Raw genomic sequence first — 72089 nt, forward strand, 5'->3', positions numbered from 1 at the left:
TATGCACACTGGGGTGAGGGCCGCTGAAACCCCAGTGTCCATCCTCACGGGAAGGGGGGGGGGGGTGAGGGCCGCTGAAACCCCAGTGTCCATCCTCACGGGAAGGGGGGGGGGGGGGGGAAGAGAGAGGCAGCAAAAATTGGCGGGCCCACAGAGAGACCCACCAGGGTCGTAACATTGGGCTAATGCCCCTTGAAAAGGACTGTTTTATTGAGATTCTGTCTCATGTTGTTGCTCTGTAAGCTTAGTGCAGTCATTTTAGCGATGTGGTGTAGCCTTAGCTTAAAAAACAAGGACACAACTAGTGTTAGCAGTGTATGGTGGTGGCTGTCTATGCCATACTGCGTGTCGCCGATGTGCTCCCTGAGCACAAACACATCCTCTGACCCGATCCTCTTCCGTACAATGTACAAGACCTCTAGCAGTTTGATGGGCTGTGATCGTCTGAAACTAGCTGATGCCTGGCGAATGACCCACTCTGCTGCCCTGACGACCCTCACTGTGCCCTCTGATGGAATCACCAGGCCTCCATTGTTTCTTAGACACAGCAGGTGGTAGCTCTGGTCCTTGATGGCAGATGCAGCGTCTGTCACAAGGCTGGCACGGCAGACATCACAGGACAGCTTCTTCAGAGCCCGTCTCACAACAAATCCTGAAATTTGGGTTAGTATAATATCATAACTTATAATAATATGCGTGGGGAAATTAAGGAGACATTTCTTTTTTTGGACTGTCAAGATTGTTCTCTTACAGAGTTGACTACTGGCAGTATCGGTCATATATATATATATATATATATATCGACTTTCAGTCAGCCTTTACCTGAAATGTACACGAGAGCGTAGTCCACAAGACCATCGTAGCGGACGGGAAGGTAGCTGTGGTCATGTACTAGGGCAGGAATGTCAGCAAACGGGGATGGAAGAACTTCTCCTGCTAGAGAGGACATATCTACAGCCGACAGGCTTGTAGAGGTGTCGATTACCGCTGATGGGGACTCTGTCTCATCCTGTGCAGTCACATTGCCTCCCTATGGTTTAACAACTCCACACTGGGCCATCAGCTTTCTGAAGATGTATTTGAACTGGCCGGTATTAGGGTTGTTATTCCAGCCACCTTAAAAAAAACACAAGATATACGAGTATATTACACAGATATTCAATATATGCTTTAAAATGTTTTACCAAAAATGGAAAAAAAACAAAAACATATGGACCGAAAAACTGAATCCAATCCAAGCATTTGCTGAAACTTTGTCACTTAGTGTTGCGGCTGGTAAAAATAAATTTTGAAACCTACCGGATGCTCTGATGGAGTTAAAGAGAAGTTCCAAATGGTCCTGGCTGAATCTGTAGGTCAGGACATATCGCTGTCCTTCAAGTAGCACAGGAACCATAGACATCAACGTGTCAATGTTTATGACGAAGTCCAGGACAGAGAGGAACCTTCAAAAGCAAATATTGTATTACTATGATGATTCTGCCAAAACAGGACACAAGAAAGCAGGGAAGCAAACTAACAGTATAGGGTGAAAATAGTGAATGCTCCCAGAGCAGCACTTCTCAGGGCAGACACAAATCCACATTTCAAACAATTCACTTCATTGCCAAATTTGGGGGGGGGGGGGGGGTTAAAGCTGACTAGTTTGCATCCCTGACCTTAAAGTATAATCTGTGTAAGGTTTAGGATCCTTAAAATTACTTTTAGGACACTAAAATCTTCTTCAATCAATTCACAACGTAACATGCAGACCATGCAATACATGAACAGAAAAGAGCATCTCATGAAGTCGATGCAGACAGGACAGAACATCTTACAGGACAGAGCATCTTATGAACTTGATGCAGACAGGAGGACAGAGCATCTGAACTCGATGCAGAAGACTGTAGATAAACAAGAGAACAGAGCATCTGTTGAACTTATATCATGGACTTAAGGAATGCACTGAAACCAGTAGAGTTTTACCTTAGGTAATTTAATGATTTGTAAATTGACTACTTGTATACACCTAAACGAATAATAAAATAAACCCTTATTTTCTAATTGAGCACACAATAATTTAATTAGAATTAAGAATTTGTACTGGGTATTGGCGACTACAAATGGTGTAAGTGCAACACTAATTGTCACTATTTTAAAAGACCTCTTTGTTCGGTAAAGGGGTTTGCCATCCTCCATCTTCAAAGTGAGCAAGTACCCCCTGGCTTTTATTAAGAACTCCCTGGTGCTTGTCCAATTCCTGGAACCAAGGGGGGCTTTGAACCCTTTGGCTCTGGGATTGCGACTGTTCAAGATGTCAAACAGCTTGTCTGTTATCTATAAACAAATATCTAAATGAACTGAAAGAACTTAAATCATCACTATAACTTAGTGTCAACAGGTATCAGATAGTAAACACCCAAGTATGAGGCATAGTTTGATTTCTCTCCATTTTCTCTGTGGCTATGATTTTAAAATGTATATTGCTGCATTGCTTTAAATCTGTAAATCTGAGATGTAACAATAAGGGTGTTTTTGAGGAAAGTATGAGGTAGGTATAAACAGTTTTAACCAAGTTCTTGCATAGTGTTGAATTTGAGGAGGGTCATAATTATTGAATCGTTCCTGATGCCAAAATGTCCGCTTTGGGATAGCTGACCAACATATCAACTACAAAGGGAGGGTGGGTGTTAAAAGGGGATAAAAGGGGTTAAAGCAATTAATCACTCAAATGTTGGTAAGAAGTCAACAGTAGGCCTAGAATGTTGGGAAATGTTTTTGGTCAATGATGCAAATCCTAGCTGCATTACCTTAATTAATTCAGAAGTAGCCTCACAATCTTTGAACTCTGCATAGCCCACGTCCTGCAAGGTGCGGAGCACCACTGCCACAGAGTTACTCAAAGTCTGAGCAGCCAGGGAGACCTTGATTGAGTTTATAAGGAGAAATGAAGAGCACATAAAAAAACACAATAAAGCCCTAGAGCCTATTTCTATTGCGGCCCTCTATGCATAAATCATCATGCAAACATACCTTCATCTTCTGATTAGCAAAGTTCACATGCTTATCTGTGACTCGGTTGGCAGCATGTAGTCCACTTTTCTTTTGGACATTGTTCAGCTGAACTATGTACTTCCAATTGATACTGCCAGTTATGCTTCTAATTGGGCTGTATGCCTGCAGAACCAGATTCTTTTTTTCACGTCAACTGTAAAGCACAATATTCTGCAGAATTATGTAAATAAAATCAAAATGTATAAAAACCAGAACAGTCAGAAAAAATAGGCAATAATGAGCATGTACCTGCAACATATTGCGTGTCAGCTTCAGCATGTGGCAAGCATCCATCATAACAAAAACATTGTCATGGGTTACTGGATGTGGGAAATGGGTCTTCAAGGGCTTACAAGGGTCTGCTTTTAAATCGCACCCAAGTTGGGTGTACATACAGATATTTGTTGCATGACCATCCATTGTCATGCACACCACCCTTATTTGACGACGATGCAGCTCTTCTAATGCATGTTCTACTAACACTTTCTGTGATTTTGGTGTGAGGGACTTGGTCAAATAATATGCAATTGGAGCTTTCCAATAAACTTGAAGCCCAACCACCATAAACACAAGAACCTCGGAAGCTATGTCAATCTCATTCAGTCGATCCCCCATGTCCACATATCCAAACATTGTTTGTGTCTGAGGATCATGTTGGACGTGTTTCTTGATGTACATGGCATCCAGCATCAGAGTGACACATCCGTATTTGACCTCATCTTCCTGACGCCGTCTTTCCAGCATGACCAACATCATTTTATTGAGACCAGGTCTGGCATCAAGAGAGCTCAGCCACCTTGTATAATTAAAAAGAAGATATTTAACCACGTAGCCATTTAACCACTATCACAAGCATCCCTATGGTGGACATCATGAACAATACCTTTGCAATGAACTGGGATGTGGCAGGTGAATGTGCAGAGTATCTCTCAGGTAGTGATATGCCTTTGGACCATGCAGATGGAGCGTAAGGGCAAAATCTCTCTGGGCCTTGGTGTACTCTACGCCCTGCCTCGACAGGAGATGAACCGGAAGAGCTCAATTCAATTAGAAAAAGTCATTCAGTAGGTCTCGTTTTAATGGTAACTAGGAGGTCAACAAAGAACATAAAATACACAAAATATTTAATGTGATATTTTTATTTTACCTGAATAGAATTCAAGCTTCTCTTTCAGCTCTTCGTTGATGAGATCTTTCTCCTTCAGTTCCTCCAGAACAGCCTGCATGTTGTTCTTGGCCCCGTTTTCTCTCCTGAAGCCATTGATCTTCTCCCGCTGCAGTTTCCTCACTCTCGCTGAGGCTTCTTCAAGTTTGGTCTTCACAGCCATAGGCGTCCCCCCCACTATTTGAAATACGAATTTTGTCCCCACCAGTTTTAAAAATGTGCAAACCAATTGCGACTGAAAAAATCCCCACATACTCAACCGAAATCGTCGAGTCTAAAATCATGCGATAGGCGCGCTCGAAGACATCATTTATTACAGTGGTTTTCAAACTGTGGGGCGCGCCCCCCCTGGGGGGCGCCAGAGTTCTTCAGGGGGGGCGGGACGTGAGAAAAAAAATAAACCCGAAAAAAAACCTGAAAGTCGATGATTCAAATCATCAGTCGTACTTCAACTGTAGAAGTAACACATAACTAAATCAATTTTCAACCGTTTATCTTCGTGCAAACCATTTAACAAATCTACACACTTGTTTCTTCAATAATATCTAAACAGAATTTCGATATCATTTAAAATGTCTTCAGAATCACAGTTTTAGTTTCATACCGCTTCGTTTTCAGCTGTTTTCATTGAAGACGTCAGCCCATTCTGATACACCTACTTCTAGGCATCGTAACTCATTCCTTTTTCAACCGTTTACCATCGTTCAAACCATTAAACAAATCTACACACTTGTATCTTCAATACTATCTAAACGGAATTTTGATAGCATTTATACTTTTTTCAGAATCACAGATTTAGTTTCGAAATTGGCGTCGTTTTCAGTTGCTTATAATAATTTAGGTCACCATAGTGACGCCGGTAAACAAACCCCGCCGAATAGTCGAATCTCTGGACTGAAAAGGCAGATCTGATTCGACTCAGTAAATTCAGAGTCTGGGACCCTGAATGAATCTGTAAACTGGCAGTTTACACAGATTAAGATGTTCAAATGTATTTAAAAAAGGTTCAGCTAAAACATGCTCAGATAAAGTTGTTAAATTGTGTTGTTTAAAAACGCAAAAAGATGTTGTAATGTTTCAGAAATATGTTAAAAAATTTGTTTCAAATGTTTCAAAAATATGTTCCAAATGTTTTAAAATTATGATCAGAGATGTTTGAAATGTATAAAATAATTAAAATAGCTTTCAAAACACAGGTATTTAGAAATAAAAATGGGGGGGGGGGCTCAGCTGAATTTTTTTCTCTGAGGGGGGCTCACTCTCTCACACTTTGAAAACCCCTGATATATTAGATAGGCCTACCTAATAAACCGTTGGAACACACAAGACCGGAACCCATAGCAACGCCGGTAAACAAACCCCGACTCCCGAGAAGCCCAATCCCTATGAGCTCCCCGCGCTACGGCCATCCGGAGGCACACAGAGCTTTTGGCCGTGATATTATATATACAATTATATTATATTATATACTATTATATAGAGAGCTCCGAGAGTCGCAAACGGCAACAATCACTTTCTCCTCCATTCTGCAGTACACCCCGGACTGCACTGCGCTGAGTTTGACGGTTGAACACTGATTGACTGTTACGTTACACATGTCACTCAGTGGCCACGCTGTTGAACGCTGATTGGCTGTCATCACGCGAAATTCGTGTCAAAGTTTAAATTTGTCGCGCCACAAATCCTCGTGAACGCGCTCGCCTGTGCACGGCGAAAGTGTGGCGCGACAAATCAAAAAAAATCGCCCGATACGCGTCTATACGTTCACTTTGTATTGGATCTTGTCGTCCCGTTGGTTTGGTGTGAACGCACTGGAGAAGTTTCAAGACAGACAGCAAAAATTGACATTTTTATTCAGAAAATAGCCGGTCCTTTTGCTTCCTATAAAAAGCATGTTTGTGACACTGGATATCGATATGGATACGTCATCTAGCCTGCATGTGGAGGGCCACATAAGGTAAGAAATTGGTTTACGTAAACGTTGCTGCTGGTTCTGTTTGCTCGTGAATCGTGATGACCTGGCCAAAGGTTACCCACGGTCCTAAGCGATTGTGATCTGATTCTGGTTTGTGCTCCAGTTAGTATGCAATGCATTGTATATATAGATTGCAGCTAGTAGCAGCTACACACGGTGCGATTGCTATGCCAATGTGGTTATAGTTGGTTTTGTCTGATTGAGATATGTGACGACTTGGAGCCCGGTAGGCCTATCCTGACATAAATATGTTCTCGCATAACCTGTGTGATTATCCTAAACTGAAGGGGATTTTATTTGTGGACAATTTTCTTATGATGAAGGCTACATTGGTCCTTCGCAAGTGTTTACTGGTGGTCAGGATTTGGCAGATGCAATTCTCCTCTGGGTGCTTGTATTTTTCTTATTTTTTTAATGCAGCATAACATATGCTACCAGCAGCCCTTGCTCGTCTTCAAAAGGCTGATGCTCAGTACCTCGTTTCATTTCGTACCCCCTTTACAGTCTGGCATTGTTTGTCTGGTAAACTTTGTTGATGTCAAGATAAGTGTTAAATTGCCAACACTGTTCTTTGTCCTGTGTGTATTAGTATTAGGCCTACATATCCCGAGCCAATACCCTGGTGTTTCCAACGCCGTTTTGCAAAACAAGCCAAAACACAAACTGTGGTTTTCAACTTTTATTGTTCGAATAGGATCTTCATAGGGCTGGCCCGAATGCCATTTTTCAGGGATTTTTACGAGCGAATATTCGAATACTCGTTCCAGAAAAAAACACCATAAAAAACAACATTAATAATCCTTATATACTCCCTGGAACCGATTTTGACAGTATCTGCATATTTTGTTGAAGATTTAATAGCTTTTGAACGTTAATTAGTAGGCCTAAGTAGGTTGAAGTTCCTTTGTTTTTCCCCGTGAAAGCGAACAGCTGTTGCTCCGTTCCAAATCAGCTGTTCTGCCATCTCAGCCCTTACGGGAGCTTTTCAATTCATCCTGGAACGTGCATCTTTTCAGGGAATTTGTACAATAACTCCATAACAAATACCGAATATTGATTGTCTTATGTGTCCATATTATATCCATTATATTGACCGGGTATTCCCAAGACGCTCACGCTCTGCAGCAAGCCAGTCACAGTTGATTGGCGCGGCGCTGTACAGCGAACGTAAACAAACAACTAAGCTAAGGTTTTAAGTATTACTTTTCCTCCAGAGATCCCGCTAATGTTGTGTTATAAAGTAAAGGGAAACAAGATATCTATTCTTCCTCCACCTCTCTCGCTTCTCTGCTTGGCGTCGCTGATGCTTATAGTTTGCCTCCCTCCCTCGCTCTGGTAAAGTCACGTACGTGGAAAAAAACAAACAACGAAGCTCCGAATACTGATTTAAGCTTCAAATACTAATTTTCCGAACCAGTATTCGAATAATTTCAACACCTGCCAATACACTGTACAGCATATTGTAATGCAGCGTTGAATGGATGAATAGCTTACATAAGGGTACCCAGCACTTTTCAGACCACACTCAAGCTTATGGTTATTGTCCCCACCACTTCTAAAAACAAACTGACGCCCTTGTTCACAGCAGTAGGGCAAGCAGGCAATGCATAGAAGTCGTCAGTGGCCTGCCGCTTGCGGCTCAATCTCCTCTCTCCAGTAGCTCCCTTTTTGTTTCGGCAAAATATACAAATATATAAATAATAATAATATGGAAATGAATAACTTACTTTTTCAACAATTAAATCTTCACTTTAGAATTCTGTGAGCCTGAATGAATTTTTAGTTTCATTTCAATTCTCCAACAGAAAACACAACAGCATACTTTTAAGAAATTGTACAGGCTTCTCTACTTATAAGGTGTTTTGTGGCTCTGGACAAAAATATAAAAGGTTGCCTACCCCTGAGTGTAGTTTCAATGTTCACACATGTTTATTCATTCCAGTGTATGAGTGACAGAGAAAGTGAGATATCCAGTGGTTTTCAAACTTTTTACACAGAGTACCACCTCAAATAATATTGGGCTCTTAGACTACTAACACAATCATAGACCTGGGTACCATCAAGATAAAGCATTTGATATAACAAGGCATATTATGCTCTAATTAGTTTGTGACGTTCCACATGCAAATACTCACAACATCAGGCTTCAAGTCCATTGCCGGGTTTTCTTCCGCTCTATTAGCTGTAGTTGTGCTTCTTGTTGCTACCGACTAAATTAAACATAAGTAAAGAAGTTGAGTGTCTAAAATGTGCTGTAATAAACAACACAATATATAACTTGCAGAAACAAAAACTAAAGTGTGACATTTGATCACATTTATATTGATATATCAATCTTATACACCTTAAATTGTTGTGGGTCAATGATACACATACCCATTGAAGATGAGCTGGAAAGTTGAAAAGGGTTGGCACAACATCATCTTTAAGCCGGACAGTCTGCCCCATCCTGTCAAAGTCCTCACTCCTGAAGTGGTCACTGCAGAGCAGTGTCCTGTCAGAGGCAGCAAAACCGTCCCTTCTGAGGGCAATTTCCCACTTTATCCGCATCGCTCTGGCTTTGGGAAACCTTCAAAAAGTGAGAAATGCACCCAGATATATTAATTATTGTCAACATTTTCAATCAGTATTTAAGATTAACCACACTAAAAACAATAAAAAGGTGTCAAATTCCATTCAGTGATTGTGTTAACAAACATATTCTAAAAAGCCTAGTGTCTAGCAATACTATTATGTCATACTACCCCGCTGTTCCTGTGTAACAGGACCTGTATTGTATATACTTCCACTAAGTAACTAACGATTATCGTAGTCGTAATATTGTAATATCCTACAGGTGAAAGGTGATCCCACGGGTTCTCGTTTCGAGAGTTCGCAGAAACCAAACCGTTTGTAAATCCGTCAAGATTTCAGCGAGATAAGAGTATTAGCGTTTGTACAGATCACAGACTTACGTCCGCTACAATAGATTCCACCAGAAAGCTTTACTGTGGTAAGATGGCGGCCTAGAGTGACGTTTTAGACGCCGCCGTATGGCATCTAGTTAATATATATATCTATGGGCAAAACCCTGGCAAGTTTGTTTTGAAGAGTAGTGTGTGTGTTTTGAGTGAAAGAACGACGACTTGCCTATCAAAAGGTGAGAAATTCAGCACTACGTTGTTGTGTGCCAGAGTGTTCAAACTCATCTAAATTCAATAAGGGAATTAGCTTCCATTCATTCCCTGTTGACTCCGCGCTGAGGGCTGAGTGGATGAGAACGATCCGGAGAGATGACTTCAACCCTACCAAAAACACCCGGGTCTGTAGTAGGCATTTTAATGCAACAGATATTATTGTGACTACTAGTGGATTGAGAAGGTTACAAAAGGGAACGTTTCCTGTTCTCTTTGAATGGAATGGATATGAACGACCTGTACCCAGACCCATTGTTTGGGATCGGACATTGAGATCCCGGATTCAGGATCTGACTCCGAGATGGAGGTTGTGACAGTGCCACCTGATCACGAATACTGTGTGATTCCAGAAACAGGGGTGAGAGCAAATGTGTTGACTGAGGAGAACGAAGCCTTGCGTCTTCAAATAAGAGAGTTGCAACACCAGGTCGAGGAGCTACAGCTACGGCAGCGTTTTGGGATAGAGCGACTGGTAGGATCGGACGCGGACATTCGTTTCTACACCAGGTTTGCGTCCCACTCGCATTTCATGGCATTTTGGAGATTGGTGGAGCCTGCCGTGTACAGCAAGATGGTGAGGATTGCCAGCGCCAAAACGACGGCATCTGCCAGCAGCAGCAGCAACACAGTCTCTCACCAAACAACAGTATGTAGGCTAGAAGAGTTGTAGCCTATGTAACACTAAAATTGTAATTCTATAACAATCAACCTTTTACATTTTATTGAGTTAAATAATGCGTGCAAAGGGGTTCTTCTGAATGAAGGTTAATATCTGTGAGGAACGATAAGTTAATATTCATGCATCATTTGCAATCATTCATAATGAAAGTTTATGGCACCTAAACTAATGGCACCTTCTGTGTTTCATAGTGTGTTTCATATTACCGATGCTTGGGGTTTAACTAATTAAAGTATAATGTTACACAGGTCACTTTTGTATCATGTCTTCTGATTAAACTCTTTAATAATAACAATAAGTAATTAAAATGTTAGTCTGCAATGTTACAAAAACATTTTTATTTTTTTCAACAGAAACTTCCACCTATTGACGAGCTGCTGCTCTTCCTGATGAATCTGTCAGCGGGTTTACTTCTCAGGGACCTTGCAGAGAGGTTCTGTATCCACCGCAGCACTGCCAGTCAGATTGTGTCCACTTGGACCCACTTCCTGTACTTTCTGCTGGGAAGCCAGCGTCTGTGGATCCCACCTGAAGTTGTCAGAGCTCACCTACCACCTGAGTTTTCTGCATTTGCTGACACACAGGTGGTGCTTGATTGCACGGAGATCTCCTGCCAAACGCCCTCTTCTCTTCTCCTGCAGAGTGTTTTCAAGCTACAAGTCACATATAACATTCAAGGCAATGATTGGCATGGCTCCCCATGGTGCCATTACGTTTGTGTCAGGGCTGTATGCGGGATCCATGAGTGATCGGGAAATCTTCAAACACTCTGGAATTGCGAAGCTGCTGCAGCCAGACATGGCAATCATGGTGGACAAAGGCTTCCTGGTTGACAACCTTGCTGGGTGTAAGGTGTACCGACCTGCCTTTCTCACAAAAAGCAAATGAGTAGAGAGGATGTCAGGCAGACGCAGTCAATTGCACGTCTAAGAGTGCATGTGGAGAGGTGCATAAGGAGGATTAAAGAAAACAAACTCTTTGATAAGGAAATTAAAGATGTGTCTTGACCCTTAAAAAAAGTTGTCATTGTGGTCTTTACACTACATTTTTGGTTTTACTGACTTAAAACATAAATTAAAACACACTGGAAATGACAATTTATAATTTAATAAGGAAATAATAGAGGTGAGAAATAAACAAACACACACAATCATTGACATCTCGTATCGCCCACGAGCACATAAAGATTAGAACAATAATGGATGAGAAAGATTTGGTCGATTATATGGAGGATAAAAAATTCCAAGCTACAAAGATATACATGGAGAAGGCAAAATTTAATCAAGCAAATATAACATTGAAATATTGCCAACATTCTGGGGAAACAAGACGTTGCCCAGGATATACTAGACAAACGAACAAAAACCAAGAGTATGAACAACTAATATATGAGAGGACTAACATTTTATACTATGAATCGAAAAGCAAAGTGGATGGAAAAAGGGGAAAGAGTCAACCACTGTTTTTACCAAGATAATAGTGAAAAAATAAATAATACCCCTTCTCCCTTATAACCCCTGCCACCGCAGCATCCCTGTAGATACGCTGCACAAGAATGTCCTCCTCAGCCAGAACAATAAAATCACACCATTGCATCCCGGTGAGTTATAACTGCCCCTGGACTTGCCAGTAGTAGCTGTGGCTGGGCTTTAATTTTAATGTGCCACTCTGCATCTTCAGGTACTTGCAGTCCACATAGCTTTTGGAATTAGGGCATTTGATTTCTATCAGTCCAAATGGTGGGCTCTCAGTTGGATCAAATACAAGACCATCTGGAGAGGATCCTAGCCAAGGAGCATCTGGGTGTATTAAAAAGCCACATGGCCAGTAGTTGACATTTTTCGTCCTGCTGTATTCTTGGATGGCCACAGGCTCTAATGCCAGCCCCCTTTTCATTAGTGCTGTCTGAACCCCACCTTTCCATATTCTCTCTGCTAGGTTCGGAGAAGAACTGTCCCCTCTCACATGGCACACCTCCCTAAATCGAGAAGAAGTGAGCCTTGGTGCCGTGTTCTTTTGGAAAAAGTCTGCCAAGTCAGGATCGCTTTAACTCACTTTATTTAGCAAAGGTTTGGACTAGCATACCATGAAGCAAAAGGAGGAGAATTGTACAAACACTCGTGGAGATACACTTAGTAGGGCATTCAAAAGGATGCTTTACCTGGAGCGTTCTAACCCCCTGGGCTATGTGTTGGCACTTATCTACTAGGCAGGCGTGGACTCAGTTATGTGCTCTGATTGGCTAAGCATGGTGCTGAACTCCCGCCTCTCTGGATGTTGTAAGTGTCTCTATGCTGCTCCCTTGTGGCTATGTGTTGGCATTGCAACTTGCTTTGTGGTATGGTGCTGACCCCTTGTGGCTATGTGTTGGCATTGCAACTTTGGTTGTGGCTATGTGCGGGAATTACACTTGTTCTTGTGGCCTTGAGCGTCTGGGTCTCTCGAACATCTAGACCGCTCGTATCTCTAGAATTGACACATGATGAATGGCCTCCTTTATGAGCTGGACGCCTCCCTAGGCTCCGGATCTCTCCTTAGCATGATAAAGAAGACTCTTTAATTGGTAAGGGCATATGTGGCCTTGGTATGAATGTGTGAATTACGTTACATTGGCTCCCTGACTTGGTGCCACTCCACACTGTTGCTCTGGTCACTTGTAGCCATCTCCATCTTCCTTGCCATATCCAAGGTAATGGCAAGTGAAATTAACTGGAGATGCTGTTCATGAGTGCACACAAAATAACAGGTGGAGGGATCCAGCCTATAGCCTTCTAATGGCAGAGGTGGTGGAGGGGGGCTGTCTTGGTGGCAGACTATTACCCGACTAATTGGCACTGGATGCTGATAAGAGATGGGGCTACCTTCCTGGACAGGTCCAAATGCTGACTCAACAAGGGGAACATCCTTGTTTATTGCCATTATTGCAGCATTCTTCAAAGAAAATAGTCCAATCCCGGGTTGCTTTTAACTCACTTTATTTGTTAAAGTAGGCATGTTTCGGTATGGTAAACTATGAAGCTTAAGGGAGGGAATTGTATCTAACGCGTGGAGAGGAAAATACCGCGATCTTAGGCCCGATCTCCGCCGTCTACCGATTGATCTCTGGCCTCTTCACTTCTAATCACCCGATAGAGGACGTCAAGTGGGCGTGGCCTATGCACTGGGCGTGGCCGGGGTGACGTATTGGCTCCGCCCCTGTCTAAAGGTGCTGCTATCTGTGGCTAAAGTAGTTATTGCAGCTTAATTGTTCGATCCTGCTTCCTAGTGGCTATGTGAGGGTAATGCAGCTTCTTAAAATACTTAACACATCTGCCTTCAGTCTTTTGACATATTTTACATTAATTCTAAGAAATCCTATTATAAATCTTACACAATTCTTGTCACTCTAGCTTTTACTATTTCCCTTGTGTTTCAGTGAGATTTTCAAGAATCATCACTAACTAAGTCTTTTTAATCGCATAATTTCTAAACGTCACACGAAATGATAGTCACACCAAATTATGGGATGGACCAAAACACAATTTGGCAATGAGAAAAAGTGTATTTAATCTTAAAACAATGACAGAACAGTGAGGTTGATAAACAGTGAAGTTAATTCTGATTTCATAAAAAAAATTCAACTGAAAACAGTTAACATTAATTTCAAACATTGAATGAAATTTATTCGAAACATTTATTTGAAACATTCCTTTCAAACATTTATTTGAAACATTAAAATAAAATAGCACCTAAATTAATTTTGGTTGCAACAATAGCACAAGTTAATTACGTCTGTCTCTTAATGTCTGTTTGTGTTCATACTTCATTATAAGTAAGCCAGTCGTACTTCAGGAGTGTGGCAAATCTACTGCATGGTTTCGGTTCTGATATTCCACAGGCAATTTCACTGGGATGATAAAAAATGCAATCTGATTTGTTTGGCCAAACAAATGCATTTTTGTTTCCAACTTGTTTCATGCAGTTCACCTGCAGCTGCTTCCCACTTATCCCCATGAGCTGTCCTACATAAGGTTTGGCATCATACTTTACAATGACAAACTGTCCCTCCATGTACTTTTCCTTTCCCTCTTCATCTTGGGACTCTTCAATGGGTGAGCTATGGTGGCTTGATTGGGCATAGGGCACATCAGTAGGAGAGACATGGTCAGCTTACTGGGAAGGGGGCACCTCGGTAGGAGAGACATGGTCAAACTCAAGTTTTTTCAGCTTGTGGCAAGTGCAGATCACTGGGTACTTGCAGAAACAGCTTAGACCTCTGTAAAATATGTTTCCTGGGGAAAAAGACAGAACTTGAGGTGTACTGCTGATTCCAGTCACTGGAGGCACTGAAGAAGGGAGCATTTCATCCATGGCAGATATGTGTACTTCTTCGATCCACTTGACTGTGATATTTTCAGTGCTGCTGTAAATAGTCTGCTGTAAATAGTCAAACAGATCCCTTGGGGTTTGAAGGTCACTGCCTCCAAGGACGTGCATGTCTGCCTTATGCTTCAACACTCCTCCAACACCATCGGGTGCACCCTTGCCATGAGAACGCTCCGAGAAGTTCCAGGTGCCCCGCTTGAATCCCCATGTATAGGGAACACTACTCATTAGGAAGCAGTTTGATCGATTATGATACTGAGTTGCTGGGCCATCACTCAGGACGTGCAGAGTGTCGATTGTATGGTCTTGTCTTTTCCGGAAATCATTTACGACTGGCTTCATGTGTGCCCACACTGCTCTTTGGTCATGCCTTAGGGACTTCGAAAATGTGGCATAGCACTGGGAGCCTTTGACTGAGTAAGCAACTACAGTTTGTATCGTTGCCTGCTGCCTATTATCACCATTTTATTATCACCAAGTGAAAGGCCTGAATCTCAGTGTTCAGTTTAGAGGCATAATTCTCTGAGAAATCAATGTGCAAGACCATCTCATTGCTTTTAAGGTTCTCTTTGATGTTCCTGAATTGCCGCACCTGATGAATCCAGTTGAACTGGTGACTGGCAATATCCTCCAGCCCCTTCTGGAACACTTTTTGCAGGTCTTCAAGTGTCCCTGTTTTAGTTTTTTCAACCCAATTTTTGTAGGTTCTCTCTCCAACTGCAGGGTTCCTACAGGTTTCTTCAAGTCAAATTCAAGTCTTTTTAAGACCCTTTTAAGATCGAACACTTAAGCTGCAATAACTACTCCAGCCACAGATGGCAAGCACCTTTAGACAGGGGCGGAGCCATTACGTCACCCCGGCCACGCCCACTTAACATAGGCCACGCCCACTTGACGGCCAGTGGGAGGAGAGAGATCTTAGGTACACCCGCGGAGAGACATGGGCTTTTGCCCGTGGCTCGAAGTAGCTCACGGTATTTCTCTCACACGCGTTAGAATTACAATTCCCTCCCTTAAGCTTCATAGTTACCATACCGAAACATGCCTACTTTAACAAATAAAGTGAGTTTAAAGCGACCAACGATTGGACAACTTTCTTCAAGAATGCTGCAATAGAGTTAAAAGCGACCAAGGATTGGACCACTTTCTTCCAGAAATAACACAATAGTATACATTCAGCACTTACCTAACACTGACTTATGTACCTGACCATGGATAGACTTAAACATTGTGACGCTCCGCTCTGTGCCTTGAGCGCTAGGCCTATTCCTCCCTCTGCCTGTAGGGTACATACTAATATGGTTTTATATTGTTTATGTATGTTACTGTTCCCTTTGGCCTGCAGGAGGAGCTTGAGTGTTCCTGGCGTAACGAGGGAATTGCAGGCAGCCGTGTTCTGGCTGCCGGGGATATAGGCAGTGTCCTGTGGCCCCATTCACGCTCTCTCTGATAGACGCGGTTTGACGGCTGGATGCAGCGGTTCGCATTGTCTTCTCTGCGCCCGTGTTTATTCATGGAACTGCCTGTCAAAAAATATCGTAATATCGTATTGAACGTTACCTGACGGTGTCTGTCTCCCTATGTTCAACGCCATTGAGCCAAGGCGTTTGTGACAACGTATATACTTATACTCTAAGGAACAGGAACAGTTTCTGGGGTGTCAATGAAAGCTACGGTTTATGTCAGCAAACTAGACTTATTTTCTATTCTGCATCCACATCACCAGCTCGAGACACATTAACAACCCAAAACTTGAACCATTAGGTTATACATGTTTTGTTTCTCCCTACTCTGAGGTACTCTGTGGCTTTTCACTCTTCCTGTAGGACCTATGACAGATTGCCCTCATACTGACTCTCCCTGCTGGATCTCTGTTTGAAACTGTAGGAATTCGACATAATTCATGTTATTAGACATAATTGATGTTACTAAACAGTAATCGTACACATTTCAAACACTGTACAGACGAACAAGGACCCTGCTAAATGGTAAATAACTACAGCTAGCTAATCGATGTAGCATGGCTACCGTAGTGTTTCAACTTACCTTCATAATTTGTTTATGTAACTTGACAGATACATCTTAAATCCCTTCTCCCTCTTGCTTCTGGGGGCAGAGCTCCCCTTCTGGACCAGTCGATGAACGTCACTTATCGAGATTGAAGGCAAATCCTGCAAGCATCTTGACTAAAATAAAGCCATAGTGTAGCTGCTTTCTCAATCACTAGCGCAGCGAGGCCGGAAGCGTACCAACCCACACCGGAATGGTGCTAGGGGCGGCATTTGACGCACGTAAACTGCGCACCGCAGCGCTTCAGCGCCGGAGTGTTGCCGGCTTTAGCTTATCATGAATCACACCATTACAAGCCCGACTAAAACATGAAGCAATTCAAGAAGAGGCATACATAGAATATCCTTGTGGTCAACTGTCATTTAATAGACATCTAACATATTATGTAAAGGTTTTAAAATGAATTATTACCTGGTCATGTTATAACGGACAAAACAGCAGAAACTATGTTATGTGCGCTCGTGCTGCATTTTTGGTTTTGTCAAACAGGAGACGCCCACCCACCAATCAGAGGTAAGAGATTCCTGCAGGAAGGTTGCGCTCGATTTCACGAGCCCATTTGAGCCTGTTCATTAGTGTACTGTACAGCATTCATCCTCTCGTTGCTTGTGTAAAAAGAAAAACGGTAGAATATTCAATTTGAGGACGAAACGATAGTGTGGGCTAAGGCAGGTTTTGGGTGGGCTTGAGCCCACCCAAAAAAAGGTCTAGCTTCGCCACTGGTCTACGCGCAACATGGACTGAACAATGGTTCCTTCCGGTTTGTGGGTTTAGGGTCATTCCTTTGGTTTGACTTGACACCTCCCACTCAATCTTCCAATGGAACCACTTTGAAAATGTACTGTACAGCATTCATCCTCTCGTTGCTTGTGTAAAAAGAAAAACGGTAGAATATTCAATTTGAGGACGAAACGATAGTGTGGGCTAAGGCAGGTTTTGGGTGGGCTTGAGCCCACCCAAAAAAAGGTCTAGCTTCGCCACTGGTCTACGCGCAACATGGACTGAACAATGGTTCCTTCCGGTTTGTGGGTTTAGGGTCATTCCTTTGGTTTGACTTGACACCTCCCACTCAATCTTCCAATGGAACCACTTTGGAGATGTACTGTACAGCATTCATCCTCTCGTTGCTTGTGTAAAAAGAAAAACGGTAGAATATTCAATTTGAGGACGAAACGATAGTGTGGGCTAAGGCAGGTTTTGGGTGGGCTTGAGCCCACCCAAAAAAAGGTCTAGCTTCGCCACTGGTCTACGCGCAACATGGACTGAACAATGGTTCCTTCCGGTTTGTGGGTTTAGGGTCATTCCTTTGGTTTGACTTGACCCCTCCCACTCAATCTTCCAATGGAACCACTGTGGAGATGGCTGCTTTAAGGTCAAACTATGAAGTCTAGGTTTGAACTTGGTCTTATTCTGGATTGCCGTCTCGATTTGCCTTTTGTTCTTCTACTGGAAGTAAGACAACCAGCCAACTCGCATCTCTGTGGACTATTGTGGCTTGGTTCCTTTCTTTATTATCTTTATTATGATTATTATTATTGGAATGTCTTGACTTTCCTTTTGAAACTCTTGTCAGAGGAACGGTGTAGCTCGGAAAGGTCCGTACATCAACGTCTCTCACGGCGCCTTTGTGGTCTGGATTGGAACTGACCACTTTGCCGAACTTGGATGGAAGTTCCACTAAGACTGGTCTTGCGCCAGTAAAATTGGTGCCTGGATCTGACCAGCTCTTTCTGGGGTTTCCACGGATTGCTGTGAATTTTTGATAAGCAATCAGAAACCCTTCACTTGACAAGGTGTTGAATAACTCTGTGTGGATGGCTCTGCTGGCCATACAGCAAAAGACAACCCCCCAGACTGAGTTTTACTCTCTTTTTGACATCATCGTGTACGCGGTCGGGTCCAAAGAGATCTACTGTCGTGAATTCAAAAGGAGCAGCAGGTTCCGTTCTTTCAGGTGGCCGATCACCAGTGTTGGGCAGGTTACTTCAAAAGCGTAATGCATTATTTATTACTTGTTACTGTCATTTCAAAGTAATTAGTTACATTACAGTATTACTGTCTTTGAATTGTAAGGCATTACACTACTTTTACATTACTTTTGCATTACTTTCACCAAAATAACAGGAAATATGGATTTGGTGTTCTTAATAGATCTTGTGTTCAATGCATCTCATTACACAGCAGGAGGTGATGTGGTTGGCATAATGAAGGAGGTGGTTGGCGTCCCAGGAGCGGCGTGCCGCGCCACAGCGCTATCATTCCGTAGCATTCCTATTTTTGCCGCGAGCCGCTGCTGAACCGCGTCAATTTCAACAGAGCAGATCGATCAGGGCAGGAAGTTAAAAAGTAAAAGCCATAGAGCAGGGCAGCCCCATTTGGGGCCCGCGGGCCAAACTTGGGCCGCGCCTTACCCACTGTATATATTATCGTTTTCCACCATCAGCGCTCGCACTCATTGAATATTATTGATTGGTGCACTTCCATTCCTGACCATAGAATAACATTGTGATACATTGATGGTAGGGTGGCGCTGTTGAGCTCCTATCCTCTTGCGCTCCAATCCGAAGTCACGTGACAGCGAGTAAGTGAGACGCAAGGATGGAGCGGCAGTGGCACACAGACAAACGCAAATTCAAAAAATGTTGGGAACATGATTATTTATTTACCGAGGTCGATTCCAACGCAATATGCCTGGTATGTAAGCAGAAGGTCGCTGTTTTAAAGGAGTACAACATTCGTCGTCACTATGAAACTATGCATTTTGGCCCACGAGCCTCCCCCCGATTCAATTTTGGCCCTCCAGAGGGAAGAATTTGGGCACCCCTGCCATAGAGCTTTCCGCTAAATTTTCAAAATAAAACACAATAAATAAAACACCAACATTATTACGTCATGACCGGTGGCACCAGGTCAGCAGTCAATCAATCAAAGGGTCTCAAATCATCCTTTTTATAAGAACAATGTCAGAAAGTACAAAGCCTGGCATTTAATTGCAGTTGTTTTGGGAGTGGAAGATGAGTACATTAGGTTTAGGATTATCGCGGGATCTCGTGATCTCGCGTGAATACGGCTGGCTCGCAAGGCAGCGTTGCGCTGCCGTAACGCGCCCGGTGGAAATGCAAGCAGGGCAAAGTCGCGGCCAAGACGTGCCGCAGCCGTAACGTTGCCGTAACGCGTCCGGTGGAATCCCCGGGTTAACGTTAACTTGGCAGTTAGTATTAACGTTACTGATAGGTAGGCTTGATATTAACCTTGTAGGATGTGTGAATTGCTAATTGTAGAGAGATAATCTTGTATCAACAGCTGAAGTGTCCCGCAAGAAGTGGAAACACTTGCGTGATAAATATTTGAAGGAGAGGAAGGCAGAGAGGGACAGAAAGAAAAGTGGGGCCGGTGCCACCTCTTTCAAGAGGTGGAAGTATATGGCCATCATGGGCTTCCCGGAGCGCCATGTGAAGGAGAGGGTGACATCTAGCAATATGGAGCAGGGAGATTATAGCCAGGAGATAGCACCGGAGATCTTGACCCTGCTAGCGCCCAGTATGTCTCCCCAACGAGAGGTAGGCCTATAACAAAAGCTATTAGCCTAAAACATATGCTAAAAACATACCCTAACATACTAGTGTTCTTAAGGTTTTTGTTAGGTGAAGCCAGATGCAGAGATATTTATAAGAATTCACCATTTTAATTTGCACATTTTAAACATGCTTTCTTTCACAGGTGGTGGCTCAAAGTGAAGATGAGATATCTCCTCCCTCTCCCAGCCTCACAGTCCGCTACGGACACCTCTCCTCCATCTCCTCCCACTACCACTACCACGGTGGCTCTGGTCACACCGCTGCGTCCTGTACCTCCACCACCACGGAGGAGACAGCTGGAGCAGCCGCTGTCTGCGTTCCAGAAATCAATCCTGTCCTCTATCCAAAAGGAAAAGGAGAATGCACTGGCTGTTGACGAGGATGAGCATTTTATGCTCAGCCTCGTCCCATCGTTGAGGAGGCGTTCACACCAATAAAAGGCCCAGGGGCGCATGAGGATGCAGCAGGTCCTGTACGATGTGGAGTTTGGAGAGTAATGAATTTGTAATCATTTTCTATTTAGATTTAGTTTTAAGATTTCTTTTAAATGTGTAAATAAAATTTGTAATCATTTTCTATTTAGATTTAGTACAAGCTATAAGAAATGTTTCAAATGTGTACATAATATCTTGGAATCATTTTCTATTTAGATTTAGTATAAGCTATAAGAATTATTTAAATGTGTACATAATATCTTGGAATCATTTTCTATTTAGATTTAGTACAAGCTATAAGAAATGTTTCAAATGTGTACATAATATCTTGGAATCATTTTCTAATGAATCAGTTAATTAAACATTTTAATGATAAGACAATGTTGTTTTGTTTTCATTACATTAGGTAGTAGATACATAATGAATGCTCTGATGATGATGAAGGTGTTAAAGGTGGGTTTTTGTCTTCAGAAGTAATCCAGCATACAACATGAATGTTAGATTGATTTAAGAAATTGTATTATTAGTTTTGGTTTTTCGCCTTTTTTGATTTATATATATTTACAAAAATGATAAACTAAATTCCATCCTGCCAAGTCACTCGACCAGGCAGAGATGAAAAATAGCGGTTGAAGGTCTCCCTCACTGCGACCGCTTCCCTGGAGGCTTTGTTGCTGCCGACCCTGGGGATGCTCTGCACTGCACCCTGTGATGGCACAGTTGGAGTGCGGGGGCCATCCTCTCTCTCACCATCCAAACGCATATAGTTGTGGAGGATACAGGTGGCTTTCACGGCGCTCTCTGCAACCTCTGGCGACACGCCGAGAACCCTCCTGTAGAGCCTCCACTGGTTGGCGAGGATGCCAAAGGCGCACTCCACAATCCTCCAGGCATGGGACAGCCGAAAATTGAAGCTCCTCCGCTCTCCCCCCAGGTTTTGGCCAGGGTAGGGCCGCAGGAGGTTCCTCCGCAGAGGAAAAGCTTCATCCCCAATGAAAACATGTGGCTGGGGTCCCAGATGGTCTGCTCCAGGTAGGGGTCGATCAGGTGGAAGGTCCAGGTTCCCCAGCCGCAGAGCAGTGCCAAAGGCCGAAGAAGAGAGCGTGCCTCCATCACTGCTCCTGCCTTAGGCCCCCACATCCACGACCCTAAATCGATAGCGGGCATCCACCACCGCAAGAAGGACGATGGAGAATGCCCCCTTATAATTGAAGTACTGGCTGCCAGTAGACGGTGGGGCCTGGATCACCACATGTTTACCGTCTAGGGTTACCCGCTATCTTCCTCCAGTCCTCTGCCCCTGGCACAGGCATGTATGTGGAGACCATACACTGCCATATGGCCTCACACACTCCTCACAATCCTCGCCACAGTGCAGAACCCCACCCTGTAGCTGAAGGCTATGGACCTGTACGAGTCTCCAGTTGACAGGTACCTACAAAATAAACAAAGATAGCCTACATTATCTTCAGTTAATTAGAAAACAAAAAAGAAATGCACAGTTGCTAATAAAGGTTTGCCTTTTTATTAATTAAATATGAAAATAGCCTGCATTTAATTTATTGAATTAATAAGAAGGCAAACCGTTAACTCCTCTTAACTCCTATAGACCTAACGTCAGTTGGTATTTAACGTTAGGTCTATAGACCTAACGTTAAATACCAACTGTTGTGTTCATTTACAAAGACACATTTCAGTTTATGCTACTCACCTCAGACAGACTCTCTACGTAGTTGACTCAACTCCTGTTTATGTCTAAAATATATATATATTGTTTAGACAAACAGGAGTTGAGTCAACTAAATAAAAACTAAAACTAAATAAACACAACAGTTGGTATTTAACGTTAGGTCTATAGACCTAACGTCAGTTGGTATTTAACGTTAGGTCTATAGACCTAACGTTAAATACCAACCGTTGTGTTTATTTACAACGACACATATCAGTTTATGCTACTCACCTCAGACAAATGCAAAGCCGTTGGGCGGGACTGATGCTCTCCCCATAATTGGTGTTCATCTTGGCGATGGTCGGCCCAATAAATGTTAACACTCCTTCAAACTGCTGCCGGGTGAGTCTGAAATAAACCTTGAAGCGATCCTCGTCCAGGCGGAACTCTTGACACAGCCGGTGGTATTCCCCGTACCGCCCCCTGCCACGATTAATGCTGTGGACCCACACTCTCCTCCGGTCAACCACGACAGGTGCAGGGGGATCGTCCGCAACCTCCGCTGCCATGGCAAGAAGCGCTATTAATCTTGGATTCATTTCGCAAATTGTAGGAGTAACCAGAGAGGACGTTCAGGTGTCAGATGCCATATGATGGAGCCAACAGATAGAAGCTGTGAATCTGTGGATACAAGCGATGACGCGTATTTAATGACGTAAACGAAAAACGCTTCGTGTGCCTTTTTTGAGCGGCGCGCACAAACGCGTTGAAAGCAGTTTGCGGAGCGCTCCGCCTTTTAAAAAGGCTTTTGGTGGACACGGCCCCTTAAAAAGCATTAAAAAGTCTTCAAATTTTTAACGCATGGTAAGTTCTTCAAATAAACTATGACTTAAGCTTACAGTTAAAGATCCTAACTTCGACAATGAACTCTGCAATCTAACAGAGGTATCAGAGCTGCCTGAGCGACCTACCCTTAAAATCATTCCAGTGCTTACTCTTGTGGAGGTGCCCGTCCCATGGTCACCATCAAGTGAACTAAGCAATACACCAAGCCAGGCAGACACGGACATCCTCTCAAACTCCTCTGAGGAAAGACAACGCCAGTGGCCAGAGGTATTTGATATGTATCTACCAAAATTCTCAGTCGATATGGAATATAGACTGCGTCAAGCAAACCTGCTCCATCTCAGGGATGGAACACACCTCATTCCGTCAAAGGAGCTCAAACACGACATCCTCGAGAGGCTGGCGGAGACCATATATGCCTTGAAAGCATATCCAACAAATGCAGACTTGAAGCTGTTGCCTCAGCACTGGTGCGAGCACACCCATGTTTCAAAGAACAAGGATCAGTGTCCGGCTGGAGCGGTTGGAAAAACGGTTTGACATTCAATATGGGGAATTACCGAACAAAAATGCGCCGTTAGGGCTGGGTATCGTGGCCAATTTCCTAAATCGATTCATAAGGGTCTGAATCGATTAATCACGATTCGATCTGCTCTTAAATAATGAAAATTGCTCAACTGTGTCACAAAATACAAATGTACTTTATTTTTTCTCTTCATCTTAAACAACAGGGTTTAAGTACAAACTTGTAAATTGGACAGTTTAAACTTGAGCTGTAAACAAAACTGTCTCAAGTCTCAAAAGTGCAATTTGGAAATTTGAAAGGAATTGCGAGAAGGGGTGTGACGAGATCTCGTGCCACGAGATTTCGCGAGATTAAACTCTAAAAATCTGTCTCGCGAGATTTGTGAGCTATCCAAACTTCTATTTGTGGCCTGTACGGGCAGTAATGCGCCTTTGCTATGTCTAGCCTGCCAGAACCTAACGAAGGAGAAGGAAAAGAGAATAGGAGAAGGAGGGGAAGCAGCCATAGGCAGCCAGAATGACGTTGGAAAATACCCGTATTACCGTCGAAGATGCCCCCGCCACTTTTAAATCTTTTGTTTGGCAGCATTTTGGGTACCCGGCGGAAATGATGAATGGCAGTAGAGTATGGAAAGCCAAGAAGGCCACTATCTGGCCCAAGAATAGCGCGGTAAAAGTGCATAACCGCACGGTTTCCATACGGATTTTGAATGAATAGTTATTCACTCCGGCTATTAGGTATGCAGAACGAGCCCCTCTCTTCTTTGCTTGACCACTAAGTTTGAAGGCTGTCTAACCAATCAGTGAAGAGAAATACCAGACTAAAGTAACGCATTGTCAAGACTAGAGCCGCAGTGCCTCCATGTTTCGCCGTAACATAAAGCTGTGTTGTCTTTACTAGTTTCACTACAATGTAATGACCACCACTAGCTAGTGGAAAATACATGTGTCTAGTACAGTGTTATGTTAGGCTATAATTGTGATGGCAGTGTGCGAAATAGCCGTCAATATTCGGGGGTGTCCACGTCCCCCGATCTAAATGTTCTCAATATGACATTACAATATTATATATGTATATGTATATATATATTCCGTTGCATGGCTGTCCTGGGAGAGCCGTACGCATTTTAAAAACATATGTAATCAGCGTGACTATGACTTTCCCAGCTGATCCAGGGGGGCTCTTCAATCATTTATTTTTCAATCATCCTCCAGTTTATCGCAAACATCTGGAGATAAATCGGTTTAATTAAATACTCAAGGGAAATAAAAGTAGGCACAAGTAGGTACCAGAACAACTGTATCTCTGAAGGTCCTGAGGGCAACAAAACCCTGGCCCTGAACAGTGTTGGTAAGCTTTGAATTTAATTTATGGTATTGGGCGTTGCAATTTAGAGTTTTTTACATGCGTTTAAAATGAGCAACAAACTTTAATAACCTTGTGCTTTTCCCCTTATCACAGCATTGCAGAAAGGACAGTATAGGCAGGTGGGGAAGATGATTGCCCTCTGCCTGGTGCTGCTCCTCAATTTTTATAACAGCGCCTGACTTCGTTTGTATACTGCTGTTTATAAAAAAAAAAAAGCGGGAAGAACAACACTTCTTCACTCACGTTAACTCATAACCCAACAAAAGAGGGAGGCGCCACCTGGTGGCGCTACATATTATGAACCTGACTGTTACATATTCCCCCCTGTTTATTATAAGGCTGCCCTCAGCCGTACACAGCAGAAGAAACAACCAAACTACACTTAGCGTTTCGTAACACATTACTCCATGGAAAGTTAGCCATTACTTACACAGGGCAAGTAATAATGCTCAGCGCACCGACATACATATCAGCGGACAGAGTATAACAGACAGGCAAACATTCTACAACCCAAAATAAAAGGCCAAAAAGTGCATAGTTAACTCCCATTTTCCTCCTTTTCAGGTGTTCTTTTCTATTAACAAAAACTCCATTTCTATTTGTTTTATTTTTTTAAACCAAACCTTAACGTGGGGATATGAGTCAAAACTGAGACAATTTTTTTTTTGCAAGTAACCTTAACCGGTGGTGAACCCAGAAAGCAAGACACACAATATTTAAACACACTATTCAAAAACGAATTAACTGTAGCACTGCATAGGTTAACTCATATAACCCAACAAAAGAGGGAGGCGCTACCTAGTGGCGCTACATATTATGAACCTGACTGTTACATATTGGTAGCAGAGGATGGTTTTGGAGGGGGGGTAAAGCTGTGTGTAATCGGCGTCAATGGAACCGGAGTCCATGGTGACTGAGGATCTGACCAAGAGGAAGCATGTACAGAATGAAGAGTGGACCAAGCACAGAACCCTGGGGGACACCGTGGATGAGAGGAGTAGTGGCTGATTGACAGTTGTTGAAACAGAGAACACTCTAATTGTATTAAAAACTGCTCTCGTCTTCTACTACCTCACGCCGAGCCAAAATACCACCCGAGTTAGCTATAAATAAGTGGATAATCCTCTCCGACCTTACGAACGCACAGCAAACATGTACAACATTTTTGGAACCAAGTCTGATCGTGACAACTACCAGGTCATGCAAGAGGGACTTAGGCAGGGGAGGCTCCAAAACCAGGATGCACCGATACCCTACCGAGTCGCTCCTGTGGTAGAGGGTGAGGAAGCTGTCGCACCGGAAGTCAGAAGGTTTGGACCAGGGTCAAACGCAGGAGTTATCGGTGCACTGGCGGGGAGAGGGGGAGCTAGCCAATGCCTTCTGGGAAATTTGAATATGGATCCTTTCACCGACAGGGCTATGATGCATAATGAGCTCATGAACATTTCTATTGTGATCTGAGAAATGCAACATAAACCAACATAAAACATAACCTATATTTCTCTGCTGAGATGAATAAAGCATATCTTATCTTAACTAAGGACGACGAAAGATTGGCACATGTCAGGCAGCGTAAAATTCCTGTTAATGTTCACATGTTCATACAAGTTATCTCTTATGTACTAACAGATGGAGATACGAGTCTCACCCTGGGGGCGGTTTTGGCGTTTGCAACGGGCCTCAAGAGGATTCCTGCTGTGAGTTTTCCCATCCAACCGCGGCTTGAATTCCTTCATGAGGAGGATGGACCGGCCCTTTTCCCCGCGGCCAATACCTGTTCCCTGGTCCTCAGGCTACCAGTGTATCCGGTGTACCATGGATTTAAGCAGGCCATGGAGGAAGGAATAACCTCCTGTGGGAGTACCTTTGGCGTGGCCTAATTTGGTGCCCAACCCCGTGGAAGGACGCTTGGAGTGCCCCACACACACACACACCAGTGGCGGCTGGTAGTTTTTAAAGTGAGGGAGGAAGAACTGCGCGCTTGGTTGCCATTGGCCTGCTTGCACTGTTGGTGTATGGTGGCATAAGAATGCGAGACTCAAATTGAGACCCACACACACACACACACTGATAAAAGTTATGGGCATGTAGGCCTACACAATGTCTCTGTCAAGAAAATATGTGTTTGCAGATGCATTGATTTAAAAGTAAAACTTATTACCGCTGCATCAGCTGTTCTTTCCCAAATAATTTACCAAGAATGTGTGGCTAGGTAGATGGGAGCAGCAAAGTGTATGCGTGAGGTGCACAAGCAATCCGTATGCATCGCATGCGCATGTATGCATGCGCCCTTAAAATAGCATCTGAACAACGTGCCACTGACTTTAAACCAGGTATTTCCTGGTCAGTAGCGCAATGGTATTCAGAAACGGCAAAATACCGTTTGCGCCAGAACACGCCTCCTCCTTCCGCCGAACCGCCCCTTGGGGCGCATGATCAATCCCTAATTTACCGGCGAGTGGCGGTGGTGGGAAAAGAACGCTCGGCGCCAGTTGTAAACTAGCAACGACACATGCGTCAGTGACTAAGTCACTTGCGCCGGATGCAAGATAGGGCCCTATGTGTTCGATCCTGCTTCCTAGTGGCTATGTGGGGGTAATGCAGCTTTTGTGTTCGATTCTGCTTCCTAGTGGCTATGTGGGGTAGCTTATGTGCTTAAAATAAGCAACAAATGCCAGACTTGAGAAACATTTTAATTTTTAACTGATGTAGGTACAAATCAATAAAGGTTAAGTTTACAATGGGTACTCTATCTACGTATATAATGGTACACTCCATGGAGATTATGAGTTGCTATACTCCTGTGGAACTACTCTGTTTGCAATCAAAAACAATGTTTGCAATCAAAAACCTTTTTTTTATTGTACTGACTTATGTTACGGTATATTGCTTTCTTCTTCCTGAGATGTACTGTTCTGATCAAATCAGATTATCCTTTATGGCCATTGAACATTAATATACAAAAAAAAGTGTGCAAACAGACGTATTCAGCAGATAAGAATGATTTGGAGGAACTATCTAACTAACAAGTTGTGACAACTAGGTCATTATTGATCACATCATCTGGCCGACTGAGTCAGCTGATGAAGAAGACAAGGTCTATCCTCTTGAGACAAGAGCCAAGGTTGGGATGTTCCTTCAGCAGTTCATTGAAACTGGTATGACATTCCGGCACGTGAAACCCACATGTTCCTCCCCAGCCCGACAGAGAAGCATCCGTGTACATTGAGATGTGTGATGTTGCTCTGCCCAACGGCACTCCTCACGTGAGGGTTCGGGGATCGCCCAAGTGGGTCAAATCGGGGCCCACTTATCGGGGAATGGTCACTTTGCTCCGCCGTTGGCGCACCGGGTCGATGCGCAGGCGAGAAAGGCATCTCTGCAGCCGCCTCATGTGAAGCAGCCCCAGCGACACCACCGTTTGAGCGGCTGACATTATGCCCAGCAACCTCATGACAGAGAGGGCTGTCACGATGCTGCCCGGGGAACAGCGGCGGAGGAGAGACCACAGCGTCTTCATCCTCTGCTGTGAGAACCGCGCTCTCATTACAGCTGAATCCAGCTCTACCCCCAAATACATCACACTCCGTGAGGGGAGGGGGAAGCTTTTCTTCCAATTTTTGGTAAAGCCTAAATTTGACAGGTGAAATACCAGCTTTCTTGTCTGAATAGCTGCTTCCTCCTTGGAGCGAGCCAGCAAAAGTAGATAATCTAAGTAGAACAGTACTCTCATTCCTGTTGCCGGACGGGAGGCGGTTGTACTGGTAGTGTGACCCCAGAAATGAGAAAGGCAGGAATTTACGGAATATATATATATATATATTCCGTTGTGTGGCTTTCCTGGGAGAGCCGTACGCATTTTACACCTGTAATCAGCGTGACTACGACTATCCCAGCCGATCCAGGGGGGCTCTTCAATCATTTATTTTTCAGGATTTTCTACCGTCATCGCAAACATCTGGAGATAAGTCAGTTTGATTAAATACTCAAGTGAAATAAAAGTAGGTACAAGTAGGTACCAGAACAACTGTATCTTTGAAGGTCCTGAGGGCAACAAAACCCTGGCCCTGAACAGTGTTGGTAAGCTTTGAATTTAATTTATGGTATTGGGCGTTGCAATTTAGAGTTTTTAACATGCATTTAAAATGAGCAACAAACTTTAATAACCTTGTGCTTTTCCCCTTATCACAGCATTTCAGAAAGGACAGTATAGGCTGGTGGGGAAGATGATTGCCCTCTGCCTGGTGCAGGGGCAGGTCTCTCCTCAATTTTTATCACAGCGCCTGTACAGACAGGTTTGTAATCTGTCCCCTCTTCCTGCCACTTTGGAAGAGGTGACATATTACAATTTGAGGACCAAGCTCCGAAAGGCAAGTAAATGGTTAATGTTAATTGAAACCACTTTTTGGAGAAGTGTTTTTGTGTCGAGATACTGTGTGGTGTGCTCTATAATGTACTGATGTTGAATTTCAATGTATGATTTATGTCATACACATATGTCAATGCATTCTTTACTGTTTACTTTACTGTTTGTGCCATGAAAGTGCTTAGAAATCCCAAATAATGATTATTGTTCCTAATGTATGATATTAGATTGCAGATGCCACACATGTGGAAGGTGCCAGGGAGGCTATGGAGGAGGCCACAGACGAGCTCTCCCTCATGGGCTCCTTCTCCTTTGTGCGGAGCCTCCTGCATAGGGATGAGCTGCTGGGGGCAGCCCTCAACTTCTTCACAGAGGGCCGTATTTCGACTGCTCTCAATCAGTAGGTGGAGCTGGGAATTGACTATTTAATTGACTGAGACCTTTGTGTGACCCTGCGTTCACACCAAAAGATGCATTTGCTGCCCGAACGCGTTGACGCCGAGGTTTTGCGGCGCGGCAAATCAAGTTTTGTGGCGCGGCAAATCAAGTTTTGCGGCGCAGCAAAGGTTTTGACGTGCTGCAAACGTTTTGCTGCGCCGCAGTTTTGCAGCGCAGGAAGTTTCGCGGTGCTTTTGAATTCATTCACAAACGACATTACGAGCATTGCATGTCTTTACCTGTTGTGGAAGAGGGAGAGACGTCGGAATGCCCATCGTTTATGGGTTCATGAGACCATTCGGAGCCTGGAAGGCTGGTGCTGCCTGGCACCCAACTGGGTTTTGTTTGGGGTTGTTATGCTAGCCCTTTAGCATACTTATACATACACATACTACTATAGTTTAGTTTAACTGTAAACACAACTACACTACAGAATGCTGATTTGTGGGTTTTTTCGAGTTACTAAATAAATGTAACGGTAGTGAACTCTAGGTCACTCCAAGGGAGTAACACTGATTGGCTGTTACGGCATGTCACTCAGTGGCAACGCCTCCGTGGCAACGCTGTCGAACGCTGATTGGCTGTCATCATGCGTTTGCTGCCGAAAAGTTGAAATATTTCAACTCGAGCAGCATTTGACGCGCCGCAAAATACGTGAACGCGCCTGCCGCGCTGCAAATCAGATTTTGACGCGCCGCAAATCAGATTTTGCTGCCGGTTTTCTCGGCAGCAAATGCTGCGGCAGCAAAGCAGCAACGCGTCTCTACATTCACTTTGAATGGGATCGTGACGCGCGTCAACTTTTTGCATCTTTTGGTGTGAACGCAGGGAACAGTGAAAACAGTGAAAAGTTATCATGTGTTCCAAAATAATCTAAATTTCAATTAATTGAAAGGATTCCTTGTCTGATTTGATGTGTCTGATCGAGGTGGAGGGTAAGGAAGTGTTTCTATCTACAACCCTGTCTTATCTAATTGTTCTTTGTTGATATATGCTTATTCTGAATTTGATGCCTGCAGCACAATTCAAAACAGGGGACCACACAAAGACTAGGAAAGCTCAAAAAACAACAATGTTCAACTGTTTTAACATTAGTAACTGATAACAGGTGATATTATCATGAATGGATATAAAAGGGGCATCCCGTAGAAGTTCAGTCTTCACAAACAATAATGAGTCACAAAACACAAAGGAAAAATACAAGACTGCTTACAGCTCTGCATGAATGAACAAATGAAAAATATTTACCATTTGATTTGTGAACCTAGGCATACCTGTAAATACAGCACTGCACAGGGAATTATAGTGAACCAATGCCTAGATTGTGACCGAACCAGCGTAACACATTTTATATTTTTTTTGGAAGAATGACGCATTGATTTATTAGTGCACACTGCACACTTAGGGTTAAACAAGGACTTTTGAACATTTCTATTGTGATCTGAGAAATGCAACATAAACCAACATAAAACATAACCTACATTTCTCTGCTGAGATGAATAAAGCATATCTTATCTTAACTAAGGACGACGAAAGATTGGCACATGTCAGGCAGCGTAAAATTCCTGTTAATGTTCACATGCGGTCGTTCAAACAAGTTATCTCTTATGTACTAACAGATGGAGGTACGGGTCTCACCCTGGGGGCGGTTTTGGCGTTTGCAACGGACCTCAAGAGGATTCCTGCTGTGGGTTTGCCCATCCAACAGCGGCTTGAATTCCTTCATGAGGATGGACCGGCCCTTTTCCCCACAGCCAATACCTGTTCCCTGGTCCTCAGGCTACCAGTGTATCCGGTATACAAAGGATTTAACAGGCCATGGAGGAAGGAATAACCTCCTGTGGGAGTACCTTTGGCGTGGCCTAATTTGGTGCCCAACCCCGTGGAAGGACGCTTGGAGTGCCCCACACACACACACACCAGTGGCGGCTGGTAGTTTTTAAAGTGAGGGAGGAAGAACTGCGCGCTTGGTTGCCATTGGCCTGCTTGCACTGTTGGTGTATGGTGGCATAAGAATGCGAGACTCAAATTGTTTCAGGGTGTTTTGGTGAACTACAAAATAGTAGGGCGGGATAGTTATGTGAATAAATTTGATACAAAGCCACCAGTGGCATCAAGCTGGTGGGCAGCATGTCTTTGGAAATGGACCACAAGGGCAGCAGGAAAGGATGCAAAGCCCATTAGTCAAATCAGGCCTACTATTAATTTGTAAAAGTAAATAAAAAAATCTGGGCCTATTTTTGCCCTCAATGACTGAAGTTATTGGTTGTCATTTAGCTATGTTTATTTTCTTTCACAATTGTTTCAAGAAAAGACTGACCAAAAGTGATGCCATTTAAAATGCATCATGCTCTGAATCATTCACCCGTTCCACACCATTTCCACAATATCAAACAGAACGGTCAGAGTAACAAACAGTAAAAGAACGAGAACATTATTCTAGATTCAACTTGATCTATAGGCATGGTGCCTAGCAAGGAAAGTCGCATAGCAGCACCAGCGTGAACTTGACACTATTGGTAGCGTTTGGTTGCCCTATCAAGATTTTTCACATCAGGGAACCATGAACAGCCCACGTTGGAGATTTGCCATTACTCATTAGCAAACAGAGCCAGCAATACAGTCGATTGCTAGTAATGCTACCAGTAAGCCATGAGTACCTAGCAAACCATGTAGCACCCACAACACTGATGTTGCCATTACTTTTGTTGATCTCGATTTTGCGAAGTGGTCTACCTTTTTCTTTGGTCGCTAACTTAGCACTGTAACTCAATGAATGGAATGCTTTGTGTAATTAAACATTAACAATGTCCTCTGTTTCCAATGTTTCCATTGTACACTTTATTTTCGCAAATATTAGAATCTCGTTATCCTTCAGATGATTTCACCTGCTTTGCGTCTCTTCGACTGAGCGGCAATGCAGGCAGAGCGGGTTTGTTTGTTATCGACAGCGTTGCCAGATTGGGTAAATATCCCGCCCAATGATGATTTTCCCAGCCTAAAGAGGTTAAACGTAGCCCTATTGGATGGGAAATCTGCCCAATCTGGCAACACTGCTCACCAGCCAGGGATCCTGCTGATTGGTTCATAGCGCAACGAGACTAGATTTTTCCGCGAATCAGACGCCTGTAAGGTCACACCCACTCAGAGGAGGACTTCCTCCTCTCTCCCATTAAAACCCATGTTATTCACCGGCCGCCAGTACTTTCTGGGAAATGAATGGGAGTCAACGGAGGCTGAGGGAGGACCTTCCTCCCTGAAGTAATTGTCAAAAGGCGATAGGGGGTGCTAATGTCCCTTTACCCAGGGAAACGAACATTACATATTCAGAGGCATTAAAGTAGTCATATTTAAGGGCATTAATTCATTACAATAGTCTGGGCAATCTACATTTTTTATTCTCAACAATGTTAAGGAGGATCTTCCTCCCTCTCCTCAATGGAGAAGCCTCAACTGACACACACACACAGGGAAGCCCGCTTGGTGTGCTCCACACACACACACACACACACACACACACACGGAAGGACGCTTGGAGTGCCCCGCACACACACACACACACACACACACACACACACACACACACACGGAAGGACGCTTGGAGTGCCCCGCACACACACACACACACACACACACACACACACACACACACACACACACAGGGAAGGACGCTTGGAGTGCCCCCACACACCCACACAGAAGGACGCTTGGAGTGCCCCACACACATATGGCGAGTGGATAGTGCCAAACCTAAGGATAACCTGGAAGAGGCGAAGTCTACCCTACGCCGCCGTGAGAACGTGTGAAATTTTTAATGGGATTGATTGGGACTGCAGACGAGAGACCAGCAGCGACGCCACGGCGACTGCATGGAAGTTCCGCCCACCGGCGGCGGTGTCACGGCGACGTACATACGGAAATTCATACAAAATGTACGTCTACTCTCGACGGCTGTGTCCCAATTCCTAGGATGCATCCTTCGAAGGCTGCATTCGAAGGATGCGTCGACGCCGATTGCGTCACAGCGTCGCGCCAAGTGCTGTCCCAATTCCAAGGGTCCTTCAAATGCGGCCTACGAATGCAGCCTTCTTTTCCCGGATTTGAAGGATGCATCGGCTGTATCCTTCACGGCCCAACGTATCCCAAGATCCTTCACGGCCCAACGTATCCCTCCCAAGATTCATTGCGCATTCAATCAAAAAAATAAAATCGACAGAAACAATGGCGGAGAATGTCGATTTGAGTTTTTCATTTAAATGTAAGTATTTGGTTTCCAGTCACTCGTCAAGTTATCCTTAAAACTTGTTTCATTAAAGTAATAGGCAATATAAGTAAGGTAACGTTACAGTTAGTGACGCTGTAACGGTAACTAAGAACACCCGTTAAGCCCTATAGTTTCAAATTTAAGAGGTCAAAATGGTTATATTTACCGAAATTGGGGCGATTATATAGATAATTTGCTATTCTGTAACGTTAGATAAATGGACCAACGCGAACACAGGTTGTGGACCCTGGTTTTCAGACCGTAACGTTACAGACGTTGGGATTGATTACACAGCTAACTTGGTTATTTTGCTATTTAAGCTGCTTTTGTTTGTTAGTGTAAAGTAAAACTAATTCTAACATTTGGTTTTGCTTTAGGGAGCCAGCAGCATACTGCTCAATTTATTAAACTGAGGGGGGAGAACGACGAGCTCTTCACCGGGGTGAAACATTCAGCGAGTGTGGCTTGGGGGTAAGGAAACAATCTTTTATTTATATCGTAAGTTAGTTTATAAAAATTATTATAGGCCATTTGTATATCTACCAAATGGTATACCATCTTGTAAAGGTTAGTTAAATTAGCCCTCATTAAAAAGCAGGACAGATACAACATCCACCGAAATCGTTTACGATGTCCTATTTTGGGTTATTAAAGAAAGAAAGACAAAAAAAAGTCACAGCTCGCATCAGTACTAGACAGCACTAGAAAAACACACAAAGAAAAAGGGTGTTTTGACTTCTACTGGTTGTCTTATTATTATGGGCTTCATATAGGATGAGGGCTAATTTAAATGTAACCTTTACAAGATGGTCAAATGTATGTATTATAAATGGCCTATTGTTAACATGGGCTATTAACATGATTGATAAATGTGTCTTGATTTCTCTGATTAATAATCTCTGTGTTTAGGACAATTCTGGAGAAAATAGGCCTGCAGGGGAAGGTGACTCCCCTGCAGGCAAAGACAAAATGGGATAATTTAAAATAAATAAATAAAGTATGTACAGGTCATTTTAAATATACATTATTTGTTTTAACCATGCAAGTTAATAAACACTTTTGCTGAAATTTGTTTTGATACTGCTGTTGTTGTTAACTGCCATGATTGATTTCCTCTGCCTTAGGATTGCAAGTATCCAGGTTCAGGAGAGGGGGTAGGTGGGAAACCCACTGCTGCCACTTGGCCCTGGTTTGTCCTCATGGATGAGGTATTGGGACAGAGGCATTCCACCAACCCCCCTGTCCTAATTTCCTCCATCCTTGAGAACACACCAGGGCCAAGTACAGCAGTGGTGGATCAGGAGGTGGAGGACAAGGATGAGGAGGAAAGACAGCAGCCAAGGTCCAGAAAGAGGGACAGAGAGGACGAAATGTTCCAATTGATCAAAGAGGACATGAGGCTAAATAGGGAGGCAGAGGAGAGAAGAGCCCAGGAGAGCAGGGAGAGGATGGATCGATTTTTTTCAATTTTGGAGCGTTTGGTTGACAAATAATTTCAGTTCTGTTAACACATTGTTTATTATTTAACTATTTATTAACTAACTTTTTTATTAACTATTTATTAAAACGCTAATTAACTTTTTTATGTAACTAATTTATTTGTATCAAACTTATAAAACATGTATAAAACAATAAAACTATTTACAACAAAAAACATTCATGTGACTATTTACAATTATTATAAAACTACTATATACAAAAACATAATGATTCAGCAGAGCAGGGAGCCCCTGGTGGTGCTGCTGGACCCGGATGGGCTGCCACATTAAAGACCCTGGTGTCCCTCCTGTCAGTGGGACATCCAGGGGTGGTCTCCAGAGTGCTGGATATGCCTCTCTCCACTGTCCACTGCACCGAATGGGTTTGCAGGGCTGACTCAATCGACGGCTGCCATGTCACTAAAATATATTTGGAAAAGGGCAAGAATAAGAGTGCATACTAAATACTACACAACCTTATTTTGACAAAATAAATCTTGCCACAAATTATTTTAACGGGTTAAACTATCCTCAAAACATTTTAAATAAATAGAAATAGCTTTTCAATTATTTTACTTGCCTGTATATATTGGTGGTCAGGGGGGGCCTCCTCCAGGGCAGACACCTCTGCAGACAGCTGGTCCCGCCAGGGAGCACCACTGGCTGCCTCCAAACCATCGCCCCCCTCATCCTCCTCTACATCGTCCTCAGGCTCATCCTCCTCCTCTGGGGCCATGATGTCATCGGCCCCAAGGCAGATGTTGTGGAGGATGGCACATGCTGTTATGACCTGAAATGGTAAAGAAAATAAATGAAAAAATGATATATACCTCCTGAGAAAATAATAAATGTTTTTTGATTTACTCTTAGTATTCTAAAAAATCCTATTGAGTGATTACTTACGTGAGGTACGAAGGTGTGGTGCACCTCCAGCGCTTGCAGGAAGATGGCCCTGAACCTGGTCTTCATCATTCCAAAAGCACGCTCTATAATGGAGCGTGCCCTGGAATGATGCCAGTTGAAGCGCTGGGCTCCCACACCTCGCACTGGCCTCTTGTAGGGAGTGATGAGGGGTAGTGGGTGTTGGAGGCAAGGGTACCCGCCGTCTGCAAGGATGAAGTGCCCTGGAGGAGGGTAGAGTGACCTATACAGTGGGCTGTGGCGGAGGACTCTGGAGTCATGGACTGATCCAGGCCAGCCCACGTACGTATCAAGGAAGCGGCCCTGATGGTCACAAACAGCCTGCAGAATTATGGAGGAAAACAGTTTCCTGTTCCTGTAGCAGTGACCATCAGGGCCGCTCGGTGGCTTGATACGGACATGGCAGCCGTCGATTGCTCCCGCTGCTTTCCCAAAAGCGCGGTGTCTTGCCAGCCCTGCAAACCCATGGGTCACTGCCATCAGGTCTTCAGGGGTCTTCGGGAGGTGGATGACCTTAAGATAGGATAGGATAAGATCAACTTTATTATCCCACACAGGACATTTACTTGTTACAGCAACTCAAGAGTCATAGATAGAGGAAATTAGTGATAAAATAAATATAAATATACTTTGTGGCGAATGGCCACCACCTCCTCAGTGACCCTGTGGACGATGCGGTGGACAGTGGAACGAGGCATCCCGAACACTCTGGAGACCACCCTGTATGATGCCCCACAAGCCAGCCAGAATAGAAACACCAGGGTCTCAATGGTGGCACCCCATCCATGGCTCCGCTCCTGGCCGAGAAGGTCGAGCAGAACTGCCAGGGCCTCCCTGCCCAATCGGAAATCTGTTTTGGTGTCCTGGCCATTAAAATAACGGTCCAGGACAGGAACAGTTGGATTGATCCTGCAGTACACGAGTCTGGGCTGTTTAGGGAAAGAAACAGAAGTAAAACTGTTGAACAATAGCTGGATATTAGGTGTGGAGAGTTTATATAGATAATGCTTAAATATATATCTATCGTTATCTATCTATGCATTAGTTGTATATCAATATATATATATATAAAATATAGTTAATAGTTATAAATCAATCTAAGTTACTCAACCTTTATTTAGCTGATTAATGACATTTTTTGACATTTTTTTATATTAATGTAAGGTTGACACTATTTTAAATATGTAATTATATTGTCAAAGTTCAATGACATTTACATTTACGCTAGCCATATAACACGATAATAACGAGCCGAAGATATATCCCCTGTTGGCTCCGGCGGTGAGTATTCCCCAACTCCTCCAATAAAAGATAAAAGATAAGAAATAAAATTATAATTTCTGGCTCCATTTTTGTTGGTTTCTTTGTTGGTTTATTTGGTTTCTTTGTTTTGTTTTTTCCACGCTGTCCGGTATAACTTCTGTTTACTAACAGGTCAGGTCAGCTGTCAGGGTTGCGATGACAGGAGCAGCGCGTGGTGGTCACGCAAGGTAAAGGGCGGTAACGGTTTGTTACGGAAACCGGAAATGCTCCGAAAGCTAGACCGTCCCATTTCTTCGGCCTTCGGAGTGTCCTTCGCGGTCTACGTAGACCGCATCCTTCGAAGGACGCGGTCTACGAAGGATGCGTCCTATGAATTGGGACACAGCCGACGTCTGGATAAGTTCGTCACCATAGATATATATAGAACACTAGATACGCCACGCCACGCCCCTCTCAGCCGCGGCACACAGAGCCGCCATCTTGTGTGGGTCTTGAGTAGGTATTCTCAGACTGTCAGACAGCCATAGATATATATGTTCACAGCTCATTTCTCAAAAAAAAACAATGCCAGCTCATTGTGCTGCTTTCGGGTGTGTACACCGTTGTTCAGTACAAACCAGATCAGAGGGAATCACTTTATAGTTATATATAACTATATATATATAGTTATATATAGTTATATATATATATATATAGTTACATATATATATAGCAGTGGCGGCTGGTGGTTTTTAAAGTGAGGGAGGAAGGACTGCGCGCTTGGTTGCCATTGGCCTGCTTGCACTGTTGGTGTATGGTGGCATAAGAATGTGAGACTCTAGTTGTTTCAGGGTGTTTTGGTGAACTACAAAATAGCAGGGAGGGAGTTATGTGAATAAAATGTATACAAAGCCACCAGTGGCAACACCGTAATTTGAGAAGGAAAGGATGCAAAGCATATTAGTCAAATCAGGCCTACTATTGATTTGTAAAAGTAAATAAAAAAATCTGGGCCCATCATTGGGCCTATTTTTGCCCTCACTGACTGAAGTTATTTAGCTATGTTTATTTTCAGTTACAATTGTTTTAAGAAAAGACTCAAGAACCAAAGTGATGCCATTTAAAATGCATCATGCTCTGAATCATTCACTAACACCCTTTCCACAATATCAAACAGAGCGGTCAGAGTAACAAACTAGTAAAAGAACAACAAGAACATTATTTCAAAACTATTTACATGGGCTGTAAGCCTAACTATTCAGATTGAGGGACTTCATTTATAGATCAGGTCAATCCTCCTTGCTGTTTGCGTTGCGAAGACAACATCAGTGAAACCATGAACAGCCCACGTTGGAGATTTGCTATTATTCATAAGCAAACAAGGCCAGCAATAAAGTCGATTGCTTGTAATGCTACCAGTAAGCCATGCGTACCTAGCAAACCATGTAGCACTCACAGCACTGACGTTGCCATTACTTCTGGTGACCTTGATTTTGGGAAGTGGTCTACCTCTTTCTTTGGTCGCTAACTTAGCACTGTAACTGAATGAATGGAATGATTTTTGTAATAAGACGTTAACAATGTCCTCCGTTTCCAATGTTTCCATTGTTCATTTAGGATCTCGCTATCGCAGATTTCACTTGCTCTGCGTCTCGACTGAGCACCGCGGCAATGCAGACCGGGTTTGTTATCGATAGCGTTGCCAGATTGGGCAGATTTCCCGCCCAAAGATAATTGTCCCAGCCTAACATGGTTAAAAGTAGCCCAATTGGGTGGGAAATCTGACCAATCTGGCAACACTGCTCAACGTCCAGGGATCCTGCTTATTGGTTCATAGCGCAGACGGATAGATTTTTGCGCGAATCAGACCCCTTAAGGTCCCACCCACTCAGAGGAGGATTTTCCTCCTCTCTCCCATTGAAACCCATGTTATCCACCGGCCGCCAGTACTTTCGGGGAAATGAATGGGAGTCAACGGAGGTGGAGGGAGGACGTTCCTCCCTGAGGTAATTGTCAATAGGCGATAGGGGGTGCTAATGTCCCTTTACCCAGGGAAACGAACATTATATATTCAAAGGCAATGAAGTACCGTATTTTCCGGACTATAAATCGCGGTTTTTTTGTAGTTTGGCTTGCCCTGCGACTTATATTTCGAAGCGATTTATATGCCAAAATTGTGCGCACATAATCCTCGGCCGCAAGATGGCACCGTCATTCATTAGGCCTACAACTGAACGCTGCAAGCCTACTGCACCACCGAATAAATTATATTCTCGTCGTCATCGTCCTCCGGTTCAACCAAAGCTACCCCAGCCTTAGCTGCAATTTTGTGCAACATAGCTGTCACACATATCACAGCGCATGACTTGGCCGGCGAAAACTGGAGCCCTCCGCTGGACTTGTGAAGGCATCTACGCTCTGGTTTAGGACCGCGGCGCATACGCGTCCGGTGGAATCCCGGTGTCACTGAATTCGGTATACTCTCAGAACTACGAGGGACCGACACACCTATATTGCTATTGCAATTTTATTCAGTTTCTCCAGACTAAACGTTCTTGTTTAAATGTTTAAAAATAAATGCGACTTATACACCGATGCGACGTATGTATGTTTTTTTCCTCGTCATGGAGCATTTTTTGACTGATGCGACTTATACTCGGGAGCGACGTATAGTCCGGAAAATACGGTAGTCATATTTAAGGGCATTAATTCATTACAATAGTCTGGGCAATCTACATTTTTTATTCTCAACAATGTTAGGGAGGATATTCCTCCCTCTCCTCAATGGAGAAGCCTCCACTGATATATATATATATATATATATATATATATATATATTAATACAACGGGGGCCTAAATCCAGCGATCTGATTGGTTCCTAACTGTTGTATAATGAGCGTATACATAATTGCTATGACGCCCGATCATTTTGTGAAAGTTTGCATATCACTCCGCGCCTGGAAGTAGAAACAGTTACAAAGTAAAACATATGTTGGATGATGGAGAGGGTGTAAATGTTGTTACATCGCCTTACGGGAGTGAGCAAGGCGATGGAGAGACTAACGAAAGCTTAGGCACACGGCGAGTGAACTGCTCCATAGGATAAATTGCCGGCAAACCGCTCTAGCGGAGCCTTCTCTCGGAGGGACGCTAAAGTGTGTTGCATAGCGACCGTCGTGCATTTGGAAGGCAGCCAGGAGGGACTACTTTTTTGTATTCTTTAATAAAACTTTGACTTTCTTGGTTTCCTTTTAAATGTAGTGTGTCTATGACTTTCGTTTTGCCATAATAGTAACCGTTGTATAAAAGCAATAGATCACTTCAGTCAGTGGTATGTGCTCATTATTCCACTGTGAAGGGGGTCGCCGGCCCTCCGCTGTGCGTCGGGGCCGGACAACGCCCCTTAACAGTGGTATAATGAGCACATACCACAGCCTGGCGTCATCTATTGCTTAATTATACAACGGGGGGCCTAAATCGAGCGATCTGATTGGTTCCTAACTGTTGTATAATGAGCGTATACATAACTGCTATGACGCCCGATCATTTTGTGAAAGTTTGCATATCACTCCGTGCCTGGAAGTAGAAACAGTTACAAAGTAAAACATGTTGGATGATGGAGAGGGTGTAAATGTTGTTACTCCGGGAGTGAGCAAGGCGATGGAGAGACTAACGAAAGCTTAGGCACACGGCGAGTGAACTGCTCCATAGGATAAATTGCCGGTGAACCGCTCTAGCCGAGCCTTCTCTCGGAGGGACGCTAAAGTGTGTTGCATAGCGACCGTAGTGCATATTGAAGGCAGCCAGGAGGGACTACTTTTTTTGTATTCTTTAATAAAACGGCTACTTTCACTTTCTTGGTTTCTTTTTAAATGTAGTGTGTCTATTACTTTCGTTTTGCCATAATAGTAACCGTTGTATAAAAGCAATAGATCACTTCAGTCAGTGATATGTGTGCTCATTATACCACTGTGAAGGGGGTCGCCGGCCCTCCGCTGCGCGTCGGGGCCGTACAACGCCCCTTAACAGTGGTATAATGAGCACATACCACAGCCTGTCGTGATCTATTGCTTAAATATATAACTATATATATATATAACTATATATATATATATATATGTGTATATATATATATATATATATATATATATATATGTGTATATATTTAAGCAATAGATCACTTCAGTCAGTGGTATGTGCTCATTATACCACTGTTAAAGCCCATGGTGCAGGTTAACCGGAAGTTTTGATTAATGGGTACATAAAGCACTCAAAATATGTATATAAAGTTAGAAATGTCTCCAAAATGGTGTTAAAGTCCAGTTTTTGTAGTTTTTGGTTAGTAACGGTTATTTTTTACACAATTTGGCGATGACGTCACGTAAGGTAGACGCATACTAGAACTAGCATTATGGCGGACGAGGAAGAGGTAGCAAGACCCACTCTCAACATTTATGATGGCCCACAGCCATATAATTTCGAACCGGTTAGGCGTATGAGGGGAAATGAGGAAATACCGAGAGCCGATGGCCGTCAAAGACAAATAAATGCATGGTCAGAGGAGAATGAGTGGAGAGTTGGTGAAGTGTCCTGGTGAGTTGCTACCATTTAGAAACGCAGCAAGGAGCGCTGGAGCTAGTAGTCTATGAACCAGCAGTGCAGACAATAACTTATTTTTTCAGTGAATAGCATCGAATGAAAGTCAATGTTTTCTTTATATCTAGTGACAGTGATTATGTCATTGGCTCAGATAAGTACCCTAAACTTAGTCAGAAGATCCAGAAATAGAAGGCATAATAGCTTGACAGTCCCACCTGTGAACCCCTAGTGTTTATTCTAAGCTTTTACCTTTCTCCGGTGAAAATGTTGTTTGCAAACGTAGCCGACGCTGAGTAGGCTGGTTATGTCTTCAGTGTGATTATTTTTGATAGTGCTAACTCGTTTTCCTCGTGATTGATTGTCATTGAAACTGTCAGGGTACCGCTTACCGGGAGAGAGCAGTAAGCGTGTCTGTGTCGCTGTGTTTGGCAGGTGTCTGTGTGGGTGGTGTCGTTCCATGGAAACTGAGGTGGAGAGCTTGTGTTGTAGGGAGGTGAGCGCGTTTTGGTCGCTGGTCGAGGAGCTCACCCCGCGGCCAGCAGATGTAACGTGCCTAACGCAGCATCCTGGATTTGAGGCATGCTGCCTGAATTCGTTTGTGCTAAAAATAGCATACACACACTTCAGGCAGGATCATGGTCCCCTTCAAGCCAGCACGCACGAGTATGTTCATGGTTTATGTTTACTTTACAAATCTTTTTACACTGAGTCATTTGAACCAACAGTTATAGGTGACAGGAGATGTGTTGCTTACACAATAAACATGCATAAGAAACAGGCTTAAAATGACGTTTCCAACCTACTTAGAGTTTTAAACTTAAGAATCTTTCCTACTTATCCCTAGGCAATACCGGTACACTGCGTACAGGCAAGCTATACGCTGGGCTTATGGCGTTTTAGGGAGGCGTATAAGGAAGCCTCTACCCTCTTGTGTGGTTTCAACCATCAGACAGCAATTCCAGAATGGTGACCAGACCTATCAGGGCTTTCAATGGCCTTGTTTGGATGAAAATGAATAAAAATAATAGTTATGCTTATTCTGTTGTGATCATTCAATTGCCCTTAAAATGTTATAAAGTACACAGAACACATGCATTTTGGATAAAAAAAAGTTGATTCTAATTAATTCTGCAATAGTGTAGTCATACCCGAGGGTCAGTTGATGGTGTTCTTTCTCTCACACACACACACTCACACACACACACACACACACACACACACACACACACACACACACACACACACACACACACACACACACACACACACACACACACACACACACACACACACACACACACACTATTTCATGCATGCATACATGCAGTGATACATGCAAAAGCACATCAAGCAGACACACAGTGAGCCCAGACAACACCGCACACAGAGGTTGACAAGGCACAGGTAAAATGATTACCAAATTATTTTGAATTACATACAAAGAAATTTCATGCAAATAATAACAACTAAATCATTGGACTTGTCCGTGGAAAAAAATAATAATGTGAAATTAGGTTTTCTTGAAGCGTGACTGCCGGGCTAGGTAGAGGCTGATGGCCTCCTCCTTAGGAATCTGTTCGAAGGATTTGGCGATGGGGGCGGGTGCATCGGAGGACAAATTGGCGCCAACCTCTCGAAGAACCGCGGGTGAATTGGCGTAGCTCTCCCGAAGGGCCTTCATTAATGATGTTGCATAACCTGCAGACATAATAATAATAATATTACTTTATAAAGATCATTGTCACTGATCACTCGTGCGCCATCTCAAAATATGATAGAACTGCCTGACACTGCTTACCGTATGAGGCTGCCTCTTTGATGGGACGCACCACATGGGCACCTTTTCTGAAGCGCGGATACCGCACGCAGTACTTCTCCGTCCCGTCACTTCTCCATGCTGTCTCGCGATTGATATAATGCAGCGCCGCTAATAGAAGCCTACAAAATAACACATTTGAGAAAACCTTTGAAACTTGGTGTATGACAAAATACTACAATAGGCACGTTAATAGGTAGGTACTATTATTACTATAAAAGGCATAATAATTGGCAGTGTTATTCCATTGGATAGCACTGACCTGCTATACATCCCAAGGTATGAAAACCCTGTGTGCTTGGGCGCGAAGTGCAAGATGAGGGAGTGGTAAGCCTCAAGGGAGAAGGTCTGGTGCTGTGGAGACAGCTGATGAACATCTTTCAGCAAGGCAGCCCTCATCATTATGTTCTCCAACTTGACTGCTGCCAATGAGCCTGAAAAGACCAAGACAGGTAGGCAGGGAGGCAGACAGACACACAGACGGAAAACGTACAAATAGACAGGAAGATGAATACAGACAGAATTCCTTTTTGAAATGGAAACACATGAAATTGTCCTGCATATGAATTATAGCAAACAGAAACAGTAAACAGAATGTTATGAGATTGCCAGGGAATGAAAAAATAATTTCATCACAAAGGTCACATGTCAAAGCATCCAGACAATTACTCAAAGACAGCAACTAAAACAAAACTATGTAGAGCGTGCATAATACCAGTACTGTACCTGGGTCCAGCCACTCTTTGTTGCGCTGATCTCCGTCTAGAGGGCCATGGGCACAACTGGAGAAGGCAGGGGTGTAATGGTCATGGATGTCCTGGATGTGGTTCACTAAACTTCTTCATTTGGCCTCCATGACCGCTGGGTTGCCATCTGGGGTTGAGGCTGCAGTCCAATAGAGGTGATTCACTATAGCTGGCCTCCACAACTGTAGTTGGTCACACTCTTTGGATGCTGCATCCAATGCCTTCCCCAGACCTGTTTTAGAACAAATGGTATTAATTGATATGCACTAACAAAAACTGCTTCAAGGTTCCAACAATGGATACATACTTTTTGCAATGTGCCACACGTCAAAATAATGCTGTGTCCCTTCAGGGATCAGCTCCTCTCTCACCCATTTGGCAACCTAAGGAGAAAAAACCACAAACATCCTGCAATTCAGATATTTACATTCTATACTGCATTTTTATTGTAAATACCTGGCGATGTCGGTCCGTGATCAGCGTTGCCAAATGCAGGTCGTTTCCCCTCAGCAGGCCAACACTGCGCTTGAGCCCTTCAAGCTCACACCATGAGCTGTTGGGGACCTCTGAGCTCTGCAACATGACATAACAGTGTAAGTGTAGAATGCTGGTGGTGTTGAAGGAGGCGTTAATGAACCGAAGCGTTGCTGGTCCAGGAATTATGATACACTACTCTAGTTAGGCAATACACAATAAAGCTCTATGCATGGTTGTACTAGTGGAAAGATGTTATATTAAGATACAATCCTTTTACCAAATTGCAGAGTTCATTTCTTTGTCTAATAACATCAGGTTTACCTGAACAAGCTGAACATCCACCACCTTGTTCACTCTGTCCTCTATCAGAGAGTATGACCCATACTTTGCGCAGTGCCCAGGAGAATCTGACCTGGAATTAATTACAATTTATGTTTCAAGTTTTTAAAACCATGATCTGTAAAGACAATCCACCATGTCAACTGCAAATGCCAACTAAAGCCACCCTACATGATAACAAAATCAAAACGTGGAACTGGTCTAGCTCTCACACTGGTTTACCTGCAGTCACCAGCAAGAACTAGCCCGCCATCCATTGCCCGTAGGTCACTAAAATTCTTGCCTTGATCATTCTGCCAGGCCTGAACGATTACAGGGATGGTGTAGCGGCGCTGATGGCGAAAGAAACTGCTCGCACTGATGCACTGCAGGCCAAACAGGGTCAACATTCTTAGTGTCTGTGTGGCCAAACATCCAGTAAAATGAATGGCCCCACTTAACAGGATGTTGCAGGTTGGCATGTTCCTGTGGAGCATTGGCTGGTTTTGCCAGAAACTGTGGTAGCCACATGATGCACAGACCTAGATATGTAAGAAAATAAAATAAAACATTGTAATCAACAGTATATCAGGATTCAATATAGAGTAAGTACTGTACATTACTGGTCAAAGGTTTCATATTTTCAATGAAACACACATGACCAATACAGTATAACACTCAAATATGATGGCATCACAAACCAGCAGACTTAAGCCAGCCTGGTACATACATTGTAAATTAACTGGCAAGACAGTCAGAGCTATCAGATTGTAATTAGATATTCAGATTTTCTAATCAGATGGCCACGTAAACAAAGCTGCATAAACAAAACTGTACCTGCTTGATCTTAACAAAAGTTCCTTCCTGCTGCACGATGCTACTATCCGACCTCTCACAACAGGCCGGACATATGGCAAAAAGGCCCATCAGCTCCTCTTGGCAAACAATGAATTTTTCAATGCAACTACAACAACAAAAAATGAGGGGGAGGGGGGCGGTGTCATTCAAACTAACAAAGCATCGAGCATTCAATATGGTCTATGTTGGTTTTAGATTATCTCACTTGTGGTGGGGGTCACACGTGTAAGGTGGCTCCTCATCAAACAATTCCTCCTCATCCATCGGCTCTTCGGGCACCCACGACAAGTCACTGATGACAGTGGCATTATGATCATCATCGTCGTCAACTGTCTGTTCAGGACTAGCGAGGGGAGTGGAGGTTTGTGGGCTGATTGAAGTCTGTGTGCCCACGCTAACCATCTTGGGCTTCAGGTTAACCTGCACAGCTGTGGCAGAGGCAGTAAACATACCCAAACATATGACAATCATGGCAAATCTAAGCGGCTATGTTTTGGTGTAGGCTATGTATTCATTTCATCAATGTGTATGGAAATGTCCTACTTGCAATGTTTTAGACATAATATCTACCCCTTAAAATACTAAAGATTTACCGTGAGACCATCGGGGGGGCTTAAAATAACATTGTGTCCCAGCGTCAGAAGTGGAGGAGGGCAAGGGCTGATCCCCAGTATCGACACTCTCCACAGTGTCTACACTGTGCACGGTCTCCTGCTGTGAGGCGTCTGTCAACATCTTGCGAAAACAAATAAGAAAAGTATATTAGTATAAAGTATAGTATATATAAGTATATAAAAAAGAAATGCAAGGGTGTAGTGGTGAAATAAGAGGTGGGTAAACTATGAATACTTAGATCAGTGATTCGCAACCAATGGTAGTACATTTACTGTATTGTGTTGGGAAAAATAACCTGCTGAGTACATCACATGTACATTATAAATATAGCTAACTCCTACCCCAGCCTGATGAGCACATCACATGGCAGTCACATTACAATATAGTCAACTTTTAACACATAACACAAACATGATAATATAGTCAGGTCAAGGCCAGAGCCAAGGCCCCATTTCCCAAGCAGGCAAATGGTAGACACTCAGACAATGCAACAGTCATCCTCAAGAACGGGAGAGCCACATTAATTCATCACACAAGAGATACTTCGAGCACACAAGAGATACTTCGAGCACACAAGAGATACTTCGAGAACAAAGGAGACACTGAGGAGCTCTTCCCCGTTAGTAGGAACACAAGAAGATACACTTGCATACACCAGGGCCTGGGAGCCAAGGTCAAGCAAAAACACACAGAACCACACACACCTCAAACGCACACACCTCATCGAGAGGAGGATACAGCATAAAACTGTATCACACAGAGACTCTTCATCTTCTTCTGAAGCAGACCTTCCACGGAGGCGAAGCTCCGGACGAACCATCAGCGCTGATTAGGGACTTAGACATATTCGATTTCTCACGCTTTATGACTCTGTATAACCGTTGCCACTTTACTTAATAAATCCAAGGTCCTCGTGCCGACAGACTTTATTACCTCTCCGTCTCATTTCATCTGGTCCAGTAACTAGACAGACCGTTTTTCCCAACAATTTGGTGACCTCCGACGTGATTTTTTCTGAATTGAACACGCAACTGGGAAACGAGAGACGGAGAGCGGCACGACCTCGGGACCCCGGAGCACCAGACCGATTCCTGCAGTCTCACCTCGGGCCCAACAAAAGGTAGGCAGAACCTGTTGATAAAATCCAAACTCTGCATAGTTATATAGGAACCACATTAGGAGGTGAGACTGTGAGAGCGGTTCGCTACGGGATATCTCGTGGGGACGAATAGAACTGCATCCCAGCATTGCCCCATAAACCCGATTGACCCTGAACGCGTGACACATCGAATATCGGCTCGTTGCATGGTGAAAGAATACCCTCGAGACCATAGGGCCTATAAGAATCGGTCATAGTGATACAAGACTACCGATGGCCGAATAATGGATGCCTGGGCCAAGAGTGGAACCCAGAGGGATGCCTGGGCCGCGGGTGGAACCCAGAGGGAATGAGAAGAAAAAACTAGGGCCTATAAGAATCGGTCATAGTGATACAAGACTACCGATGGCCTAGTAATAAATGCCTGGGCCAAGAATGGAACCCAGAGGGATGCCTGGGCCGCGGGTGGAACCCAGAGGGAATGAGAAGAAAAAACTAGGGCCTATAAGAATCGGTCATAGTGATACAAGACTACCGATGGCCTAGTAATAAATGCCTGGGCCAAGAATGGAACCCAGAGGGATGCCTGGGCCGCGGGTGGAACCCAGAGGGAATGAGAAGAAAAAACTAGGGCCTATAAGAATCGGTCATAGTGATACAAGACTACCGATGGCCTAGTAATAAATGCCTGGGCCAAGAGTGGAACCCAGAGGGATGCCTGGGCCGCGGGTGGAACCCAGAGGGAAAGAGAAGAAAAAACTAGGGCCTATAAGAATCGGTCATAGTGATACAAGACTACCGATGGCCAAGTAATGAATGTGTATTAAATAATTCTATGTGGTAAGAAGGTTAGAGTCCTTTATCAGGGTTAGAATCCCTTTGCAGAGGGGCACGAGTGACACACAGAGAGACAGTGTGTGTATGCGCGAGAGAGAGAGCGACGGAGTGGCTGTGTGTGTGTGTGTGTGTGTGTGTGTGTGTGTGTAAGAGGCCCAGAGAGAGAGAGAGAGAGAGAGAGAAGAGAACGAGCGTATTTGTGGGCCGGCGAAATATAGAAATAAATCAATCAATGATAACCCGGCTATGTGTGCAACGCTTGCTTGCTTTGTTATGCTCAACGCTATTTTGCCGTGTCTGATGTGTGCGTCTGCGAGAGACAGAATGAGAGAAGTCTGTTGATATGTCTCCGTGTGTGCGTTTAGAGGAGACAGAGTCAGAAAGGCTGTGTGCGTCTCTGTGCGCGTGTACGCAAGAGGTGATGTTTCTGTGTGTGCGTTTGGAGGAGACAGAATGAGAAAGGTCTGTTTAGGTGTGTGTGTGTGTGTGTGTGTGTGTGTGTGTATGTGTGTGTGTGTGTTTGTGTGAGAGGGAGCGAGAGAGATAGCAAGGAGAGCTAAAGTCGGAGGACGATCGAGAGGGACCATTTTCCCTCTAGACAGTTGGAGGTAGCGATAGAGTGCGTGTTTTTCTCACAATGAACGGTTGTTTCAGGACCACGAGAAGGGACTCTGTTGAGTTTTCAGGCCCGGAGTGTAATCCCCTTTCCCATATGTGTAGTCCTCCCATTTGAGGTCCCCGTCCACCATATTTGAAGTCCTCTACTCCACCTCATGTTGTAGTTCCCCTCCCTAGAATTGTATGGAAGTTAGAACCTGTGAGGGTGTTTTGGTTCGGCCTGACGAGGCCTGTACCAATTTCGGTGGTCAGCTTCGTAGTTTTGTGTATATATAAATTTGGAAAGGGGGAGCAGTATTAAGTTATATATAATAAAGTGAAAAGTTATTTGTGAATGAAGGGACAGAAGGATCTTTTTGTGTGTGAGAGATAGTTATTAGGCCTTGTTCCATGATGGAGAGTTGAGGATGTTGCATTCCAGGCTTATCTGTTAACGGTCCTAGCTGCTGCTTGACCCTAAGGGGAGTGAGGAAGGGTGAGAGAGAGAGAACACATTTCCCCCCCCATTTGTCGACCTACACCATTCAGGCAGTACAGAGAGACACACTAACACACAGTACAGAGAAAGGAAATAGAGTGTGTTCAACTGAAAGCGTGTGGTGGCCATACGCCATAAAATACCACATATCCAAGGAATGCAGGTAGAGCTCTGTTGAGTTTTCAGGCTTTGATAAATTTGTAGTTCCCTGTCTGCCATGTTTGAAGTTCTTTGTAGTCTCTGTCCATAGGTTTCACCTGAACAACCCCTCTGCTGGCCGAGAAAAGGAACTACCCATGGTTTCTCTCACACCCAGCCCCCAGAGCACGCTCGCTTTCAAGGCGTTATGGCCGCACCCAACGTGGGAGGGAGACACCCTTATCTGTTGTCTTGCACCAAACAGCACCCCGTACTGAGGAGGGAGAGAGAGCGTGTTCTCCTGAAGGAGGGAGAGAGTCACAGGGAGACACACAGTGGATATTCACATTATGGCTAATTTGTTTTAGTTTTTGTTTTGTTTTTTGTCTTCCTAGGACAACAGTTATCATTCATGATGATGAACATCGAAGTTCATGAGGAGGTTATAAGGACAATAACGTTGATACTTTAATAGGACAACAGTGATGATAATCTAATGCAATTGGACTAAAGAAGGTGTTGCTATTAACTAAGTGATTAATATTATTTTCACACAGGAAAGAATAATTGAATAAATATGGATATGATTAAAGAAGGAGAATAATAATAAAATAAATTAATCTTGATAAACTGTACAAGTAGGACTACACCTATTAAAATATGGGGTATATCTCTTTGGTCAAGGATGACAGGTGGATTAGCGCTACATCTGCTGGGAAGGGATCCTACATGCTATGTTGTCAATTTGGATTCGGAAGTAGTGGGTTTACCTTTCAAATGCCACTACTGCTGCTGCAACACTTTAATAATTTTAACTCTGATAAATTACCTTTTGTTTTATAGTTTCCCTGATGTGTATCCAATACGCACACACTTGGCTGCATAGGGCAGATGGGGCTGAAGACTCTGTCTCCATCCCTCCACTTTGCGATCTATACTACCATATGGGTGGGGGTTGATTGTATTCCAGGTATGGCATCCTGCAGCGAGCCAGTATGGAAGGCTGGTTAGCCAACGACGGGTAAGATCCCACCTTGACACCCGGGACGACCTAAGGCAGGCACAGTCACGATTACTTGGCAGAGTCGCTGTGGGCACTGGCTCACTTGATCATGAAGTGACGAGCTGCAACAATCATGGGAAGTGCCGGGTGGGGTGTAGGGTGGAGGAGAAACAGGAGTCAGATATGTCAGCTCTGGCAGCAGAGGTGGTCTTGGAACGGGGCATGTCGCGTTTTATTTTATTTTTACCTTTGTGGTATAGAAGGCCACTAACGCATGTACGTTTTTTCGGTTTAGTGCATGACTTTGGAACAGCGTGGTTTCAGGCTGCTGATGGTAAACCCACCCATATTGGGCTTTGGTTTTGGACACACTGGTTCGATTTCCCTTCCCAAAAGATTGGCTTTAATTTGCTGATGGTTAAGGTTAGACGTTTCGACGTTGGTTGCACCAACGGCGTTCTTAGATTTGCTTATCATTTAATGCGCATGGTTTTGACCATTGCCCAAGGGGGGAGGTATTGAGAAAAAATAAATAAATAAATAAATAATAATAAAAATAATAATAATAATAATTAGAAAACAAGGTTTTTCTTCACCATACTTGCAAACAATGATTGACATCCAGCTAAATGAGTGTGAAATACAGTGTTCAACAGATGGGTAGAAGCAGTCCCATCAAAAGACCAAAGTGCGACTACAGTAATCAAGTTTCGGACTAGAGAAGTCATGACAAGGTTTGGAATTCCGTCAGAAATAGGCTCAGACAAAACGTTTATTCAGAGAACACTCAAACAAGTGATTCAACATTTGCATGTCAAATAAAGACTAGATTACGCCCCAATCCTCAACCACAAGGTATGGTGGAAAGAGTGAATGGGACGCTCAAGACAAAAAATTAACAACATTTGTGCAAGCACTAAATTGAATTGAGGCACTACCACTGACACTAATGAGTTATCGCATGACAACTAACAGAACGACACATCTAACCCCGCATGAAATGCTTAAGGGTCGACCCATGCCTTCACTTAACATTCGAGGCTCCCAAAAGGGACTTCCATTAGAGTAATTAGAAATAGAATTAAGGAAAAATATGTTTGAACATCTAACTGTTGTACATAAGTTTGTAATTCCAGCAAGAGAAACACAAAGTTCCAGGGCCAGAGGAGGAGCCAGATGCAGACACGCCCGGAGCCGACCAACTACCCAAGGATGATGCAATCAGATTTCGGATGGATGGAGAGCCCAATGAGCGATGGGCGCTACAGGTGCAGCAGGTGCCATCCAAGCTTACCTGGGGATCGAGTATACACCGGAGAGTTTGGACGAGGGACCACCAGAGGGGCCCGACCTGATCCGGCTGGAGAACATGGTGGGCTGCCCCATTCCCGTCCCCGCCAACGGCACCATCCCCCTCCCACCTGATGCACCCACGTCGCCCGGACCAGGGATCTGCGTTCCGGCACCAGGGGCTGCAGCCTGTTCCCTTAAGGCTTGAGGGCGCCCCTGGCTGTATTCGCTTCTGTACGCTTCACTGTTTTTAGCCGCTCCCATATCTATGCCCGCGTCTACGCAACCGACGCCGGGAACGTAAATGTTGTTGTTTATATCGCTGTCCCACTAGATGGAGCTCGGGGATACACATGGGCGAGATTCCAGGGGCCTTGATTGCCCGTTTATCAGATGAGGTCCTGAGCGCAGTTGAATAAAAGGGTCTAATGCTGAGGTGGCGCCTTGCGACCACCTGCCCATGATGACGCTCAGGGCTATTCCGTGGTTTCAGTTGTTCCCGTGCCCCGGGCCTACCCTGGATACCCCATGCGTGTGCTTGCTTATTGTTACACGACCAGTTAACTCCTCCTCACATCCTTAGGGTGTGGTCATCTAGGGATGGGTTGAGGGGGATTGCCATTCGTTGTGTACCTCATATCTTTCTGATATTATTATTATTATTTAGGGACACGTTTCATGGTTACATTTCTTTCCTGTGATTGTTATTGTGTAGTGTTTGTGTGGTTGTTGCATTTTGTTTATATCGTTATTGTTTACTGTTAGTTTTGTTGTTGCATTTTGTTGTTGTTGTTATGGTTTGGTGTTGGTTTTGTTGTGTATCATCTGCTGCCAGTATTGTTGGTATTGTCTGCTCGCGATGTAAGGCCGGGGTGGATGCCACCCCCTAGGTGGGGTGTGTATGGCATACCCATGTCTGAAGCAGGGGTAGCGTTTCTCCCACGTGGTTCCCCATACACCCGGTCCAGCGAGTTGTTTTAGTCCCATGCTCATGGTTGTTTGTTTTTATGATCATTTTGCCTTCTTTCTGTTATTTCTAATGGTGTTATAATGGTAGTCCCGCGCTGGAGTCCTATCCCTCGTACCCCTAATGAGTAAAAGTCGTCTTGCGACGACTTGAGGGGGATATGTTGGGAAAAATAACCTGCTGAGTACATCACATGTACATTATAAATATAGCTAACTCCTACCCCAGCCTGATGAGCACATCACATGGCAGTCACATTACAATATAGTCAACTTTTAACACATAACACAAACATGATAATATAGTCAGGTCAAGGCCAGAGCCAAGGCCCCATTTCCCAAGCAGGCAAATGGTAGACACTCAGACAATGCAACAGTCATCCTCAAGAACGGGAGAGCCACATTAATTCATCACACAAGAGATACTTCGAGCACACAAGAGATACTTCGAGCACACAAGAGATACTTCGAGAACAAAGGAGACACTGAGGAGCTCTTCCCCGTTAGTAGGAACACAAGAAGATACACTTGCATACACCAGGGCCTGGGAGCCAAGGTCAAGCAAAAACACACAGAACCACACACACCTCAAACGCACACACCTCATCGAGAGGAGGATACAGCATAAAACTGTATCACACAGAGACTCTTCATCTTCTTCTGAAGCAGACCTTCCACGGAGGCGAAGCTCCGGACGAACCATCAGCGCTGATTAGGGACTTAGACATATTCGATTTCTCACGCTTTATGACTCTGTATAACCGTTGCCACTTTACTTAATAAATCCAAGGTCCTCGTGCCGACAGACTTTATTACCTCTCCGTCTCATTCCATCTGGTCCAGTAACTAGACAGACCGTTTTTCCCAACAATTGGGAGGTAGCTAAACTCTGAAGTGAGAAGTGGATAAACTCTGTTTCTCAAATTTCAGAGGTGGGTAAACTGCGTTTACTTGCGTTTAGCGTCCACTACAGCCCTGACGACACGGTCACGGTCAAATACAGTATATGTGAAAGAGAACCGTAGCAGTCTAGCACTAACACAAAACGCAAACACACTGTTGTGAAAGCCGCTTGATGATGACGATCACTGATCCAAACACTAGCCATGAAGCTTTCATGACGATATGGACATTTACTTCAGGGCAATTTTGTTTTGGCTCATATTCGTGAATCACGAAATATGCTCTTCTAATGTCAGAATGATTATGCTTGTAGAGGAGGCTGTGTCAAAGGGAACACGGTATGCAAAATACACAGAGCTAGCTAACGAGCAGCTTGTAATTAGCAGCTATAGCATGATGCTTACCGTGGCAATCTCTTGCTTGCGGCAGACGGTGTCTCTCGACCTCGGGACAGGGCAGGCGGAGTGGTTTGCATGCACAGACGGCACGGCGGTAGGAATTAACTTCGCCGTCCTCTTACTCTTTAAACCAAGTGAGACCATCTTGGCATCCCCTGAGTGGTAATCCTCCTCCTTGAAATGCGCGCTGCATATTCTGGAGTACGCGGTAACAGAGCTAGCTGAAAAATCTGCCCGCCTAAACTTGACAAATTGCACCCAGCTTCGGAGAATCCCTTTGTCCTTGGGGAAGCAATGGACCCTATGTCCACTTTTGCTGGAGTTGTTGCACCCGCCACAAATACAGTAGAAAACCATGTTATCTATCTATCTATCTATCTATCTATCTATCTATCTATCTATCTATCTATCTATCTATCTATCTATCTATCTATCTATCTATCTATCTATCTATCTATCTATCTATCTATCTATCTATCTATCTATCTCTCTCTCTCTCTCTCTCTCTCTCTCTCTCTCTCTCTCTCTCTCTCTCTCTCTCTCTCTCTCTCTCTCTCTCTCTCTCTCTCTCTCTCTCTCTCTCTCTCTCTCTCTCTCTCTCTCTCTCTCTCTCTCTCTCTCTCTCTCTCTCTCTCTCTCTCTCTCTCTCTCTCTCTCTCTCTCTCTCTCTCTCTCTCTCTCTCTCTCTCTCTCTCTCTCTCTAGGCTATCTCTATTTATGTATTTACTTATATAATCTGACACTGTCACTCTCTCACTAGCGGCTTCGGCTGTCGTCCAAAAGCGCGGAGTACCTTACGTGACGTCATGCAATGCAGTGTGGGAGAAATAAGAATCATCGCTAACCTGTGGCTAATAACCACTAATATATCACCTACTTTTCCTAATATTTATATTTTGTGATACCCTACAACATCAAATACAATGGATAATTGTTTAAATGTTTATTACCAACTAGAAAATTGCCAGAAAAGAAGAAAATAGAAACCTGCACCATGCCCTTTAAGGGGCGTTGTCCGGCCCCGACGCGCCCTTTGTGAATTTTGCAATTATTAGTCCACTTTGTGTTTGCCATTTGTCTGATTTCATTAAAGATGTGAACAGGTTATTTGTGGACATATGTTCTGATTGGACTGTTTAAAATCAGCTTTGTTCAGTGAACTCTTCTGTGTATACAATTCTGTTTTTATCTGAATAGGAAATCCATGACGTCCACACAAAGCGCACTACGGTTCTCCACTGCCTTCCTGTGTATCTGCGCAAAGACGTTTCTGGATTATTCAGAACCTGCACAGTAAGGCTCCTTAAGTCACTAACAGATTCTACTGTGTATTATACAAACAGTATTGATCAAAATACTAACATGTTTTAGGACTTACCTTTTTGTAGTCTACCCATACAGTTTTAGTGTATGGTTTTCTTTCTCCTCACTATAAAGGAACTGTATTTTATTCAAAGTAATAAGATGTAAAATAATTTCCTGTAAATGTCATTGAGCTTGGTTTCAGTCTCTCACACCGCTTAGATTTGTGTGCAGAACGTGCATCTATTGCTTTTCAGCTCTTACAATGAGACCCAGGTCTCCCTTATTGGATTTCATTGGGACTTGGTTAAAGAAAGATAAATAATGTTATCTGTTCTGTTCCATGTGATAGTTTGTGATTAGTATTTCTTTTTCATTCATTCAGGGCGAGTCTGATGATTCAGAGCTGGAAAGTGTTGCAGTGGGCCTCTTTACCGTCATCATCAGTGACCATGCCACAGTCCAAAGTCCAGTTCACTACCACTCTGTGAGCATCTCTGTCATCATTGAAAGTGATGCCATGGTCAGCCTCCCCAGACTAGGCGACGCCTTCCTGGTAATCTTTGGACTGATCTATGCACTACACCTCAGCTATCTGAAAGCACTGACCAACACTTTTGAATTCACTCAAAAGATTTTACCTTGTCTGGAAGGTAGTAAACTGTCACCCAGGTTGCAGACCCTCAAGAATGACTTGATGATGTAGAAATTCTTCTGAAAGAACGCTGAAGGCTTACCAGGCATTATAAAAAGGCTAGCTCAAAGTTTTCCTTTTGTCTAAATAATGCCTCAAAAAGTTACTGCACTTAATTTAACCCAGGGTCTTTTTCGACATGAAAATACATAAAATAAGCCCTCCAGACACTTCTTTTCATTGATAATCTAATATAAAGCTTGCCCGGAGCAACGCTAACAGCCCAAATGGCTTCTATGTTATGAGGGGCAGTGCGAACGCTTCCAAATCAGCATTTTCTAACCACTAATATTGCTCAAAATAGCACCAAACCTCTGCAGTAGCATGACTAAGGTCCCTACACATAAAACAAAGCATCAACAACTTAGTTAGCGTACCGGGAGTTTATTAAAAAATACTGTTTTAGACCAACCGCAGTCTTAGAAGCACGGCTGTCTGAGGCCAGGCTGGGTGTCCAGACAAATCATGTCTGTTACGGGACGCATAAGCCTAAGCCTAGGTTATAAATTAGTTGTCGTAATAATAACCTGAAGCCTACCTGAGCTGACTGCAAATATAACTTTTTTTATATAAACAAATATATACATATATATATGGGTGTTTCTGCAACTACGAGCACTTTTAAGTCCCAGTAGTTAAATTTGGGATTCATGTTAAGATTAATCATAATGAAGCTTATTATTAGAAAGACTCTGCAGCATCGGTTTGTCTGATCAAGCTGTCGGTTGGTTTAAAAACGATCTATCAGACAGATCTCAGTGTGTGCGAGCAGAAGGTATTACTTATAATAAAATAGCCTTTATTATTGACTATTTACATCAATTGTCTGGATTGTAAAGCCCCAAACACAAATTTTCACTTTTATGCCGATGACACTGTGATATATTGCTCTGCGTCTACCCCAAATCAGGCTCTCTGTAAGCTCCAAATTGCTTTCAACACTGTGCAACGTAACCTGTATGATTTAAAACTTGTTTTAAATGCTGAAAAGACAAAGCTCATGCTGTTCACAAAAGCTAAATCAAAGCCCTCTGACCTTCCTCCTATCACCACTTTGCAGGGCTCTGTCATTGAATCTGTGTCTCAATATAAATATCTGGGAACTATAATTGATGATGCTCTCTTTTAAACCTCATATCCAGCAGCTTTTGAAAAAACTAAAGATAAAACTAGGTTTTTACTTTAGAAACAAATCTTGTTTTTCTTTTGAAGCCAAAAAAAGACTTGTTGCTGCAACCTTTTTGTCTGTGTTGGATTATGGTGATGTTTTATATATGAATGCATCTTCAAAATGCCTACAGTCTTTGGACACGGTCTATCACGAAGCACTGAGATTTGTAACTAATTTTAAAACCCTCACGCACCACTGCTCTTTGTATGCTCGAGTTGGATGGTTTGCCCTGTCCACCCGCAGACTCCATCATTGGCATATTTTAATTTATAAAACTATCCTCGGTGTTCTTCCAACATACCTGCAGAAGTATGTCATTCAGAAAAGCACAGGAAAGTACCAGCTCCGCTCTGAGGACTTGTTTTTACTGACTGTGCCTAGAGTCCATACTGAACTGGGAAAAAGGGCATTTAGTTATGCTGCTGCTTTTTCACGGAACCAGCTGCTTTTTCACGGAACCAGCTGCAAAATGCGCTAAAACTTAAGGAGCTGGTTTCTATGAACATGTTTAAGGCATTACTTAATGATGTTGAAGCTGGCTCTTCTGTCTGTGCATGATTTGCTTGATGATGTTTTAACTGTGGCTCTATTTGTATGTTCTCTGTTGTTTTTAAATGATTGTCTGTTACCAAATCTGTGCTGCTGCCTGTCTTGGCCAGGACTCTTTTGAAAAAGAGATTTTTAATCTCAATAAGATGTTTTCCTGGTTAAATAAAGGTTAAAAACGCTTGTCGCGTTTTTGAAAAAAAGAGTCCAATCCGGTTCGCTTTTAACTCACATTATTTGTTAAAGTATTTCGGTATGGTAACTATGAAGCAAAAGGCAGGGAATTGTATCGAACACGCGTGGAGAGCTACTTCGAGCCCCGGGGCTTAGGCCCGAGGCTATCTGCGGGTCCGCCTATGTCTCTGGCCTCCAATCTCACTCCAGCGCTGGATTTGTTCAAGTGGGCGTGGCCTGTGTGACGTATTGGCTCAGCCCTCCTCACCTGTCTAAAGGTGCTGCCATCTGTGGCTGGAGTAGTTATTGCAGCTTATGTGTTCGATCCTGCTTCCTAGTGGCTATGTGAGGGTAATGCAGCTTGTGTGTTCGATCCTGCTTCCTAGTGGCTATGTGGGGGTAATGCAGCTTGTGTGTTCGATCCTGCTTCATAGTGGCTATGTGAGGGTAATGCAGCTTGTGTGTTCGATCCTGCTTCCTAGTGGCTATATGCGGGGCAGCTTACGTGCTTAAATTTTTTAATACCCATTTTATGGGTCCAAACCGATCCAAACACCACTTTTGTTCATGTCCCACCACTGTGGTCTCAAGGTTGAGACAAAAGGTTGAGAAACAGGTAATTCAATTACAATATTTCAGTATTTTAAATGCAATTGTTTCATAAACATATTACTTTACAACGTATAACAAATAAATCTAGTTTCTATGGAAACAGCAGTTGGTAAGTGAGCACATGGTTGACAGGTTGGGCCACCCACACTAGGTGCCCCTCAAGATCATGTTAAAGTATTTCGGTATGGTAACTACGGAGCAAAAGGAGTTGGAAGCGTCAAAAACATTAACCCTTTGTCTGGTAGCAGCTAGAAGATTCTGATGAGTTTTAATTTACTGTTGACTATTATGGTCAGATCCACGTGGCCTGTGTGAAGTGGGCGGAGCCGGTGTGACGTATTACCCTTGGCTTCCTCACTTGTCTGTGATGCTGCCTTCTGTGGATGGAGTAGCTATTGCAGCCTTCAGTAAGGTCCTGCTCCCCTTGTGGCTATGTATAGTATTTGCGGCTTATATGTTTGGTCCTGCTTCCTAGGGGCTATGTGGGGGCAGCTCAGGGGCCGGATTCAAAAAGCATTCTTAAGAAGAAAAAAGTTCTTAAGTAGCACTTTTTTCTTAACTATGTTCTTAAGACAAAATTTAAGAAGATTTGATATTCTTGAAGAATTTCTCAGTTTCTTAACTTTTTTCTCAACTTTCTTCTTAAGTTTTTTCCTAAGTTCCTACGTTTTTTCCTAAGAAAGTATTTAAGAACAAATGAGATTCTTGAAGACAAAGTTCTTGAATTTCTTCTCAAATTTCTTCACAACTTTAAGATAACCCTTCACCAGTCTTAAACCAGCTGCAGTTAAAAGGTAAGTCTTTCTTTAAACATATCACGAGACTCGTAGTGGGGGTTATCGCAGCCATGGTTGAGAATGAATTGGGGGAAAGGAACTTTGGCTTTGACTCCCTGAAGTACATGAACCACGACATGGAGGAGAAGGGGATTGTTGGCCGCGAATGTATCCCGCTTGAGCCCTGCTTCCCACCGCCTCGGCAGCGGTCAGCGCTAATCACCGCCTCCTGAAGCCGAGGCGGTGGTCCATCGGCAGCGAGACGACCGCGGTCAACAATCCCTTGGCCATGGCTGAGATAACCCCCACTACGAGTCTCGTTGTAGAAATACCAGAGACGAGAGTCCGACGTGTTATGCGCCATCACACCAACAGCAGAACGGTTATCCAAATAACAAGGAAGTGTACAACACTTGCGTTACAGTCCTGGAGCTCTATATCTAAATAATATCATATAATACATAGATATCTATATCAAATAATACATATTATCACGGCCTGTGTGCCCTGTGTGCACGTCCAGACGATATAATGAATCACAAAGGACTTCGTCGGGTTCTCCGAAATCTCTGGTTCTTCCACTTCCACATCAATCTGTAGTAGACAGAACCGCGCGCTGCCTGCTGCCGGCGCGAGGCACCACCGCCCGGCTGCCCGCTGCCGGGCGGTGGTGCTTCGCGGCGGTGGTGCCTCGCGGCAACCGGCGGCAGGCAGCATGTCGCAGTTCATGTACTTCGATGCGTTCTGCCATTGCATTCAAAATTCTGTAACTAGCCTGTTACTACGAACTAAGCAACTACCGTACACGTATTAGCATTTAGCACTAGCTCAATCATGACTCTTTCAGAATTCTGGTGGGTGGTTACGAACCAACAAAGTGGGCAGGGCCATGAATAATAGTTTGACAACGCTACGTCACAGTGTCACCTTATCCAGATCGGCTCATTTCTTCTGCCTTTTTCCTTTCATTGCCTATTGCATTCAGCAGACAAACTGCATAGATTTCAAACTTACCACAGCTCACAAACTTATTCAGACCTATGTTATTTAACAAACAATAGGAAAAATGTGATTTTAATGGCATGGGCTCTTTAATATTCTTTATCTCTCTCTTCAGGAAATAGCAGTATATGCAGTAACGAATGCCTAACACTCAGACATTATGTTTTTCAGGTTGCTAAGCCCTTCTGTCTATTCAACATGCGTTTTGTGTATCAAAACAGGAGTGCAATAGACACGGGTTGTGTCATGCACATTGATTAGGGAACCAGGATGGTTCAAATAGACACGGGGTTCAACTGCTAAAATAATATGTTTAATTAATAAATGATGCACATGGTTTTAACCGGTGCACAAGGCGGGAGTTAGCTCAACTGCTGTAGTTAAATTACAATAACATTTGTTTCAACCGATAACTTCTGAATTTTTCTTTTAGGTTCAGTTTTTGTTTTGTTTATAGAATATCACCATATATTTAATACCAAGATGTGCATAATTGTTGTAAGTTTGGTTGACTCTTTATTCTACCTAGTTTAGACGGTTTTGATTGACCTAGCTCAAGATTCACCAGGTGTCAGACGTAGGATTGTGGCACTTCCTGGGAGCCCCCGAGCCACACGTCGACTGCACCAGGTGTCAAGACGTAGGATTGTTGCACTCCTTGAGGAGCCTCCGAGCCACGCGTTAATCGACTAATCGTTCCTGCAGAGTTCTGAGGTGGTAACGATGGAGCTCAATGGGAGGCTCCGGAAGAGAGCACAATCGCGGGCTCACACGGGGAGTGGTGGCGGTGGGGCTCATGGGGAGGCCCCGGGAGAGTTGTCATTCGCGGGCTCACACGGGGAGAAATCGGGTGGGTCAGTAAGTCAGAAGGTTGAATTAATGTATCGGTTTGATGTTGACCAACAAAAAACTAGATAATTATAATAATAAATACTGTTCATGTAATGGTATAGTTAGGTCTGGGACCTGCGTAGCTAAAAAAACTGTTTTGGAAATAGTAATGAACGTGTCCGGGACATGTATAGCTATAAAATAAGTAAAGATAAAACTGGGTTTTACTTTACTTCACTTTGCTAAGACATATTCACGTTTGATGTGGTATGCAGAAAGTGGCGCAATAGGATGTTGTGCAGAGAATAAGGCGTATTCACGTTTGATGTGGTATGCGATGTACATAGGAGTGAATCAAAGTGTGGACAACATCAAATGCGAGCAATAGGTAGAATAAATGAAGATTAGGTCATCCAATATACATAGTTAGTGTAGGACAATCAGGTAGTATGATGAAGGTAACTGTTATGAGATACGGTTAACACAGAAGTGATATTGAACATGCACATTTTAACATTGTTATTTCCCTTTTACATCTTTTTGGTTATAGGAACTTGGTTGCACTACGGTGTTGTTAGCTTTGGTTGTCATTCAATGCGCATGGCTGAAGCATGCGCAAGGAGGGATGTAGTGTGCAATTAAATCAAAGTAGATACTGTAAAACAATTAAAATTAGAATTCATGGAAATATGTTTTTGAACAACTAACTGCTGTACATGAGTTTGTATTTCTGCAATAGAAACAAAAGTTCCAGAACCAGATGCAGACACACCCGGAGCCTACAAACTACCACCGCCGAGCAAGGACTAACAGTCACATGAGGAAATCAAATGACGCTCCGGATGGGTTGGTGACCAGGGCGCTGGCATAATTACAATCCCTCAGGTTAGAATTGGCAGAGAACTCCGGCATTAATGACCCTTTCACAGGATGGATGGAGAATATGTTTGGGAGGTGGAAAGGCACGATCCAGTAAGTGCCCGTCGCGGGAATAAATGCAGAGACATGTTAATTGTCACCGGCTGCCGTTGTATTCCCTGCGCACGAGGGCTACTGCATCTGCTGATCACCACAGCAGTGGGCGCTACAGAAGTGCCAAGTGCCATTCGGGCTTACATGGGGATCAGATATGATCCGATGAAAGTAAACGATACATCACCTGAGGGGCCCGACCCTATCCAGCTGTAATATGTAAAATAGTCAACACCTATACTATTCTAGTAGAATCGCCTGTATATAAGATAATCAATATCCCGGATTTACTTAAATAACAAATTTTAAAACAACCACCAAGACGAGTTGTGTTTGTTATTATATAGTATTGTTTGGTTGCGAGTGCAACCCGTTATTTCTGAATCGCTGCATTGATAATGGTACTGTTGATCTTCCTTGAGACGGTTGTTTTACAGGTCACCTGTTACTGACACGACGACGACGGAGAACCTGTTTGGAGGCTCCCATGATGTAGGAGTAACCTCTCTGAGTTGAGCCCTTGACAAGGAGGGACGAGTCTTGGGTTCATGAATTACAGGCCCGACGGCGACAGAAAAAACAATGACTACGATAATAACATCGCCCAAAACCACCCACATGAACCGGCGCACCAATACACGAAGATCACCTGAACCCCCCAAATCCATGCCCAAACCACCCACATGAACCGGCGCACCAATACACGAAGATCACCTGAACCCCCCAAATCCATGCTAGCCTATCAATTATTTTGAAATTTTAAAATTGTATTATGACCACCAATTTTTACGTTACTTTTGCACCTGTTGAATATTTTATGACCTTGTTGCACATAACCAAAAGTATTAGCTCAGGATTTCTATGGATAGTTTTGTTTGTGTGCTGTTTGGCCATGTGATTGTATGATAACAAGATTTATGTTCATTGTTGTATTGTTAAATAATGACCTGTATTTCCAATGAGACCCACAAGGTGAATGCCATCTCAGTATTATGAGCGCGTAGTGGTTTTTTCCCTCTCTTCAAGAGTTGTTCCCACACGGTTGATGGTGTCGATGATTGATCCTACTTTGGATATGTTTTTCGGTGTGGTAAATGGTGTTTATGATTTAAAATATTATTGTATGGTCATCTGAGATGACCAAGGAGGGATTGTTACGTATTTTAAGAATCTAAGCTTCCCTCACTTGTCCACTAGGAAGTAGGACCAAACATATAAGCTGCGTTACCCTCACATAGCCACGAGGGGAGCAAGACCTTATTGAAGGCTGCTCCCTCTTCACCTTTAATTAAGTGAAGAAGCCGAAGCCATAACGTCACCCCGGCCACGCCCACTGCATAGGCCACACCCACTTTACGTCCTGTACGGAGGACGTCGAGTGAACAGGCCAGAGTTCAATAGGTAGACGGCGCAGAGAGCCCCCGGGCCTAAGCCCGGGGGGCTTGAAGTAGATCACGGTATTTTCCTCTCCACGTGTTAGATACAATTCCCTCCGTATAGCTTCACTTACCATGCCGAAACATGCCTACTTTATAACGAATAAAGTCAGTTGGAAGCAACCCGGGATTGGACAACTTTCTTCAAGAATATGTAACACAACCCATGGGGCCAATAGCTGAACTACTTGTAACCAATAAATAGATACATCTACACTGACAACAACTCAGCCACCGCCAGTCTAACAGCTCGTTTCTTTGACAACAACACAGCCAACGCCAGTCTAGTGGCAGCTAGTGTTGTGATAGCAGCTAGTTCTACGTGTTGGTAGGCTGGAAACAAATTGTCACGGTCAAAGTAACCAAGCCTAGGTAAACTGCGGTCATCGGAGACGTAACTCAATCAATAATGGTCTCTCTTCTCTATGGTTTCATGGTCATCATAATAACTAGCAAGCGCTAGACAACAGTTGACAGTCTTGATTGGCTTACCTCCTGCTTGCAGGCTATCGTCTTCTCCCGGTTCTCCAGTGTCCACTCCTCCATCTACTCCTTCAACTAACGTTTCGGCAATCGCCCCCAACAATAGCCGCGTTTACATGGACACATCTATGCGGCATAGATCTATGCGGCATAGATCTGTTCCTAAAATGTGTTCCGAAAGAAGGAGGACGGCGCAGCAAGGTCAATTTCTTTTAAGATCTTTATATTTACCCCCAGCTCCGCCGCAAACAAAACGAATTTGGATGTGAGTCCGCAGCCAAGACTGGTGGGAGAGAGTGGTCTTGAGAGAATTTAGTGACCAGGAATGGCGAGAGAATTTTAGGATGAGTCGGCAGTCGTTCATGAAATTATGCGAGCTCATGAAGACTATTTCGCCGGAGGAGGTAACTGTGCGAAGAGCAATACCGTTGGCAATGAGGGTTGCCATGGTACTCTACAAGTTGGGCAGCAGCGCCGAATATAGGCTGATCGCTAATCAGTTCGGGGTGCATAAAAGCACCGTCAAGAAGTTTGTTTATATGTTCTGCAAAAGTATGGTGCAAGGACCTATAAAATACCTCATAAGGGTACCAACGGAGGAGGAAGCCCTCTACATCGCATCCAGATTCGAGGCCAGCTACCACTTGCCAAATGTGATGGGCATCATTGATGGCACACACATCCCCATGTTGCCCCCTTCAGATGGGTACAAAGACTTTGTCAATCGAAAAGGCTGGCCGTCCTATGTGCTCCACGCAGTTGTCGACCACCAATTTTGGTAAGCACTCTTTTGCACTTTTCTCACTCTAATTTCTGTCTATAATATAAAGGCTGGTTCACAGTGATATGCAAGTTATTTAACGGCTGTGTTTATCTTGGGCATTCTGCCTATACGGCCTCGTAACTGCGACCGAATCACAACCGCGCTGATATTCAGCAGCCAACAGCACTCCCTCTCGCGTTTTATATTGATTTCAGCTGTACAACAGTAATAAGCAACAACCGATTATGATTTGTTTTTTATTATTTGGCTCTTCCAACACAAATAGAAGTTTGTTACAAAGTAAGCTACATAAAGACCGTAAATAACATTAACGGTTATTAGAACACCTGCAAAAAAAAATCCCAGTGCTGTTATAGGCTATCAGCACTCATGGAATACCTCTTGTCAAATCAAATTAGGCCCTACTTGGTCGGAACTAACTTGTATGCCTAATTAAAAATAATAATAAAATAAATCTTGTTTCCAGCTTCTGGAACATCAGCTGTAAGATGCCCGGTAGCGCACACGACGCCAGTGTTCTCCGCAACTCGGATCTCTTCCAAAAAGCCCATCTACTGCCTAAGGTGAGACCCAAAAGGGGCCAATGCAACCCCAGTGGTGCGATGAACACCTGCAGCTCGACTTGAGAGACTTGGTTTGGGTTTACCAAGCATATTATAACCCTATAACCCTAACCCATTAAGTAATGTTTTACTTCCGTCTTTCTTTATTTTAGGGTGATAAAATCATCGAGGGAGAGAGCATCAGGCTAGTCATTGTTGGGGATCCTGCATATCCGCTCCTTCCGTGGCTGGTGAAAGGACATCTCAGCTCCCCATGGCTAACTCCAGAGCAGGAATCTTTCAACGTGTATCTAAGTTCGCTCCGGGTTGGGGTGGAAAATACATTTGGGATTCTAAAGGCAAGATGGCGTGTTCTGTTGAAACGTAGTGACTTTCACTTCACATTCACACCGACTGTCATCGCAACCTGCTTTGCTTTGCACAATTTTTGCCAGCTTCAGAGGGAACATATAAACTGGTTAGAAGAGGCTGCAACTCCAGACGGAATCTATCCTCAGCCTGCCCAGCCAGCAAATGTTAATGAACATGGTAACCACGAAAGGGCCGTGGTTACAGGATATATGGCCACTCACTTTCCCCTTCGCAGTGGTCATCTCTATTAATTGAAACACGTATGGTTAAGGGAACATAATGGTGGAATAAATATTTAATAAATAACAATAAATACAATAAATAGCAATATTTTAACATCAATATCTGCTCATCTTACTAATTAATTTATTCATTGATGGGGAACAACCGGTTGTTGTTTTTTAATGTACCCCATATCAAATTGTATAAAGCTATATATGAATAGATTGTATTGAATTTATAAATTGTTAAACATTCTACCAAACTAGATATATAGATTGTATAGGCCTACATGTATAAATTACAGAAATTACAAAAATAAATAAATAATATATAGTCTAGTCTAGTCTATAAGTAAGGGATAATGCCCGACGAGGTGTCCATTATCAGGAATTAATGGACGACGTGGAGGCGTGAACCGTCCGACGCGAAGTCCATTAATTCCTGATAATGGACACCTCGAAGGGCATTATCCCGCTTATACCACGGTCACTTACCAACGGTGACCAAATTAAGACCTTTAAGTAATTTGCGGAGGCAACCGTCCTCCGCTTCGCGTCGGACGGTTCACGCCTCCACGTCGTCCATTAATTCCTGATAATGGACACCTCGAAGGGCATTATCCCGCTTATACCACGGTCACTTACCAACGGTGACCAAATTAAGACCTTTAAGTAATATTTTCATTAGTTTTACAATCCAAATATAAAGTTTTCCACAAAACATACATTTGTTTGCCTGGTTACGCCTGAGGGTCTGACTAATACCCGGAACCACCATTACACGCCCGTTGGGTTCTCATGCAACGGAAACGTTGTTCACTCCTCCAGTAATTAGGACGGGCCATAGCTACGACTTTAGAACGGGAGGTAGCGGGAGGTATTATAGTCCGCTGAGCTTTGTTTTGTTTCCCTTGAAACGTAGGACGGACCATAGCTACGACTTTCATGAGGCTTGCAACCATAATTCATGCCATTTTTCATGCCGACTGGATGTAGGCATATCGTGCTTTTTCATGTTGAAGGCCTTTAAGTAATATTTTCATTCGTTTTACAATCCAAATATAAAGTTTTCCACAAAACATACATTTGTTTGCCTGGTTACGCCTGAGGGTCTGACTAATACCCGGAACCACCATTACACGCCCGTTGGGTTCTCATGCAACGGAAACGTTGTTCACTCCTCCAGTAATTAGGACGGGCCATAGCTACGACTTTAGAACGGGAGGTAGCGGGAGGTATTATAGTCCGCTGAGCTTTGTTTTGTTTCCCTTGAAACGTAGGACGGACCATAACTACGACTTTCATGAGGCTTGCAACCATAATTCATGCCATTTTTCATGCCGACTGGATGTAGGCATAGGTACCATAGGTAGTTTTTATTTAAAAGAAACATGCAAACAATTAATAGGGCGTGGGATCCGCGTTGCATTGTGGGACGTGGCGGCCATGTTGATGGCTACCAAAACGTGGTTAACATAACTCTGACATAACGTTGTTGAACGAAGAGAAGTAGCAGTAGAGTTGAGAAAGAATAGCTAGAAAAAATATGTTAAAATCCCGAAAAGGATCTGGAATTTACCGGGACACATTAAATAGAGATGCCAGGGACCGGTATGGTGATAATAATGCTGACAAAATCAGCATTATTAATAATTTGGATCCATATGAAGTTCCAGCGGCAGGTAGCGGTAAAGGAGGCCATCAACATGGCGGTCACGCAAAGTAATTACTTCATGACACCCAAGCCCTATTGACAATTAATTAGCCTGTTCAGCTGTTTTATTTAAAATTAAATTCGACGTTTCCATTTATGGTGCAATTTGACAGCGTTACAGGCAAGTCCGGCATAGCGGCCTGTGAAGGAGGGTGTTGGACAGCAGGGGCACTGTTTCTCGGGACACTTGATGACAAGACGTGGCTCCATTCTCGTCTCTCCTGCACTGACGGAGCCCAGTAAGCACGAAGGCTGCTCTCGCATCGATGGCCTGTCACCGACATTATTTGACGACTCTCCAGGCCGGCGTCTGAGAGCCGACCTACAGCGGTGCTTCGGAGGCTGTGGTTTGTGTAGATCTGCGAAAGACCCACCTGAAATGTAGAATGACAGGATATTTATTATATTATGGGGATGGAGGGAAACTATTTAGTAGCTATGGCCTGATACAAAATTATAGCCATAATCACCTCTTCGCTGATTCTTTTTAACATGTTCCCGAGGTAGTGGACACCCATCGGCTCCCGGGTGTACCACACGCCGGAGGACAGGGTGCGCTTTGGGTGGAGGTAGAACGATTTGGCATCTGATGGACATTTCGCAATATATTTCTTGAAACTTTCCACCGGACACAGCGGATCCTCAGGCCTGGCAAACATAAACCCTCGTAGGTTTTCCTTTTCAAGTTCATTCGGGTCTTTGTGATTCTTGCTTTGGGGATTGTGCGCCAGGCTGACATATTCCACCCCATCCTCGTCTCTCTGTAGGATGAAAGATGACATGGATAGCTCCCGGGTTCCCTCCCTGCCACGCCGAGCCAAACATATTTGGATGTCGAACCACACTTTTCTGACCAGGCCGACGGGCGAATCAGGAGACAGTGCAGTTGAAGATCTAATACGTTTGAGGTCCGACTCGGAGATACGGGGATGGTGGAGGCTAGTATCTTTACCACTTTTCCTGTACCGTTTAATTACGGATGTAAACACGGCATTGCTGGTCCTGAATCTGGTGTCAGTTATAATATTGAAGCCAACTATATAACGTTTAATACCGGCTCTCAGACTCCTTAGGCTGGCTATGCTGTACTCCCCTCCTGTCTTGGTGGACTGGACAGCGGCATAAAACTCCCGCAGAGTCTCATTAAGAGCATCAGCGGTGTAGTTTACCAAGTTGGAGTCCATTCGTTTTTGTTCAAGAAAGTCTCTCAGTATATTAACTGCCCATTTTGTTGTTTTTTTGGTGTTGATCTCATCTTTGTCATCTTCTATTTGATTTAATTCTCCCGGTGTTAACTCCTTGTGCCGTTGCTTTCTTTTCCTCTTATTAATTTCCTTTTCTTCTGCTGCATCCCAGTCATCGAAGTTGTCATATACTCCAAATAAATTAAAAGAAATGTTGAAATCACTCATTGTTACTTTGTTGCGGTGTCGCAATAAATTGTAAACGGCTTTGACTGCGGTCCCGTTGTTATGGTTACTAATTTTAGAGACGATACGCCAGCTATAGCGCATTAATTGAGAACGGTAAACAGACAATTTGACGGAACTACTTGTCCAGGTGTCCGTATATCAGGAGTTAATGCACACCCAGCAGCCAATCAGAATCGAGTATTCCCGCAGACCGTGGTATAATGGTATTTATGTATGGCTTGAAATGATACATAATTCTAAATATAGTACAGCAAATTGTATATAGATGGATTGTAACACAACATATTTAAGAAATAATTTCAACATGTGTGAAATAAATGTAATGACTTTGCACATCAACAACTTGTTCTTTTACTTATATTACTAGTTCCCAGTTAATTTAGAATGCTAGCCTAGGTCATGAAGACAGTAATCTGAATCATGTGTGTCACTTTCATTTGATCTAGGCCTACTCTGTGTGTAGCTATAGGGTGGTGAATAAGACTGGTGAGCACTTGCTGGATCTGAATCATGTGTGGCACTTTCATTTGATCTAGGCCTACTCTGTGTGTAGCTATAGAGGGGTGAATAAGACTGGTGGGCACTTGCTTGATCTGAATCATGTGTCGCACTTTCGGTCGATCTAGGCCTATCCAGTGGGTAGTTGTAGGTGTGTGGATAAGACTGGTGGGCAGAAAATGGGCTGAATTTTGGAGCCTGGTGAGTTGGTTGGGGAAGCAATGACCTGAGGCCCGCAAATAGCTGCCCTGCCAAACGCTCGGTTGAACAACCACTTTCTTCCAGAAATCTGGATATGACCCTCTCCTCACGCTCAGCTTTGGAGAAATCGGCCATAACCAGATGCCTGTTTTCCTACAAAAAGAGTGAAATAAGGTTTTGGAAATTATTATTGTTTTCTTTTTTAAATATAGGCTACCCCATGATTTGTCTATAAACCATACAGGTCTATATCAGGCATGATGTGGAAGACAATGGGACAAAGCAGATGACTCGTAGCCTAGCTCACAATGTCAACTTTATCTAAACCCCACATACAGGCTTATTATTTTTCTACCGAGGCAGTGGCTTACTCTTTTTTTTTTGAAGCAGGAAGGGCAACGTTGGAGGTCTCCTCTGCTGACTCCGGAGCGTTGCCAACAGCGTCATTGCCGTCACTATCATCATCATCTACCACAGAATACATAGGCCTACGTGTTAAGAACTAACATGGGATGTATGTGATAGCCTACTTGAAATAACATTAAGTAGGCTACTCTCATGTATTATCAGCCAACCTCAAACCATCGCTAAAAAGCAAGCAATAAGTCATGGGTACCCATGAATTTATCCTAAACCTTATAACAACGGTGACAACTTACCAGAGGATGTTACATTCACGTCCTCGTCCATTCTAAAACCAATATCAACTCCATTTTCCTCCACGTTGAATATTGGCCTTCCTCCGATGAAACTGTTAATTTTTTCAAAAAATGGAAAATTGGTTGGAGCCGCACCACTCCTTTCAACGGCTTGTTTGGCCTTGTTGTACGATGCCTTCAAAACCTTCCAACGGTTTTTCATCTGCTCAATTGAGCGACTATAGCCCGCATCCTTAAACTTTTGGTGCACATCTTTTAAAAGGTCGCTATGTCGAACCTTTCTCTGGTCCATCCTTCGGAAGATATCTTGTTCCTTGAGAATTTCCAAGAGGACATTTGTCTCCTCGAAGGTCCAATTACAAACTACCGCAGCTGCCATCTCGCTAAATTAAGAATTATTTTAACTTTAGCCTGCAAACGTACAGCCTACTAATTTACAGTTATCTTGGATGCGCGCGGACACTATACGATACGCGAACACGTCATTAATAAAACCCCATGTCCCGGCGCTTAGCAACCGGACACGTTTACCTTTTACGGAGTAATAACAAAGACGTGAATCAGGCAATAAATCCACTTTCCTTGACAGCGGTGAAGTTCGGTGTGCTTAAAAGTACCGACGGAGCTCAGTGGACCAATTGCGAACTACTGCGGCTGCTCTAAGTTAAACCCCAATCTATGCGGAATAAGTGTATACATGGCGATTTAAAACGGACTACACCACCTATTCTATGCGGCATAGAATCTATGCCGCACAGATAATTGTATTCCGAATGAGCCGTAGAAAAATCTATGCGGCATAGATGTGTCCATGTAAACGCGGCTAATTTCTCCTCCAGTGGGTCCAGCCGGATTGTCGTCTTCCCTCCTCCGGTTTTTTCAACTCTCTTGCCCTCTCCGTTCCATTCTTTTTT

General features: G+C 43.6%; 2 protein-coding genes across 3 annotated transcripts; one reads left to right on the forward strand and one right to left on the reverse strand.

The window, feature by feature from the left end:
• Nucleotides 1–30683: 30683 nt before the first annotated feature.
• LOC130371046 (putative nuclease HARBI1) lies at nucleotides 30684–36951 on the reverse strand. The gene is made up of 3 exons (XM_056576673.1): nucleotides 36334–36951; nucleotides 36011–36220; nucleotides 30684–30701 (listed from the first exon to the last, which is right to left on the reverse strand). The coding sequence occupies exons 1-3, from the start codon at nucleotides 36829–36831 to the stop codon at nucleotides 30684–30686; spliced, it is 726 nt and encodes a 241-aa protein (XP_056432648.1). The 5' UTR covers nucleotides 36832–36951.
• Nucleotides 36952–64958: 28007 nt separating this feature from the next.
• Nucleotides 64959–66731, forward strand: LOC130371268 (uncharacterized). Of its 2 annotated transcripts, XM_056576987.1 has the most exons (3): nucleotides 64959–65529; nucleotides 66002–66098; nucleotides 66251–66731. In XM_056576987.1, the coding sequence occupies exons 1-3, from the start codon at nucleotides 65096–65098 to the stop codon at nucleotides 66698–66700; spliced, it is 981 nt and encodes a 326-aa protein (XP_056432962.1). In that variant the 5' UTR covers nucleotides 64959–65095; the 3' UTR covers nucleotides 66701–66731. The 2 variants fall into 2 exon arrangements, with proteins under 2 accessions (XP_056432962.1, XP_056432963.1); XM_056576988.1 differs by having other exon boundaries at nucleotides 66002–66731.
• Nucleotides 66732–72089: the final 5358 nt, after the last annotated feature.

The sequence above is a fragment of the Gadus chalcogrammus genome, chromosome 18 (genome assembly GCF_026213295.1).
Source record: "Gadus chalcogrammus isolate NIFS_2021 chromosome 18, NIFS_Gcha_1.0, whole genome shotgun sequence".
Taxonomy (NCBI): domain Eukaryota; kingdom Metazoa; phylum Chordata; class Actinopteri; order Gadiformes; family Gadidae; genus Gadus; species Gadus chalcogrammus.

Bases quoted from the DNA above. Each gene is read 5' to 3' on its own strand.
- LOC130371046 (XM_056576673.1), bottom strand. From the start codon at position 36,831: ATGGCAGTGACCCATGGGTTTGCAGGGCTGGCAAGACACCGCGCTTTT. The intron at 36,221-36,333 runs GTAAGTAATCAC...TTACCATTTCAG, and splicing joins ACCACACCTTCGTACCTCAC to GTCATAACAGCATGTGCCAT.
- LOC130371268 (XM_056576987.1), top strand. From the start codon at position 65,096: ATGAGTCGGCAGTCGTTCATGAAATTATGCGAGCTCATGAAGACTATT. The intron at 65,530-66,001 runs GTAAGCACTCTT...TCTTGTTTCCAG, and splicing joins GTTGTCGACCACCAATTTTG to CTTCTGGAACATCAGCTGTA. The intron at 66,099-66,250 runs GTGAGACCCAAA...TCTTTATTTTAG, and splicing joins AAGCCCATCTACTGCCTAAG to GGTGATAAAATCATCGAGGG.